This window comes from Henckelia pumila, chromosome 4 (assembly GCF_033568475.1).
Source record: "Henckelia pumila isolate YLH828 chromosome 4, ASM3356847v2, whole genome shotgun sequence".
NCBI lineage: Eukaryota > Viridiplantae > Streptophyta > Magnoliopsida > Lamiales > Gesneriaceae > Henckelia > Henckelia pumila.
Window position 1 is genome coordinate 95,328,375 of NC_133123.1, and position 72,089 is coordinate 95,400,463.

At 37.8% G+C, this 72,089-nt stretch overlaps 1 protein-coding gene across 3 annotated transcripts; it reads right to left on the reverse strand.

Moving 5' to 3' along the window:
• Window positions 1-12,980: 12,980 nt before the first annotated feature.
• On the reverse strand, window positions 12,981-23,733 carry LOC140894765 (flowering time control protein FCA-like). 3 transcript variants are annotated; one of them, XM_073303379.1, is made up of 19 exons: window positions 22,679-23,733; window positions 22,139-22,209; window positions 21,600-21,678; window positions 18,285-18,367; window positions 18,160-18,211; window positions 17,908-17,975; window positions 17,482-17,548; window positions 17,138-17,217; window positions 16,985-17,049; window positions 16,651-16,710; window positions 16,406-16,565; window positions 15,947-16,015; window positions 15,339-15,767; window positions 14,786-14,989; window positions 14,516-14,716; window positions 14,391-14,429; window positions 13,857-13,922; window positions 13,727-13,772; window positions 12,981-13,488 (listed from the first exon to the last, which is right to left on the reverse strand). In XM_073303379.1, the coding sequence occupies exons 1-19, from the start codon at window positions 23,577-23,579 to the stop codon at window positions 13,481-13,483; spliced, it is 2,748 nt and encodes a 915-aa protein (XP_073159480.1). In that variant the 5' UTR covers window positions 23,580-23,733; the 3' UTR covers window positions 12,981-13,480. The 3 variants fall into 3 exon arrangements, with proteins under 3 accessions (XP_073159480.1, XP_073159479.1, XP_073159478.1); XM_073303378.1 differs by having other exon boundaries at window positions 12,982-13,488; window positions 15,339-15,809; window positions 16,406-16,562; XM_073303377.1 differs by having other exon boundaries at window positions 12,982-13,488; window positions 15,339-15,809.
• Between the last annotated feature and the right edge of the window lie 48,356 nt (window positions 23,734-72,089).

Below are 72,089 nucleotides of genomic sequence, written 5' to 3' on the forward strand. Positions count from 1 at the left end.
TTTCTGTGCACATTGGTAAAATCGGTTTATCAATCGGAGTCACGATGAATTTTATATTAATTTCTGAACATGCGGGCTTTGCTTGTCGGGCCTCAACTTATGACTAATGGGCCCTAAGGTGTTAGTGGCCTGCATTATAAATAAGTTATTGCAGTACAGAAATTACACACAATAGCTCATTATTTTTGAGAGAGAAAAATCGAAACCCTAGCCTCTCCTCTAGAATAATCGGCCGAACCCCTGCCTTGCTCTGCACGAGAAATTTCGGTCTGTGATTTTGAATCGCAGTCAGGAATAACGAATCAGATTCGTTTAATCTCTTCGCAGAAAACTTCTGATAGATTTTCTAGTGCAATCTATCAGAGGGATTAAACCTCTGTTCGTGGACCTGATTGAAGGAGTTCATCGGTTCCAGGGAGAGACAACAAGAGCAGATAAAATCTGTTGGTGTCCAGTAATCTCGTTGCGAGATTGAAGGTAAAATTTAATAACTGTTATTTAAATTTTACACACACAATAATTTAATCGTTGAACGGTTGATACCCACACTATGGAATTGTTCCATAACAAAATTTTAAACTTCCGCTGCACCGGGTATCAATCGTGATTGATCTGACCGCCAGTTTTTTCCAACAGTGGTATCAGAGCCAGGTTGCTCAGATCAAACGATTAAATTAATCAATTGTACAAAATTTTTGAGTCTCGGTTTTTGAAACAAAATAAATATTTTTAAATAAAAAAAAAAAAATTTTCGGGGCAAAACCCGGGCAGCGATTGGATCGCTGCCCGGTGGGGCAGCAATTGTTGCTGCCCTGGGCGGCGACGGTCGCCGCCCAAGGCGGCGACCGTCGCCGCCCAGGGCGGCGCACGGCGCCGCCCAGGGCAGCGCTGTGCGCTGCCCAGCGCAGCGCTGGGCGCTGCGCAGGGCAGCGCTCGGCGCTGCCCAGGGGCGGCGCCAGGCGCTGCCCTAAGGGGGCAGCCGGGCTGCCCCCGGCCCGCGCCCCGGGTGCGGGCCGGCCCGGGAGTGTCCCGGGCGGCCCGCGGGAAAAATTATATTTTTATTTAAAAATTAATTTTAATATTTAAAATTTTATTTTTGGTCCGGTCAAAAATTGTTTTTGATTGGTTCACGAGATTTCGGATCGAATTGTTCGAGTCCGTAAATTTTAAAATTGATTTTGGATAAATTTGAATTTTTGGAAAATTTTAATATTTTATCCGTAAATTGAATTTTGAAATCAATTATTTTGGTACAATTGATGATAAGATATGATCTTATGATATATTAAGTAAAATATGATTTTATTTGTAAAATTGGATTTTATAGATAAAATATGATTTTATTTGATATAGAGATAAAATATGATTTTATATGTGAAATGAGATTTTATATATAAAATATGATTTTATCTTGTTTAAATTTGAATTGCCACAGCATGTTATCCAATAAATTAATTTTGAATTAAATGTTATTGGATAAGGATGATCGATTGCCATGACCAATTTTGTAGGTGTATGTTAGGAATTTACATTTTGTCTTTATTATTGTTGGTTTTATTAATGGGCCTGGTTTATGGCCCGATATGAATGTCATATGTAATAAAAGTGGGCTTGGTTTATAGCCCGTTCCCACCCCCTAAAAATGTATCCCCTACTTGTCATTGTTATTTATTGTAAATACATTAGATTTAGTGGGAGATCAAGATTTGAAGATGGTGGGCCCAACAGACAATGAAGACTGAAGAAATGTAAATTGGAAGCATATGTAATAGGATTGCATTTGCATACTGCATATTACCTAGGATTGGACTAAGACCCGTGATTGGCAACCACGGGTCAATTAGAAATGGAATCGATCATCCTATATAATATGTGATATTATGATTGTATGCATGTTTAGACATAAATTGCGTGAATCCGGCAATGCATGCAATAAATTAAATATGATGAGACAAATATTTTTATAAATAAAATCCCTCATTTTAAATATGATTTAAAATTTATATCAAGATAAATAAAGGAAATTTAAATATTGTTTAAATGTTCCTACCTTCCATCAACGGTCAATGTATGTGATGCTACCCGCGGATACGGTCCGGCTCATATTATTGGGGTGGCCCGTCCGTCGGAAAGCTGTACATTGGATTGACAAATGTTGTAAGTTGGGTGGAACTCCCATGGGATCGGCTCATATTATTGGGGGATCCACATGGCGACCGTCCATCACAACTTAATATTGGTGGGTCATCTTGACATGTCACTTTAAACGGCGTCATATTATTGGGCCCTTATTGGACATGAGGTAAATACATGGGGGTTGCTTTGGAAGCAATTGGGCTCTACCTTTTGAGAATTATGGTTGGCTGATATTATTCGGGACCATAAGTTTGTCAATTGGACTCCATGTTCTCACTAAGGAAAAAGTTTCCCGTTTTCACTAGAGGGTGGTGAAATCGTTAAAATAGTGGGAGTGAGATTCATAAAATTAAATTCGCCTATTTTATGTCTTAGTAAATTGTTAAACAATCATTGATATATGTCTGTTTTCCTTTTCAGTATTTCATACAATGAATTCGCGAAATCCTTTATTCTCGATCCTCGAACAAAACAAGCTGACTGGCGCCAACTATACGGAATGGTTCCGGAAGTTGAAGATTGTCTTAACTTCGGAGAAAATGCTCTACGTGTTAGAGAAAGCACCTCCGAAGGAAGCACCAGCTGACATAAGTCCGGAGGAATTGGCCAAACTTGATGCATGGTGTGACCATGACATCAAGACCAAATGCTATATGCAAGCCTCGATGTCTGATGAACTCCAGAGGCGATTTGAGGACACGGTGAATGCTGCTGACATTCATACGCAACTCAAGGAACTTTTTGGGGCTCAGTCGAGGGCTGAAAGGTTCTCTACTGTTAAGGAGTTGATGACGTGCCGCATGCGTGAAGGGACTTCGGTCCGTGATCATGGGGTACGAGTGATTTGGCTCATACAGAAGTTAGCGACCCTTGATTTGGTGTTGGAGCATGAGCTCAATGTGGACTTGTTGCTTCTATCTCTTCCTTCTTCATTTGATGGATTCGTGATAAATTTTAATATGAACAAGATAGAGGCCACCCTTGAAGAGATGGTCAATATGCTCGTTACATATGAATCCACACTTAAGAAGGATAAGCCAGCTTTCTTGGTGGGCTCCTCATCTTCTGCTAAGAAGGGGCCAAGTATGAAGGGCAAGAAACGTTCTGCCCCACCCAAGAAAGTGGAACCCGAGAAGAAGCAAAAGACAAAGGCTTCAAACAATGGAAAATCCAAGGATGTTTGCCATTACTGCAAGAAGCCGGGTCATTGGAAGCGCAACTGCAAGGAGTATCTTGAGCAGTTGGGAACTGCAAAGGGTATGTTCTATATCGAAATAAACATGTCACTTAATACAACTTCTTGGGTATTGGATACCGGATGTGGATCTCACATTTGCAATGATTTGCAGGTGATGACAAGAAGTCGCAGGCTTAGAATGGGTGAGACCCAGCTGAGGCTCGGGAATGGTTCCAGAGTTGAAGCTACGGCCATTGGAGATGTTTGTTTGATTTTGCAGAATGGTTTTAAATTATTGTTGAGAGATGTTTTATTTGTGCCAGATTTAATTAAAAACATTATTTCTATTTCTATGCTTGATAGAGATGGTTATTCTTGTAATTTTGTGAATGGGATTTGCAATATTTACAAGAATGAATGTTTAATTGGAAATGGACAACTTGAAAACGATCTATACAATTTAAAACTAAAAGACGTTCCAATTAATTATTTTGATAAACCGGCTACAACAAACAAAAGGAAAATCGATAGTCAAAACCCGGCAAACCTTTGGCACGCTAGGCTAGGTCATATTTCCTCAAAGAGGATGAACAAGCTAGTGGGAGAGGGCATGTTTGATATGTCTGATATTAACTCTCTACCTACTTGTGAATCCTGCCTAAAAGGAAAAATGACTAAATCTCCTTTTAAGGGGAAACCTGAGCGTAGTCAGAATCTGTTGGATTTGATCCATACAGATGTTTGTGGTCCATTTAGAGTAGGGACTCAACATGGCCACACCTACTTCATTACCTTTACTGATGATTATTCAAGGTATGGGTATTTATATTTAATGAAATATAAGTCTGAAGCATTTGAAAAGTTCAAAGAATTCAAGGCTGAAGTAGAAAACAAGCTAGGTAAAAGTATTAAGGCACTTCGATCGGATCGAGGTGGAGAATACTTGAGTACCGAGTTTTTGGACTATCTGAAAGAGAATGGGATTCTCTCTCAGTGGACTCCTCCTATGACACCACAGCTTAATGGTGTATCGGAGCGTCGTAATCGAACTTTGTTGGACATGGTTCGATCTATGATGAGCTTCACTGAGCTTCCACCTTCGTTTTGGGGCTATGCGCTTGAAACGGCGGTATTGTTGTTGAACAACGTCCACACTAAAGCAGTGGACAAAACACCATACGAGTTATGGAATGGCAAAGCTCCTAAGTATTCGTACTTAAGGATTTGGGGATGTCCTGCTTACGTGAAGCGGACAGTGGGAGATAAGTTGGATAGTCGATCCAGTTTATGTTATTTTGTAGGGTATCCGAAGAATTCAATCGGATATTATTTCTATTATCCTGCTGAAACAAAGGTGTTTGTTTCTAGGAATGCCACCTTCTTGGAGAAGGAGTTCTTATTGGATAAGAAAGGCGAGATGATGGAACTCGAAGAAGTTCGAGAAGAACCCGAAATACAAAATAACGATCCTACACCTCAGGAACCATTGCTGGACACGCCTGAACCTAGAAGATCCGAGAGGACTTCTAGACCTCCTATTCGATATGGTCTTCTTCTTGAAGGGGATCAAGATGAACCCGACATTGGATGTGATCCAAGAAACTTCAAGGAAGCAATTTCTGATGCGGATTCGAATTTATGGCTTGAAGCTATGCAGTCAGAATTGGATTCGATGCATACAAACCAAGTTTGGTCTTTGGTAGATCCTCCCGATGGAATTGTTCCAATAGGGTGTAAATGGATCTACAAAAGAAAGCTTGGGCCTGATGGTAAGGTATTGACCTACAAGGCGCGATTGGTGGCGAAAGGTTATACTCAAAGGCAAGGAGTTGACTATGATGAAACCTTTTCACCAGTTGCTATGTTCAAGTCCATAAGAATCCTTATTGCCATAGCTGCATGGTATGACTATGAGATATGGCAAATGGATGTGAAGACTGCTTTTCTTAATGGAGACATTAAGGAAGAAATCTATATGAAGCAGCCTGAGGGGTTCACATCCATGGGAAGCGAGCATAAGGTATGCAAGCTTCAGAGATCAATTTATGGTCTAAAACAAGCATCAAGAAGTTGGAACCAGAAATTTGATGAAACAATTAAAGATTTTGGTTTCATCAAGAACCCGGAGGAACCTTGCGTGTACAAGAAAGTAGTTAAGGATGCGGTGACATTCTTAGTACTTTATGTTGATGACATCCTACTCATTGGGAATGATGTAGGGATGTTGCAGTCAACGAAGATATGGTTATCAGGTAGATTTTCGATGAAGGATTTGGGTGAGGCATCCTACATTCTAGGGATTCAGATCTATAGAGATAGATCTAAGAGAATGATAGGACTCACTCAATCAACCTACATCGAGACCATATTGAAACGGTTTTCAATGGATGGGTCCAAAAGAGGACATCTACCCATGTGTCATGGAGTTTCTCTATCCAAGTCTATGTGTCCCAAGACTGATGAAGAGATAGAGAATATGACACATGTACCATATGCGTCAGCTATAGGTAGTATCATGTATGGGATGATATCTACCAGACCGGATGTAGCATTTGCTCTGAGTGTCACGAGCAGATATCAGTCTAATCCTGGTCAAATGCATTGGAAAGCCGTGAAGGACATTCTTAAGTACTTGCGAAGGACTAAGAATATGTTCATGGTTTATGGAGGACGAGAACTCAAACTGGAAGGCTATACCGACTCTAGCTTCCAAAGTGATGTGGATGACTCGAAGTCTACCTCTGGATTTGTGTTCATGCTCAATGGCGGTGCTGTCTCTTGGAAGAGTTCCAAGCAGGACACCACAGCGGATTCCACCACTGAGGCTGAATACATTGCAGCATCAGCTGCTGCTAAAGAGGCCGTTTGGATGAGGAATTTCGTCCAAGAGTTGGGCGTCATTCCTAAATTTGTTGGTCAAGTCCCGGTGTACTGCGACAACACGGGTGCCGTTGCTCAAGCAAAGGAACCAAGGTCTCATCAAAGATCCAAACACGTACTGAGGAAATACCACATCATCCGGGAGATTGTGGAAAGAGGAGACATCACTGTCGAACGAGTGGCCTCTGCAGACAATATCGCTGATCCGCTTACTAAGCCCTTGCCAGGACCATTGTTTGACAAACATCGCGAAGCAATGGGTCTACGTAGTATGACTAGTTGGCTATAGGGCAAGTGGGAGATTGTAAGAGTGGGTGCCCAGTGAGCCAACTGTGTGGCTATGGGCTTTGATGACTCTTTGTATAAACAATCTTTTGTTTAATATTATTTACACTTTTTAATGGCAATGACTTTATATTACTTCACATTGTTATATTGTGATATACTATTGTTGTTTTGATAAAGACCTTGAATATACTATAGTGTATGTAAGATGTGGTAGAACATGGAGATGTCTATCATGAAATACATCTTATAGTCGCTGTATATTCTAAACTGTTCCTAGTCGATTGAGCCGTCCGATAATAAGGATAAGGATCGCTCGAGTTTGAGACTAGCATTTGCGATGCGGAGTACCACGTTTCATTGGTAGGGAACATGGAGATGTTCGAAGCATGCAAATGGATATTCATAGGATGAATAGTCGAACTACCCTATCCGGACTTTCCAAGTGGTTATCACTTATCGAGTGGATAAAGTCCGCGGTTTTGGTTGTACACCATTAGTCCTTACGACTTGAAACATCATGGAGACTCTATATGCTAGTGCTGTGCTTTGACTCGTTTACCGACTCTATGGGGTCATCAGGTGTCGAGATTGGGTACAGTTACGACACATATAGGAGTCGATGCATTGTTGTCAAGGATTCACCACATACTTGCGAGTGTGGATATCCTATGCGATCTGAGGAGATATTAGTGTGACAAATCTCTGGCCAGAGTACTTGATGTGATTTAAGAAATGGTTTCTTAGTAGCACATGCGATGTCACTAATTTGATCTTCAAGATGTATTGCATAGTTATCGAATCTTGAGCGACTCTCGATATACCAATGGTTGTTGATTCGATCGGGATATATGGATGAAGGGACCGTACTGTACGCTAACCAAAATCTACTGGTTCTTGTAGGCACTATCAGTGATACCTAGGGAATCATGGGGCGATGTTGCTAGGCGCTTTACCATGATTCGTTGGGCAAGTCGGAAAGTGTTGTTCCGAGTCACAAGGAGTTGTGAGCCCACGGCTAGTTGTATCCCTGAACCATTGAGGGTCACACAGTGTAATGGAGTCTTAATCCCCGTTGAGATAGTTAAATTTAAAGAGTTAAATTTAATGAATAAAGAAGTTGGACTTCTTAATTAAGAGTAAGGGAGTAGGATTTCCTAAAATGACATAGGGATGGGCATTTTTGGAAACCACTGAATTCGGATTCAGGAAAATTTATCTTGACTTTAAAATGTGCAGAAATGGTTTCTGTGCACATTGGTAAAATCGGTTTATCAATCGGAGTCACGATGAATTTTATATTAATTTCTGAACATGCGGGCTTTGCTTGTCGGGCCTCAACTTATGACTAATGGGCCCTAAGGTGTTAGTGGCCTGCATTATAAATAAGTTATTGCAGTACAGAAATTACACACAATAGCTCATTATTTTTGAGAGAGAAAAATCGAAACCCTAGCCTCTCCTCTAGAATAATCGGCCGAACCCCTGCCTTGCTCTGCACGAGAAATTTCGGTCTGTGATTTTGAATCGCAGTCAGGAATAACGAATCAGATTCGTTTAATCTCTTCGCAGAAAACTTCTGATAGATTTTCTAGTGCAATCTATCAGAGGGATTAAACCTCTGTTCGTGGACCTGATTGAAGGAGTTCATCGGTTCCAGGGAGAGACAACAAGAGCAGATAAAATCTGTTGGTGTCCAGTAATCTCGTTGCGAGATTGAAGGTAAAATTTAATAACTGTTATTTAAATTTTACACACACAATAATTTAATCGTTGAACGGTTGATACCCACACTATGGAATTGTTCCATAACAAAATTTTAAACTTCCGCTGCACCGGGTATCAATCGTGATTGATCTGACCGCCAGTTTTTTCCAACATACATCGGATATCAAATTACATCAAATTGTAACACTAAAAAAAGAAATTGTCCGCACAACCAACGGAACTTGAGCATGGACTCGAGACGTGCTTGTCTCGAGCAAATAAAGTAACTAAATCAACCTAAATAAATTAGGAAACTAACCCGCAGTCAGCGAAAATCGAACCTGAGACCTTCCAACACAATGGATAAAAATCACATTTGGATGTGATGGGCCCAAATATTTTAATAAGAATCCTATCACCCCAAGTGCTAATTAAGATCTAGCCATCGCCTAAATTTGCACCAGGGGACCAATCTTTTTTTTGAAGGCGGGGACCAATCTAATATAACTCAGACTCTTTATTTTACCTTTTTGTGATTTTGATGGCACCAGACGAAGTGACGAACATATGGTCACCACACCTAATGCATATATGTACCATATGATATGAAGAACATAATTTTTCTCCACAAAAATGGTATTTATAAACAATAAATTGGTAATATATTAAAAATTTATTTACTTGTGTTCCATAAATAATTAATCCTTATGAATTAACAGAAAATTCACGGGGTTTTTTTAAAAAAAAATTTATTACAAGCTGTGAAACTTTAAGTCTGGGTTAGATCTGAAATGCGACAAGTGAGTAGGGGCCTTGCCCCATCTTATAAAATTTGCAAATATTAATTAGCTCATTCAAGTCGATATATTATTGCAATAATATGTATGGTCCTGCATACATTCTGATATGTTAAAGTACCGGGGAAATATATACACATATATATAAAACAATATATATAGAGAGGGTTTTGCTATGCTGCCCACCAACCGTGCTAACCTTTGTGCCCACCATTTATATAACTCAGATAGTTTTGCTATGTTGTTCATCTTTCGTGCCCACCTCCATACCCACCTATGAGATGACACTCATCCATTGAATGAACCATTTGTATATGATTCATCTCATCCATTGGATGATTGCCACCTCATAGGTGGGCATGGAGATGGGCACGGGAGGTGGACAGCATAGCAAAACTCATATAGATATATATATAGAAATTTTCAGCTGCCCAACCAATGATACTCAACTCGTTTCCGACAATTAAAACCCGGTAGTGGGTTTTAGTGATACAAAATTTTTTTAAAAAAAAACAACTAAAACCCGGTAGTGGGTTTTAGTGGTCAGGGACGAGTTGGGCAGGAATGGTTGGGCAGATGAAAATTACTCTATATATATATATATTGAATCTCATATATATATTTTTTGAAAACGGGAAAATATATATTTATTTAAATATATAAAAAAAATGAAATTGAATTGTCAAGAATTACAAATACTTTACATTGGATATAGTTTATGTTGAATTGGGTACTAGGCTACCCTAGCTGGCTAGTTGGACGTTGGCATAAGGGCAATGTCCTAAGGCATTTATGTTTTGACATGTGTCTCACCTTTTAATTTATTTCATAATTTTTTATTCATTTGTTTATTTATTATTATTTCACGGTTTCACCCACTTGAACTCTTGTTTTCAATTTTGACAACAATTTACACTTTTTTTTAATGAGAAGTTTAAGTATTTTCGATGTTTTATAAGATATTTTCATAAGCTACAAACTATGCATCTTAAATTTTAAATTGGTTGATATTCAAATATTCATAAATATTTTTTTAAAAAAACATAAAATTGTGCATGCTACTACTTTTCGGTTAGTTCATGTTTATTTTTGATAAATTTTTTTTTACATGTTAATAGTTTAATGAAAGTATAAATCAATGATTAATTTGTTTAACGTAGATCATTAAATTATGAATTCATCTTAGAAAAAATTAAATATTAGTTTATAGTTCAGTATCTCAATTTTCCAATATATTTATAATATTATTAGTCTTAATCAAGGTTCTAAAAAGCGTAAAGCGTGACGAAGCGTCACGGTCAAACTTCTAAGCTTTAAAAGCTTAAGCGAGTTTAGAACAAGTTTAAGCGTGAAAAATTGTTTTTCATTTTTTGTATAATTTTAATTATTTTTTTTGAAGGTGTATAATTTTAATTATATTAAGTTAATTAATAGAATAAACAATATATAAACTTAAAGATTTTAAGAATAAATACATAAATTTTTAAGTTATGAAAAACGTAATTCTGAAAATAACAAATTATCTGGAGTAAAATGTTTGTGTTAGGTCAGGTTTTATCTCTCAGTCGCAAAGAAAGAAAATGTACGAAGCAAATTTAATTTTGATGCATTTAAATGTTTTATTTGTAAAAAAAATATATATTATATTTATCATTTAAAATAAAATTTTAAAGTTAAAAATATTTAAAAAATAAAATTTTAAATTAAATATTATTTTTAAAAATTTATTTTTTTCATGTTTTTCACTTTTTCATGTTTTTTTACGCTTAATATGGTTAACTAAAGAGTTGACCGCTTTTTCACGCTTTTGTCCAAAGCATAGCTTTTTGCTCACGCTTCACGCTTAATTGCACTTAAGCGGCGTTTTTTTGCGCTTTTTATAACACTGATCTTAATCGTAAGCGAATTGAAATTTTTTACTATATAAACCAAAAATATAATATTAAACATATGATGTTTTCTGTAAAACAAGAAATTAATAACAAAGTGAAAAATTTCCAACTAGTTACAAAGATTATAAAAAAAATTTAATTTACAGATATATTTGTATTATTTAATTTTATAATTGAAAATGGGTATCGGATTAATTTTTAGAAAATTACGGTGGTCAAATGAGGGTAAAAAATAAAAGAATAAATAAATTATAAAATAAATTCAGAGTGGGACAAGTGTAAAAAAAAATGGCTTAGGGTATACCCCTTTTGACAGGGTCGAACGCACGTAGTACAACATTTGCATAATATTATCATGTATTGGAAAAAGTCGATGTTGCACACAGGTAGTCACACCTTTATTGGCCCAAATGATATGAACCTTACATGATTTATGTAGGACCAAGGCCATTTGGCCAATAAAATATCTCCACGCTGCCCATGGGTAGGGTAGCATCCACATTACCCCTGTATTGATCAACTAGATATTTCAAAGTAAAATTGTTTTTTTTTCTTTTTTTTTTTTCACTCTATTCACTTTTAACTAAATATACACAAAATACCCCAAAAAAATAATAATAAAATTTGAAATTGATAGATTTGGATTCGGATTTAGATTTTAAATCCGCAAAATTGGAATTTCATTTTGGGGTGGCAAAATTTTAAAATGTAATTTTAAATTTTTATTTTTATTTTTTTGAAATCAAATGTAATTTGGAATTTGATAGTATAGATTTTGGATAAATAATATTTTGTAAGATTTTTAGAAAAAGAGTTAATATTTATTTGTTAGATATATAAACTTATTAATAAAAATAATTTTATTGTTTTATAACTCAAATCCCATTAAATTCTTGAAAATCTTTCCAAATTTATAAAAATTTTACTTAATTAAATGAAATCTCATCAAATAACAATCTCACTAAACACAATTGAGAGCTAGCTTGCGTTGAGAATGAGGGGCCCTCCAGCCAATTAAAGGCAAAACTGTGCTATGCATCCTCTTATTCCAAAATTTATTTGTTTTTTTTTTCTCTTTCTTCTGTCGAGGGAATTTTGAATAACTAAATTAAAAAAAAGAAGAGAATAATCCATTTTGGATATCGAGAATTTCGTATGTAGGATGTTGGATTATTTTATTTATAAATATAATATTTTCTTATAGTATTTTCAATTTCAAATCCCACTAAATTCTATGGTTCCAAACACGGTTAAAATAATTTTTTTTATTCGTATTTCTTTTACAAGAATTTGTGATCAATTAATATTAAATTCTTATTTAAGTTACATCAAGAGGTAAGAAGATATTTTATTGAAAACGAAATAAGAACAAGATTAATTTAGTACGCTTTGGATAAACCCTCGAATTAATTTAATAGCCTGCAGATTATTTGAAGTAAACCACACTAAACAAATCATGTACGATAGACCCGTCCAAAAAAGTGTTGATATGAAGAATGAAACTCTTGACCATTTGTTAAAAACTTACCTACTCCACCAACTCGAACACTGAACATCTCCGATTCTCCTTAAATGTTAGCGACTAATTGCTTCTAAGTTTGTTCTTTTACGTTGATTACGAATGATTTTCCCGGTGACACCAAGATGCCCCCAGGAAGCCGGCCAGTCCAGGGTAACCGCCGATGGATAAAACTAAAAATCACATCCAGTTAACGACCGAGCTTAACCAGACCGACCTAAAGAGGATGGTCCTATCGGAATGATTTTACAGGGCCAACTAGACCGAGTTTCTGAGTTCCCGGGATTTCGGTTCTCACCCCTACTTCTATCACTTAGGGGCCATTTGAGGTCCACTCCATAAAGTACACAGCCCCTCCGGCAAACATTAGGCAACCTAGGCCAGAGGTCTGCAAAAACATCAATTGGCTCCGTTCATGTATATCCAGGGTGTGGATTCTAGCGATAATTCAAAATCTAATCTCCAAGCAATAATTCTTTAAATTTATGACGTTTTTTAAGTTAAAATTAAAATATATACCCACACAAACTAATGGTGAATACGTGTGTTAAACAAGCATTCAATTATAACTTTTAGTAGGAATTTTGAAGATAAAACTTACGCAACGTTCAGCATCCAGTTATATCACTCGCAAGTTCCACAAAAGTCAGGCAATCTAGCAAGGGGAACCCACCTTATTTGATAGCAAATCATAGGTTGACTCGGCGCTCTACACAATCCATCGAGTTTCACTAATAATATACAACAATATTACTGCCGTTTATAACCCACAGAGGATAGGGCATCGAAGACAAGTAAAGATGAAAAAAGAGGTTGAAGCTTGATACTCTTGCAGCACAGGCACAAAACAATCACAAATGACGAGGGTTAAATATCAGATCTATATTATGTAACGGGCTCGTGAGCACTTTATAACTGGGGTTGCAGCCCCAGGAAAAAAAATGTTGCTCGACCATGAGTATTGCTCTCCTTTCATGTTTGGAGACTAAAGCGACCACATTCGATTTCCTGCCCTGTCTCTGGTTTTAAATGTGGACGTTGGATCCCCACGGAATGCAACATGCACTTCCAGTTTTTTTTATCTGCTTCAGGTTCCTAAGGATAAACCAACGTTAATATATAATGTGTTGCAGAAAAACGAACAAAACAAATAAAACGCAGGGTCCGAAGGGGTCAAACAGAATCAGATGTTTCCTTTAATTTCATTTGATTAAAGATGGGAAAAAAAACACGGATTTAAAGGTGGTCGTGAGCCATTCGTCTAATGACGTCGTCTTTCTAACATGACTGACGCCCCCTATTGACACAATAAGAGCTTTGGAAATGCAGAAACCTGAAGGCTTATTCTTCCACATCCACTCTTGAGAAACCTGAATGTGCTGCAATGAGAACAGTTTTCATTCAACTAGACAATTATGCAAAAGAATATGAAGATAGATGGATAGCCATTTCTTTACTCTAACCTGCTGATAGCGTATTGGATCATTCCCTGTACCAGCGCTTATAGGTGTTTGAGCATAACCATGTTCCTGATATTCCAAGGAATCAATCATTATTTTGAAGAAAATCGAAATAAAGCTCTCAAGCAAAAATTACCATCTTATATAATTGATCTTAAAAGTGTGAAACATCAACAATAATAACTTTATTTTTTTGAAAAAATTCAGATGCCAACATATATAGAGAAAAATTCGTGATGCCAAGGAAAAATAGTAAATAATTTCACTCAGAATCAACATGATACCTACCATGGTAAATAATGGATGGAAAACAATATATGAATGAGGCAAGAATATTGATGGTAATATAATTTAGCCGAATGACATTTTTTTCATCGTTGATCAATAGACAGATGCAGCATCCAGGAGGTCTAAAGCTGACAACTAATTTAACCCAAATGACAAACAAAGGCCTGAACATAGATAAAGTGATGGAGTAGAGTAAAATAAAACTCTTGAAACGAACACATAATTGTGATACGCGAACCACAAAATTACCTTGGAAGTTTGTTTAGCTGAAACTCCCTGACCCTGGTGCTGTAATTTTAAAAAATTTATTTAGGATAAAAATTGTGTACTTAAACCTCCAAAATTGTAATGGAAAGTACATCAAAAAAACTGACTGAAGATAATTGAGAAGAGTGCTGCAATGGTTGGATCTGGTTTTGTAGCTGTGCTTGATGTTGACCTTGAAGTACTTGCTTCTGTTGAAATTGCTGCATGGATGGTCCTTGTGTCTGAGACTGCATTTGGGAATGTTGGCCATATGACTTATTATGTTGCTGTGACTGCTCATACCTCGCTAACTCTTCAGGTTTTTCCCACTGCCACAGCCAAATGAAAATAATAAGGCAACTCTCGTGAAAAAACAAAGATGAACACTGGTCCCATACCTTGCTTTCACCAGTTGAGCTGTTGTAGTAATACTTGTATCCGTCAGGGGAAGTATGCTCCGTCCAACTAGAATTAACATTACCCATAGCTGGATCCGTAGCAGGTACGGAAAATGCAACAGTAGTAGCAGGAGCTGCATCTCCTGCCTGCTGCACACTAGGGGTATTGGCAACAGCCTGTGATGCCATTGCAGCCCAAGGAGACTAGACGAACAAAAGCATATTGTTATGATTATGACTCAATTTAGGGAGGAAAAAAAGTAGGGCAGCATTGAAATCAACTATATAATAAAAAATGGCTCCCACCAAGTTTATTAGCAAAAAACCTCATCTAACAACCTATATTAAGGCTAATGAAAAGGAATATTATAAAATTTCATATTACTGCAACCAGAATTGAACTTGATTTGGATGGCAACCACCTTAAAAATTGAGTAGGTCAATACATCACCAAAAGAACCGCCAGCAGATTTTGTGGAGAAAAACACCAGAAATAATTTTTTTGTGAGACACAACAGAGGATATAGCTGTAATTTCAAGTCATTATTGATACCTGCTGCTTAATAGTTTGTTGAGCTTGATGGGCATTTAAATTCTGAGTTGGCGGCTGTAGCTGCTGCACTTGATGTTGCAATTGGTTAAAGGCCTGTTGTGATGACTGAAAGGAAGCCTGTAGTGTTTGTTTCTGTTGTGATAGCATTTGAGCCAAATGTGATGGTGCTTGACCGACAGATTGAAATTGCTGCACGGGATGTTGTTGATTTGCCGAGCCAGGTGTATGTCCTGGAGTCAATGATGCATGATGCTGTCCTTGAGGCTGAGGAATATGTGGCTGCCCAATAAATCCATGCAAATGTCGTGATAATGGGTCCTGATTTGCAGGACTTTCACCTGCAGTGTGAAGCATCCGGACCAGACCAAGTTGCATTTTTGATCCTTGCAAACTCTGGGGGATGGCAGAAGGTATATTTGGAGGTATTGACTGCAAAGAAGATGGCAAATGCGCCGGTGACTTGAACAATTTCTGCACAGCCAGTGTAAGTCGAATAAATGGAACTTGTGGCAGCAATTTGCTATATATTCGAAATCAAACTCGATCGCAAAGGAGAGAAAATCATTTTTTTAGGATATGATAGTTGTCTGCATTCTGCACTACCTAACCTGTTCAATAGGAGCAGATACTACAGGTCCAGAGCCATTGGAATTTCCAGGAAGGCCTCCAATAGGACCCTAGGGAGTTGTGCAAACAAAATAATTAACATACAAATAGTAACTTGGACAGAGGAGAAAAAATCATATAGTTCCAATGTTCTCTCACACTGGCAAACAAAAGTTAACTAATGTGACACAACCACGCGACACCTAGAGCAATATACCATTCACAAAACAAAGGCATCCCAATATGAAGGGTTGGTTATAAATTGTCTGGGTGAAAAGTTCTAACGGTATTATCTTTATAGTGGTGTTGAGTACATATAACAGCAGAACTGTAAAAATGAAATAAAAAAAAAATGAAAGTAATGCAATAAAAACAATGTAAAACATTGACATGCAAAAAGATTGCATTAAGACAATGTAAAATGGAGAATGGTATCGGTAGAGATAAGGTAATGCTCTTACTGGAGAGGAAGAGACTGCCACATCCCCAGATCTAGCAGGTAACTGTTTACCAAACCCATGCATGCCACGAGTAGAAGGTGGTCCTATGCTGCTTCCTGGAGGCCAGGAATTAGGAGGAATATGGACACGGAGAGACTCACTACTGTCTGGTGCTGATCTGCTAAGGTGTATAAAAGTAAAAGGTGAACTCAAGGAGATTGGAAGTAAAAGTTGGTAAATTGCGAACAAGTTGACAAGAAAGGTACCCGATCCCTGGAGCAGGAAAACGAGGCCCAAAACCAATACCACTGAAAGCAGTAGCACCTCTGTAAAGTATAAAGTTGAACTTTATGATAATAAACATGAAACATAACTAAGGATAGACAATAAGTTTTTAAACGAACATCCAGAAACAACAAATTTGAGATGAAAATGCAATGTTGAGTAAACTATCAAACCTAAATTTGACACAAATGTACTTGATAGCAGAAAGTTTCTTAAGCATACATGAATCCGTTACTAGAATAATAACGCTGCAAGAAAATTGGGTAAAAATAAATAATAAGAACTACTAAAGTATTAATTATCTAAAAAGGATACCTTGACTCCCCAGGTCTAGGCCTTTTAGGGTCAGCAAACCTTACATTTAATGGTTGCTCGCATCCCTGTAAAATGAAACCAAATGGCACTTGAATGGACTGTACAAACAGTGATTGAATGCAATCCAAGATCACGAACATGTACAGAACTTACTCTCATAGTGTATGTTCCATTAAGAGCATTTATGGCTGCCTGTGCCATCTCTCTTTGAGAGTATTTGACAAATCCACATCCTTCAAAAAGTATAACGAATTATCAGAAACACAAAACAACAAATTTCAACTGTGAAATGACACTGCCAGCAATTATTAGAAGTCATGCATTTGACCCAGCACCACATGACCATATAGACAACAAAATAAGTTTTACTTTTGCCCCCACAAACTCCAATTCAGAGTTCATATTCCAGATTATCTACAAAAATTAACTGATATCAGAGGGGGCTGGCTTTCAAAAATTTAGTGTGAAAGAGACTCCGGACGAACAGGGGAACATACCACGGCTCTGCTTCATCTCATCACGCATAAGATAGACATCTTCAACTCTACCATAAGGGAGAAAAATCTGAAATGAAAAATCAGTGACAATTCATTCGAATTTTCCTTAGTTAATGTGAAGATGAACCGAAATGACATTCAAAGTAATATCATCAGAAACTCTATCAAGCAGTAAGCCACTGATGAATGAAATGCAATATTTACAGACTTAAAACTGTGGATCGGACAAATTCTAATATCCGAACCTCCTACCAGCCTACGTCCAGAATAAAGTTGAGGGGGTGAAAGGTTTGGTGAGCGGGGGTTGGGAGTTCCATCCCAATGTCCTTAGAACATAAAGCATTCTCATTACCAATGAAGGACGAAAATACAAGGTTATCTTTCAAAATAAAGAAGATAAACCAAGCTCTGAACTACAGAACGTACTTCTTCAACTTCCTTTTCGGTAGAATTTTTGTTCAATGACCCAACAAATAACTTGAACTCAGTTGCACCTGCAAAAATGCCAAAAGGGCCATAAAATGATAACAATCAAATTCACCGATTTTAAGAAACATAAATGTATGATATCTGTAACTATTGGAAGCTAGTGTCAAGGGACAGAAGAAAATTTTGAAACAATATGTAAGAATTAATAATTATTAACAAGTAAAAATATAAAGAACCATCAGTAAGTACCAAGACGCTCTCGCTCTCCGTCCGCGTATCTGACTTGTATTGGACCCAATCCCTGTATAAATCATGAATAAAATAAACGTGAGTGGATCCAATGTCAGGACAAAGAACTGAGCACAAGAACATACCCCTGGCAAAATATACTGGTTATGCAAAGCTCTGATGGCTCTATCAGCCTCTTCAGAAGAAGCATATTTGATGAAACAGCATCCTGCATTAATCAAAAGTCAGCATCCAAATTTCTCGAGATACTGTAGCTTCATCCCGGTTCACGACACAGCCCAAGAAAACCAAGGAAACAAAAGCAAAAGAAATTCACCAAGCAGTAAAATTAATCCTTTCTACCATCAAAGGCTCTCTACTATTCAAAAATGAGAATTTATCATGTTATCATGAATTATAACATCATAACTCATAAACCCTTTAGTGCAATTAGTGACCAGACTACAAAACACAAATAATTTAGATCTTCCAACATAATATCCACAACAAGTAAATCCGTGCACATCACTACCAGCCATCACTTTCATTAATATAAACTGCTTATGGTACATCCGCACCTTGTAGAATGGCCACCAAGACTAACAAACTAAAGTACAATACGCAAAACAGTATCAAAATATGTCGGACAGTATTTCAATACGTCCCATACCCTCAAACATTGAAAGGAGTCACAGTTAAAAGAGTCAGCACATAGAAGTTGATTTAAATATCCTTTGAATGTCAAAAAACCCAAACACACCTACCTTGTGCCCCTCGCATCAGAAACCAAACACTCCACATTACATCAAACCATAGTAGATCCAAAGAATGACATAGGAACCAAAAAAGATACATAATTCCCTAGTAGAATAATTAACAAGAAAATTCTTGAACTCAGTCATTCTTAATTAGCTCCATTCAATCTCACCAAACAAAATAAAGTAAATACAGCAAAAGAAAAGCAAACAAAAACAAAATACACCAGATGCACATCCAGCCTACTGGATCAAAACCGATCCAATTAACAGAAATTAAAATCACCGGTGCATCTCATGAACCATAAACAAAGAAAATCCATTCACCATCAGAGTAAACTGAATCTAACAGGAATGATGGTTGCTTCGGTATGCTTTTCCATTGAACCAACACCACAATCACATAATCCGCAAGGAAAAGACGCACAATATGACCTTATGGTTAGGCAACCCATAAAACAGAAAAATCAAGTCCAATGACAAGCCCACTGAAGAATGATTCACAACATAAATAACTTGATGAATAAACTTGAAACATAAAAAAAATAAACACCTGAGGACAAGTTGAAAATGGACCCTAATATTATTTATTTTCCAAAAATAAACATCAAACAAAAAATAAAAAGCCGATGAGAAGTTGAACATACACCAATCTAGCAGAAGAATCAAAGTGTTCAAGTCTAACAAGAATCACAGAAGTGAATCCCTTTGTTTGATTCACCTAAAAATAAAGAATTGTATACATGGCATAGAGTCACTTTTAGACCAATTCACAAAGATCATGTCTCTTCATTCCAAAAGTTACACAAAACCAAGTACATCTTTTCATGATCATCAAATGTGCACTATACAAAAAAACTGGAGAACCTAAAACTCTCTTCGACAATGTAACTTCTCTCTATTCTTAAATAACCTTGGAAAGATAAAGAGACAATAAGTTGGAAGGAAAAACCAAAAGGAAATAGAAGAGTAAATGCAGGCTTAAAAAGTAAAATGAAAGTAACAGAGCAAGATTCGGCATCACCATGCTGCTAATGAAATGCAGAATGCATATCTGACCATACTTAAACATTCACAATAAGTAGTCGTGGCATGAGAAGAGACTAAAATAATATACATTTTATCTTACAAATAACTCACGAACTGATCTGTAGGTAATCTGGCATTGCGAATAGTGTTAGAAGTTTCTTGATTTCGCTAACATTCATAATGTTTCCAGCAAGTAAATGGATCTTTGCCCAGAATAAGGAATAAACGAAAGCTCACAACCACATGACTAAGTGCCCAATTTTTGCAGTATCATGAGACTAACATGGTATAAATGCATCTAGCGGCATGCAGAAGTGGAAAATTTAAAGTACTTCAACCATACATCAATATAATTCCATCCTCATTAAACCACCTCACATTGCGTCAAACTGACAAATACGTAAATTGAAGGGCCAACGTATTCACTCCAGATAAAGTATTTAGGAGATAAAAATGCATCAACAGAATTAATGAAGCAGTAAATCCAAATCTGGAATTAGCAGCTAGTGCAAATACTTGGCAGAATCCTATTATCAAATCAATCCATCACAAGCAACTGAACTTTTACAAAAAACATCCACAATTTGAAGTTAAAACATGCAGCAAAATCCCAAAAACTGGAATATCAATAATCCAAACATAAAACTTGAATATCAATAATTCAAACATCATCAAAACGCATGACAAAGGTAAAAATTGCTCTAACACGAAAAAGTGGACTTGGTTATCAAGTAAATATACTTCAGACGTGCTCTTCCAACAACAGAATTCAGAACTCCAACGCAGATATTCTGATAAGCATTACTTTACTCGTCAGGTCACAGCCATATGCAAACTAATTAGGATATGCTTAGCATGCACCATCCACAAAAACTAAACAAAAGTGTTCGGCATAAACATACACCACCATGGTATTTTCTACTTTACAAAGAACTATATCATTTTCGAGAAACAACCGAAATTGCGGATAAACCACAATAATAGGACACAAAAATGGTCACAACCTAGCAGCATCACTATGAGTACCAATTATCAAGGCAAGCCAACCACTTCTTTCATTCCCAAATCAAACCACGTCTCAATAATCAATCACATTCATGAAAATACAACCAACCGAAATGGGATATTAATGCCAACAGGTATAAAGGTAACACAACAATATAAAACAACTATTTGCAACCTCAAACTTCAGATTGCAAAATCAAGACAACCCTAAAATCAACCAACTTGCCTAAGCAACTTCCAAAATCTAAATTCTCTTTGTAAATAATTGCACAATCTACATGAATCCAAGTGGGAAAACTACTAAAATTTCAAAACAAGGAATCTAATACCGTTTGATGATGAATTAGCATCAGATTGTTATATCTATTAACATAAAACAGATTGTTTCACACGAATTAGGAAAAACAAAATGAATACTTCCTAGACTGTGCCACAAATCGAGAGTGGCAATAAAACCAAAAACTAAATCCCTCTTATACATAATTTGATTCATAGTATTTCTTTAATTGTGCCTCCTCCTCGGATGACGGAGTTTGAGCAGGAAAGATAGGGAGAGTAAACAATTGTTGAGAAACATAAGGTTATGGTGGCTTCCTTCAGCCTCTCAACGAACCTGAAAAGACATATTCACACAAATATTATAAATGATTAAAATTGAGCGAATACACATACCTTGTTGTTGACCAGTCCTCTTATCCTTGATTAAGGCGACCTCCAGAACACGTCCATGTTTGTCAAACAAAGGTCGTATCTAAAATGATTCGATGAAAGAAACTATAAATAATAATATAATAAAAACACAAAAAGGCTAATGATTGACCAGATTAATCAAAGCTGAAAATAAACGCATCGCATGAAAAAGTAAAATTCATATGTTTCTTCATCTGGTCAGTTTAAACAGTGGAAGACTGCATTCTAATATCAAATATGAAACGTTTTGTGATCAAAACAAATAGCAATGCTATAGATAAAATGTCTTTTCTCCTTGTGCATCAAGCAACCAACTATTATAAAGAATTAGTAATAAATCACACTATTTTTCTGCATCTACGGTGTACTATTAGACCTACTTGTAGAAGAAACTAATTAGATTATAAACGACACAGATAGAAAGGACAAATCACAGAGCCAACAAACCTCTTTAAAATCACGCCCAAGTTTAAAGTTGTGAATTTGTAAAAAATTATAATTCGTCAATACAACAAACTTACATCTACTTCAGTAGCTGTCCTCGGAACAGATCCCACGAAAAGCTTGACAAAACTACCTCCATCAAATTGGTCTGATAATAAAAGACAGACAAATGCATCTTATACAATTTAGCTATCAATTGTGTACAAATGTGAACAAAGAAAAGTAACTAGTAAAGAGAATGAACTATAAAACAAAACAAAGAGATTATAAACCATGTTCAAATATGTAAACATTACTTCATATAATAAATTCTCAAAAATTCAAAGCCTACTAAGTGCAGCCATGGTATCTGAACATAAAACGATATAATTAACATAAAAAACTCATTGCAGGCTCAACACCTAATAGGAGTACATGGAAACAGCAAAAGTCCAATTTTGATCTGTCTGTGTTCAGCTAATTATTTGATTGCCATTCTGTGCAAGCCATATGACATGCTAGCAACCATATCCTAGAGAACATATTTTGTTGTTCATCAGTAAAAGCGTGTAGCCAACTGAGGCTCAAAAATTTAACCTAGAAATTATAATTTTCTTTAAAATCTGAATTGCAGGTACCTGGGGACCTTTCTCTGCCATAAAAAGAATGTCCTCGCTTCTGCCCTGAAAGAGAGGGTGGTGTTAAGAGGCTATTGTCCAAATTAAATCCTCCATCTTCCATACCCACAGATCGAAACATTTCATCACCACCGCCCTTGACCCCACCACCCATTGGTCTTAAACTGTTAGTATCACTGCCCCTTGGCCAAAACTTTCCAACATCATCCCTACCACGACCACCCATCTGTTGAAATCTTTCGCCATCAACCCCACCACTAACCATTGATCCAAACCTGCCATCATCGCGCCCACCACCACCCATTGCTCCGAACCTTTCACCGTCACCCCCACCACTCATAGGGAGAAACCTTTCACCGTTACCCCCACCCATTGGTCGTAACCTTTCGCCATCAGCCGCACCCATTGGTCTAATCCTCTCACCCCCGCCACCACCCACTGGCCCCAACCTTAGGCCATCAGCCCCATACCCAGTTGGTCGGAATTCTCCTCCAACAGCACCTCCAATAGGTCTAAATCCTCTACCGCTGCCCCCCATGGGTCGGAATTCTCCACCACTTTTCTCACCACCAACCATCGGAGGAAAATCCCCAACCTTTTCACCAATTGGTCTCAGTCCTCCACCAAGGCCGCCATCACCACCACCACTATGCGGCAAAGGGTGTCGTGGTGAACTCTCAAACGGCCTGAGATCTTCCCACGCATCACCACCACCGCTAAATCCGCTTCTCTGAGCAGAAGCACCACGTCCTCCGCCGCTACCTCTAAAATTTTCCTGATGATAGGCGTAGCCCGGCGGGTCGCCTCCGCCGCGTCTGATGCTATCATTGTAGTTGTTATGGGGGTTATCAGAGCTACTGATGTACCTATTCCCAGCTCTATGCTTGTCAAATTTATCCATTGATTCACAGAAACCTAACTAATCTCACAAAATTGAAGAGAAACCCCAATTTATGCCCTAAGCCTGAAAGAATAGAATTGAGATGGTGCGATTTGTGCGAGCCATGTGGACGCGCTCGGGTAGGCTCAGGGCCAATTTGAACACAGCTGGAAACTTTAAGGTAGTGCTTGGGATAAGCCAGTGTCTGGGAACTCTTTTAAAATATTTATTGGTTTCTATTTCACGAAATTTTGCCAAAAAAAGTTGAAAAATACTTTTCTGAAACTCCATCAAACATTATTTAAATTAGCGATAATGACACACACGATATATGTACATAAAAAATAGCTGCTCGTGAAAAAAATGAAGAATGAAATTTTTTTCTTGAGAAGATAAAAATCAAGTTTATCAATTTAAAAAAATGAAATAGGTAACTGCATATAACTTATAAGCAAAGTTATGACCGGTTAAAAAAATTGAAAGTGGAGTGCTAAGGGTATTTTTGGAACAAAAAAAAGTTTCACCAAAAACAGTTATTAAAAAAATCTCTCCCTCTATTAATAGTATAGATATAGGTTCAAAAGTAAATATTAAAAAAAGTACTTGTTTGGACATAAAAATTGACAAATTTTGTGTTGCGAGCGTTGTTGGAACATGCGTTCTCTGATCACACGGATGTGATACCCGGAGCAGCGGAAGTTTAAAAATTTTATTTTTCGATATGGAACGATTCCATATCGTGGGTATGAAATCCTAACGATTAAAATCTTGCAAGTAAAAATATAAATTCATAATTAAATATTTTTACCTATTCAAGCAAAGGCTTGATTATGGACTCCAACAGAATTTAATCTGCTCTTCTTGTAAATCCCGGGAACCGATGACTATCACGATCAACCTCCGGAATTAAGTCCACGAATAGAAAACTAAAACTCTCTGATTGATTGCACTAGAAATCAATCAGATGTTTATCGAAGAGAACAAACAGATTTGATCTGTCAATTCAAAATGTAATTTTTCACAAAAATTACAGACTGAATTATCTCAAAAAGGAGTAGAGAATTTTCGAAAAATCCTCTTGAAAATATATGTGTGTAATTCAAAAATTGCAAGACTTAAAGCTTATGATTTTCGAACACTACACATGTATTTATAGATAATTTTTAGACTAGATTAAGTTATAATTGTATTAGGACTCTAACTGCTTAGGGCCCACAATCCATAACTTAAGCCCAACAAGCCAAGCCTGTTATTATAGAAATTAATATAAAATTCATCGTGACTCCGATTGATAAACTGATTTTACCAATGTGCACAGAAACCATTTCTGCATCTTTTGAAGTCAAGATAATTTTTCTGAATCCGAATTCAGTGATTTCCAAAAATGCCCATCTCTATGTCATTTTAGGAAATTTTACTCCTTTTATTTAAGAAGTCCAACTTCTCTTTCATTAAATTTAACTATCTCAACGGGGTTTAGTAATTCATTACTTGTGTGACCCTCAATGGTTCAGGGATACAGCTAGCTGTGGGCTCACAACTCCTTGTGACTCGGAACAACAATTTCCGTGTAGTAGCCCGTACCCAAAATCAGTAATTTAGCATAATCAAATCATTAATCCTATTAAGTAAGAGTAAACTGTAAGAGTGGGTGCCCAGTGAGCCAACTGTGTGGCTATGGGCTTTGTTGACTCTTTGTATAAACAATCTTTTGTTTAATATTATTTACACTTTTATGGCAATGACTTTATATTACTTCATATTGTTATATTGTGATATACTATTGTTGTTTTGATAAAGACCTTGAATATACTATAGTGTATGTAAGATGTGGTAGAACATGGAGATGTCTATCATGAAATACATCTTATAGTCACTGTATATTCTAAAACCGTTCCTAGTCGATTGAGCCGTCCGATAATAAGGATAAGGATCGCTCGAGTTTGAGACTAGCATTTGCGATGCGGAGTACCACGTTTCATTGGTAGGGAACATGGAGATGTTCGAAGCATGCAAATGGATATTCATAGGATGAATAGTCGAACTACCCTATCCGGACTTTCCAAGTGGTTATCACTTATCGAGTGGATAAAGTCCGCGGTTTTGGTTGTACACCATTAGTCCTTACGACTTGAAACATCATGGAGACTCTATATGCTAGTACTGTGCTTTGACTCGTTTACCGACTCTGAGGGGGTCATCAGGTGTCGAGATTGGGTACAGTTACGACACATATAGGAGTCAATGCATTGTTGTCAAGGATTCACCACATACTTGCGAGTGTGGATATCCTATGCGATCTGAGGAGATATTAGTGTGACAAATCTCTGGCCAGAGTACTTGATGTGATTTAAGAAATGGTTTCTTAGTAGCACATGCGATGTCACTAATTTGATCTTCAAGATGCATTGCATAGTTATCGAATCTTGAGCGACTCTCGATATACCAATGGTTGTTGATTCGATCGGGATATATGGATGAAGGGACCGTACTGTACGCTAACCAAAATCTACTGGTTCTTGTAGGCACTATCAGTGATACCTAGGGAATCATGGGGCGATGTTGCTAGGCGCTTTACCATGATTCGTTGGGCAAGTCGGAAAGTGTTGTTCCGAGTCACAAGGAGTTGTGAGCCCACGGCTAGCTGTATCCCTGAACCATTGAGGGTCACACAGTGTAATGGAGTTTTAATCCCCGTTGAGATAGTTAAATTTAAAGAGTTAAATTTAATGAACTAAGGAGTTGGACTTCTTAAATAAGAGTAAGGGAGTAGGATTTCCTAAAATGACATAGGGATGGACATTTTTGGAAACCACTGAATTCGGATTCAGGAAAATTTATTTTGACTTTAAAACGTGCAGAAATGGTTTCTGTGCACATTGGTGAAATCGTTTCATCAATCGGAGTCACGATGAATTTTATATTAATTTCTGAACGAGCGGGCTTTGCTTGTCGGGCCCCAGCTTATGACTAATGGGCCCTAAGGTGTTAGTGGCCTGCATTATAAATAAGTTATTTCAGTACAGAAATTACACACAACAGGTCATTATTTTGAGAGCAATTTTTCGAAAACCCTAGCCTCTCAAAACGTTTTTTTGGCCGCCCCCTCCCTACTCTGTCAGAGAAAATTCCGGTCTGTGATTTTGAATCGCAGTAAGGAATAACGAATCAAATTCGTGTATTCTCTTCGCAGAAAACTTCTGATAGATTTTCTAGTGCAATCTATCAGAGGGATTAAACCTCTGTTCGTGGACCTGATTGAAGGCGTTCATCGGTTCCAGGGAGAGACAACAAGAGCAGAATTGTTCTGTTGGTGTCCATTAATCTCGTTGCGAGATTTGAGGTAAAATTTATTTAAATTGTTATTTAAATTTTACACACACGTAATTCAATCGATGAACGGTTGATACCCATACCATGGAAACGTTCCATGAAAAATTTTTAAACTTCCGCTGCACCGGGTATCAATCGTAATTGGTCTGGGAACTCGCCAGTTTTCCAACAGTGGTATCAGAGCCAGGTTGCTCAGATCAATCGATTGAATAATCAATTGTACAAAATTTTTGAGTCTCGGTTTATGAAACAAAATAAATATTTTTAATAAAAAAAATTTTTTTTCGGGGCAAAACCCGGGCAGCGATTGGATCGCTGCCCGGTGGGGCAGCAATTGTTGCTGCCCCGGGCAGCGCACGGCGCCGCCCAAAGGGGGCGCACAGCGCCGCCCAAGGCGGCGACCGTCGCCGCCCAGGGCGGCGCACGGCGCCGCCCAGGGCAGCGCTGTGCGCTGCCCAGCGCAGCGCTGGGCGCTGCGCAGGGCAGCGCTCGGCGCTGCCCAGGGGCGGCGCTCGGCGCCGCCCAGGGCAGCGCACGGCGCCGCCCAGGGGCGGCGCCAGGCGCTGCCCTAAGGGGGCAGCCGGGCTGCCCCCGGCCCGCGCCCCGGGTGCGGGCCGACCCGGGAGTGTCCCGAGTGGCCCGCGGGAAAAATTAATTTTTTAATTTTTTTTTATTAATTTTAATATTTAAAATTTTATTTTTGGTCCGGTCAAAAATTGTTTTTGATTGGTTCACGAGATTTCGGATCGAATTGTTCGAGTCCGTAAATTTTAAAATTGATTTTGGATAAATTTGAATTTTTGGAAAATTTTAATATTTTATCCGTAAATTGAATTTTGAAATCAATTATTTTGGTACAATTGATGATAAGATATGATCTTATGATATATTAGATAAAATATGATTTTATTTGTAAAATTGGATTTTATAGATAAAATATGATTTTATTTGATATGGAGATAAAATATGATTTTATATGTGAAATGTGATTTTATATATAAAATATGATTTTATCTTGTTTAAATTTGAATTGCCACAGCATGTTATCCAATAAATTAATTTTGAATTAAATGTTATTGGATAAGGATGATCGATTGCCATGACCAATTTTGTAGGTGTATGTTAGGAATTTACATTTTGTCTTTATTGTTGTTGGTTTTATTAATGGGCCTGGTTTATGGCCCGATATGAATGTCATATGTAATAAAAGTGGGCTTGGTTTATAGCCCGTTCCCACCCCCTAAAAATGTATCCCCTACTTGTCATTGTTATTTAATTGTAAATACATTAGATTTAGTGGGAGATCAAGATTTGAAGATGGTGGGCCCAGCAGACAATGAAGACTGAAGAAATGTAAATTGGAAGCATATGTAATAGGATTGCATTTGCATACTGCATATTACCTAGGATTGGACTAAGACCCGTGATTGGCAACCACGGGTCAATTAGAAATGGAATCGATCATCCTATATAATATGTGATATTATGATTGTATGCATGTTTAGACATAAATTGCGTGAATCCGGCAATGCATGCAATAAATTAAAAATGATGAGACAAATATTTTTATAAATAAAATCCCTCATTTTAAATATGATTTAAAATTTATATCAAGATAAATAAAGGAAATTTAAATATTGTTTAAATGTTCCTACCTTCCATCAACGGTCAATGTATGTGATGCTACCCGGATACGGTCCGGCTCATATTATTGGGGGGGCCCGTTCGTCGGAAAGCTGTACATTGGATCGACAAATGTTGTAAGTTGGGTGGAACTCCCATGGGATCGGCTCATATTATTGGGGGATCCACATGGCGACCGTCCATCACAACTTAATATTGATGGGTCATCTTGACATGTCACTTTAAACGGCGTCATATTATTGGGCCCTTATTGGACATGAGGTAAATACATGGGGGTTGCTTTGGAAGCAATTGGGCTCTACCTTTTGAGAATTATGGTTGGCTGATATTATTCGGGACCATAAGTTTGTCAATTGGACTCCATGTTCTCACTAAGGAAAAAGTTTCCCGTTTTCACTAGAGGGTGGTGAAATCGTTAAAATAGTGGGAGTGAGATTCATAAAATTAAATTCGCCTATTTTATGTCTTAGTAAATTGTTAAACAATCATTGATATATGTCTGTTTTTCCTTTTCAGTATTTCACACAATGAATTCGCGAAATCCTTTATTCTCGATCCTCGAACAAAACAAGCTGACTGGCGCCAACTATACGGAATGGTTCCGGAAGTTGAAGATTGTCTTAACTTCGGAGAAAATGCTCTACGTGTTAGAGAAAGCACCTCCGAAGGAAGCACCAGCTGACATAAGTCCGGAGGAATTGGCCAAACTTGATGCATGGTGTGACCATGACATCAAGACCAAATGCTATATGCAAGCCTCGATGTCTGATGAACTCCAGAGGCGATTTGAGGACACGGTGAATGCTGCTGACATTCACACGCAACTCAAGGAACTTTTTGGGGCTCAGTCGAGGGCTGAAAGGTTCTCTACTGTTAAGGAGTTGATGACGTGCCGCATGCGTGAAGGGACTTCGGTCCGTGATCATGGGGTACGAGTGATTTGGCTCATACAGAAGTTAGCGACCCTTGATTTGGTGTTGGAGCATGAACTCAATGTGGACTTGCTGCTTCTATCTCTTCCTTCTTCATTTGATGGATTCGTGATAAATTTTAATATGAACAAGATAGAGGCCACCCTTGAAGAGATGGTCAATATGCTCGTTACATATGAATCCACACTTAAGAAGGATAAGCCAGCTTTCTTGGTGGGCTCCTCATCTTCTGCTAAGAAGGGGCCAAGTATGAAGGGCAAGAAACGTTCTGCCCCACCCAAGAAAGTGGAACCCGAGAAGAAGCAAAAGACAAAGGCTTCAAACGATGGAAAATCCAAGGATGTTTGCCATTACTGCAAGAAGCCGGGTCATTGGAAGCGCAACTGCAAGGAGTATCTTGAGCAGTTGGGAACTGCAAAGGGTATGTTCTATATCGAAATAAACATGTCACTTAATACAACTTCTTGGGTATTGGATACCGGATGTGGTTCTCACATTTGCAATGATTTGCAGGTGATGACAAGAAGTCGCAGGCTTAGAATGGGTGAGACCCAGCTAAGGCTCGGGAATGGTTCCAGAGTTGAAGCTACGGCCATTGGAGATGTTTGTTTGATTTTGCAGAATGGTTTTAAATTATTGTTGAGAGATGTTTTATTTGTGCCAGATTTAATTAAAAACATTATTTCTATTTCTATGCTTGATAGAGATGGTTATTCTTGTAATTTTGTGAATGGGATTTGCAGTATTTACAAGAATGAATGTTTAATTGGAAATGGACAACTTGAAAACGATCTATATAATTTAAAACTAAAAGACGTTCCAGTGAATTGTATTGACAAACCGGCGACAACAAACAAAAGGAAAATCGATAGTCAAAACCCGGCAAACCTTTGGCACGCTAGACTAGGTCATATTTCCTCAAGGAGGATGAACAAGCTAGTGGGAGAGGGCATGTTTGATATGTCTGATATTAACTCTCTACCTACTTGTGAATCCTGCCTAAAAGGGAAAATGACTAAATCTCCTTTTAAGGGGAAGCCTGAACGTAGTCAAAATCTGTTGGATTTGATCCATACAGATGTTTGTGGTCCATTTAGAGTAGGGACTCAACATGGCCACACCTACTTCATTACCTTTACTGATGATTATTCTAGGTATGGGTATTTATATTTAATGAAATATAAGTCTGAAGCATTTGAAAAGTTCAAAGAATTCAAGGCTGAAGTAGAAAACAAGCTAGGTAAAAGTATTAAAGCACTTCGATCGGATCGAGGTGGAGAATACTTGAGTACCGAATTTTTGGACTATCTAAAAGAGAATGGGATTCTCTCTCAGTGGACTCCTCCTATGACACCACAGCTTAATGGTGTATCGGAGCGCCGTAATCGAACTTTGTTGGACATGGTTCGATCTATGATGAGCTTCACTGAGCTTCCACCTTCGTTTTGGGGCTATGCGCTTGAAACGGCGGTATTGTTGTTGAATAACGTCCACACTAAAGCAGTGGACAAAACACCATACGAGTTATGGAATGGCAAAGCTCCTAAGTATTCGTACTTGAGGATTTGGGGATGTCCTGCTTACGTGAAGCGGACAGTGGGAGATAAGTTGGATAGTCGATCCAGCTTGTGTTATTTTGTGGGGTATCCGAAGAATTCAATCGGATATTATTTCTATTATCCTGCTGAAACAAAGGTGTTTGTTTCACGGAATGCCACCTTCTTGGAGAAGGAGTTCTTATTGGATAAGAAAGGCGAGATGATGGAACTCGAAGAAGTTCGAGAAGAACCCGAAATACAAAATAACGATCCCACACCTCAGGAACCATTGCTGGACACGCCTGCACCTAGAAGATCCGAGAGGACTTCTAGACCTCCAGTTCGATATGGTCTTCTTCTTGAAGAGGGTCAAGATGAACCCGACATTGGATGTGATCCAAGAAGCTTCAAGGAAGCAATTTCTGATGCGGATTCGAATTTATGGCTTGAAGCTATGCAATCAGAATTGGATTCGATGCATACTAACCAAGTCTGGACTTTAGTGGATCCTCCCGATGGAATTGTTCCAATAGGGTGTAAATGGATCTACAAAAGAAAGCTTGGGCCTGATGGTAAGGTATTGACCTACAAGGCGCGATTGGTGGCGAAAGGTTATACTCAAAGGCAAGGAGTTGACTATGATGAAACCTTTTCACCAGTCGCAATGTTCAAGTCCATAAGAATCCTAATTGCCATAGCTGCATGGTATGACTATGAGATATGGCAAATGGATGTGAAGACTGCTTTTCTTAATGGAGACATTAAGGAAGAAATCTATATGAAGCAGCCTGAGGGGTACACATCCATGGGAAGCGAGCATAAGGTATGCAAGCTTCAGAGATCAATTTATGGTCTAAAACAAGCATCAAGAAGTTGGAACCAGAAATTTGATGAAACAATTAAAGACTTTGGTTTCATCAAGAACCCGGAGGAACCTTGCGTGTACAAGAAAGTAGTTAAGGATGCGGTGACATTCTTAGTACTTTATGTTGATGACATCCTACTCATTGGGAATGATGTAGGGATGTTGCAGTCAACAAAGATATGGTTATCAGGTAGATTTTCGATGAAGGATTTGGGTGAGGCATCCTACATTCTTGGGATACAGATCTATAGGGATAGATCTAAGAGAATGATAGGACTCACTCAATCAACCTACATCGATACCATATTGAAACGGTTTTCAATGGATGGGTCCAAGAGAGGACATCTACCCATGTGTCATGGAGTTTCTCTATCCAAGTCTATGTGTCCCAAGACTGATGCAGAGATAGAGAATATGACACATGTACCATATGCGTCAGCTATAGGTAGTATCATGTATGGGATGATATCTACCAGACCGGATGTAGCATTTGCTCTGAGTGTCACGAGCAGATATCAGTCTAATCCTGGTCAGATGCATTGGAAAGCCGTGAAGGACATTCTTAAGTACTTGCGAAGGACTAAGAATATGTTCATGGTTTATGGAGGACGAGAACTCAAACTGGAAGGCTATACCGACTCTAGCTTCCAAAGTGATGTGGATGACTCGAAGTCAACCTCTGGATTTGTGTTCATGCTCAATGGCGGTGCTGTCTCTTGGAAAAGTTCCAAGCAGGACACCACAGCGGATTCCACCACTGAGGCTGAATACATTGCAGCATCAGCTGCTGCTAAAGAGGCCGTTTGGATGAGGAATTTCGTCCAAGAGTTGGGCGTCATTCCTGAATTTGTTGGTCCAGTCCCGGTGTACTGCGACAACACGGGTGCCGTTGCTCAAGCAAAGGAACCAAGGTCTCATCAAAGATCCAAACACGTACTGAGGAAATACCACATAATCCGGGAGATTGTGGAAAGAGGAGACATCAGTGTCGAACGAGTGGCCTCTGCAGACAATATCGCTGATCCACTTACTAAGCCTTTGCCAGGACCATTGTTTGACAAACATCGCGAAGCAATGGGTCTACGTAGTATGACTAGTTGGCTATAGGGCAAGTGGGAGATTGTAAGAGTGGGTGCCCAGTGAGCCAACTGTGTGGCTATGGGCTTTGTTGACTCTTTGTATAAACAATCTTTTGTTTAATATTATTTACACTTTTATGGCAATGACTTTATATTACTTCATATTGTTATATTGTGATATACTATTGTTGTTTTGATAAAGACCTTGAATATACTATAGTGTATGTAAGATGTGGTAGAACATGGAGATGTCTATCATGAAATACATCTTATAGTCACTGTATATTCTAAAACCGTTCCTAGTCGATTGAGCCGTCCGATAATAAGGATAAGGATCGCTCGAGTTTGAGACTAGCATTTGCGATGCGGAGTACCACGTTTCATTGGTAGGGAACATGGAGATGTTCGAAGCATGCAAATGGATATTCATAGGATGAATAGTCGAACTACCCTATCCGGACTTTCCAAGTGGTTATCACTTATCGAGTGGATAAAGTCCGCGGTTTTGGTTGTACACCATTAGTCCTTACGACTTGAAACATCATGGAGACTCTATATGCTAGTACTGTGCTTTGACTCGTTTACCGACTCTGAGGGGGTCATCAGGTGTCGAGATTGGGTACAGTTACGACACATATAGGAGTCAATGCATTGTTGTCAAGGATTCACCACATACTTGCGAGTGTGGATATCCTATGCGATCTGAGGAGATATTAGTGTGACAAATCTCTGGCCAGAGTACTTGATGTGATTTAAGAAATGGTTTCTTAGTAGCACATGCGATGTCACTAATTTGATCTTCAAGATGCATTGCATAGTTATCGAATCTTGAGCGACTCTCGATATACCAATGGTTGTTGATTCGATCGGGATATATGGATGAAGGGACCGTACTGTACGCTAACCAAAATCTACTGGTTCTTGTAGGCACTATCAGTGATACCTAGGGAATCATGGGCGATGTTGCTAGGCGCTTTACCATGATTCGTTGGGCAAGTCGGAAAGTGTTGTTCCGAGTCACAAGGAGTTGTGAGCCCACGGCTAGCTGTATCCCTGAACCATTGAGGGTCACACAGTGTAATGGAGTTTTAATCCCCGTTGAGATAGTTAAATTTAAAGAGTTAAATTTAATGAACTAAGGAGTTGGACTTCTTAAATAAGAGTAAGGGAGTAGGATTTCCTAAAATGACATAGGGATGGACATTTTTGGAAACCACTGAATTCGGATTCAGGAAAATTTATTTTGACTTTAAAACGTGCAGAAAGGTTTTCTGTGCACATTGGTGAAATCGTTTCATCAATCGGAGTCACGATGAATTTTATATTAATTTCTGAACGAGCGGGCTTTGCTTGTCGGGCCCCAGCTTATGACTAATGGGCCCTAAGGTGTTAGTGGCCTGCATTATAAATAAGTTATTTCAGTACAGAAATTACACACAACAGGTCATTATTTTGAGAGCAATTTTTCGAAAACCCTAGCCTCTCAAAACGTTTTTTGGCCGCCCCCTCCCTACTCTGTCAGAGAAAATTCCGGTCTGTGATTTTGAATCGCAGTAAGGAATAACGAATCAAATTCGTGTATTCTCTTCGCAGAAAACTTCTGATAGATTTTCTAGTGCAATCTATCAGAGGGATTAAACCTCTGTTCGTGGACCTGATTGAAGGCGTTCATCGGTTCCAGGGAGAGACAACAAGAGCAGAATTGTTCTGTTGGTGTCCATTAATCTCGTTGCGAGATTTGAGGTAAAATTTATTTAAATTGTTATTTAAATTTTACACACACGTAATTCAATCGATGAACGGTTGATACCCATACCATGGAAACGTTCCATGAAAAATTTTTAAACTTCCGCTGCACCGGGTATCAATCGTAATTGGTCTGGGAACTCGCCAGTTTTCCAACATAAACGTGATTAAGGGAACTCTTAATGGATTATCAGAGTCCGGAATTGGATTCAGAACACTTGAAAATGGTTTGAAGGTTGTCGAGTTCGGAGGCTCCGAAGTTAAGGATCGGACGGTCCGAAGTCAGGGTTCGGACGTTCCGAAGAGTGGTTCGAACGCTCCGATCTTGCTGCCGACAGTCGTCATGGATTACGTCATCATGCTGATATAAGAAATGACGTAATATTGGGGATCGGACGATCCGAAGTCGAGAACGGACACTCCGATCGTGTTCGGACGCTCCGAAGTCCAGTTCGGACGATCCGAACTCCGTCTATAAATAGGAGGGCCGAGATTCAGATTTAGACGTACCAATCACCTCTTTTCTCTCAATTCCTTAGCCTTCCAGCTCAGATCTAGGGAATTTTAGGCGTCCCGTGGGGAATCCGGAAGTGGCATAGCGATCAAGGTGTCGTAGCGGAGCTGTGGCCTAGTTTTGAGGCACTCGACAGCAAAGGGCTAACGATGGACGAAAGTATAGCTTTTGCTTCCTAAAAATATTTAGTAGTATGCTTTAGCTTAGTTAAGGCTTTTAGAGCACTTTAATGATAGTAGTATCATTTGGCAGTGTAGAGCAGACTATAGGCGTGGACCTAGAGTTGGTAGAGCTTGCACTGATTTGAGGTACGAAAGTACTGTTCGAGATATCCTAACTGAGTATGCATGTATTATGTGACTGCATGGTTTATATGTCATTGATTTATGCTGCATTCATTTGCATACTGAGCTATCTCCTTCGAGATGTCTGTTAGTAGGGTTTTTCCCTATCTTGTTAGTGGTTGGACTTCCATCGATTTGGGTCCGGCATATCCATTGGTATTATGGTATGGGAGCCACCTCCTGAAGCGACGGCACAGCGTGCTACATACCAGGGCCCGGTCTGTCTCTGTTATCTAATCTTTGACCTCGAGTCTATAGGGAGTTCACTTTGCATGCATGTATACTCATACTCTCGTGCTGAGCGTTTTATGCTCACGTCTCGTACTCTGTATTTTTGGACACCCTATTCCACGGGGCAGGTTTGCGATTGGACGAGGCGGGTGGATCCAAGAGGGGCTAGGCAGTGGTTGGCCAGCTGGAGCTTCGTCTAGGTTTTATTTCTGTTGTTTTGAGGTTGATACAGCTATTCGATTTGGTTGTATATTATTTGGATAAATTACAGATTCCTTTCCTTGAGATTGTATTTATGGTTTCCACAAGTTTATTCTGATATCTGTCTTATTAAGTTAATTGCATGCCTAAGTTCTGTTTAGTAGGTGATCCGGGTAAGGGTCACTACATTTATGGTATCAGAGCATGCATAGTATTCTTGGGATTTAGACTCTGCATAAGATAACCGTTAGGATTAATTTTGTAGATGGCAGATCGTGACGACCAGAGTTCTCATGGCAGTATTGGTGGGCGTTGGGGTGATGCCGACCGGGAGCCTCGTCGGGAACGCCGCCATCGTCATCGAGATGAGGACCGTTTCAGTGTACGTTGATTCTTATAGATGGGGCCTAAGCCCTTAGTTGGAGGTGAGACTCCGGAGGATGCGGAGAACTGGTTAGACCGCATGGAGACGACTTTTCAGACTTTCCACTGCACCGAGGAGCAGAAGATGGAGACCCTGGGTTATCTTCTGGATGGACGTGCGCGCAAGTGGTGGAGGTTTACTTCTGCACCTTTTGTTGCGGCGAGAGGAGTGGCCACCTGGGCCGAGTTCCGCACAGCTTTTCAGAAGCTGTATTTTTCTCCTGTACTCCGTCAGTCGAAAGCGGGCGAGCTACTGAGTCTGCGACAGGGAGCCATGTCTATTGATGAGTATCAGCAAAAGTTCTTTGATCTGCTATCCTATTGCTCCGAGATTGCTGACAGCTCGGAGATGAAGTATAACCTGTTCCTTCAGGGTCTCAACCCTGAGATTCATGACCGTGTGGCGGTTGGAGATGACATGTCCTACGAGGGTTTGGTGAGCCGTTGTCATCAGGCAGAGGACAGCATTCGGAGGAACCGATCTTTCTCTCAGTCCAGGCCTGCTAGTTCTTTGGGTCCCCGTGCTCAGTCTTTCAAGAAGTCTGGATCTACTTCTTCTTCCTCTGGCTCTGCTGGTGTTGTCCGTTTTGGTAAGAAGGACAAGTGTGATCACTGTGGGAAGAACCATCCATCCGACAAGTGCCGTAGAGCTTCTGGAGCTTGTTTCCATTGTGGAGAGACTGGTCATATCCGGAGGGATTGTCCACTATCTGGGGGAGGCGGTTCTGGTTCTGGTTCTGGTTCTGGTTCAGGATCTGGTTCTCAGGCCACCGTTCAGCAGAGGTCGCAGGGACAGCCTGCTGGGAGTTCTCATTTGAGGCCACGAGCTTCTGGCCAGGTGTTTTCCCTGAGACATGATCAGGCAGTGGAGGAGAATGAGAAAGTCATCGCAGGTACATTTCTGCTTTTTGGTATACCTGCTCTTGTACTTATTGACACTGGTGCATCTCATTCCTTCATTTCTGCACGTTTTGTTAAGAGGCATAAGTTACCATGCATTGCACTAGATGTAGTGATGTCTGTTTCTACTCCGACGGGCCAATCTGCTTTGGCTAAGCGTCTAGTGATGGGTTGCCCTTTAGAGTTCTAAGGGAACATTCTGTTAGCGAATCTCATGGTCCTGGCGATGGACGACTTTGATTGCATTCTGGGAATAGATATGTTGACTACCTATCGAGCTTCAGTGGACTGCTATCAGAGATTAGTACGCTTTCATCCGGAGGGGAGTGATAGCTGGTTTTTCTATGGAGAGGGAGCGCGACCCCCGATGCCTTTGGTATCAGCTTTGAGAGCCTGTCGAGCTCTAGAGTCTGGCGGGGAAGGCTACCTTATCTATGCAGTTGATTTGTCCACTGAGAGCATTGGGATAGAGAGCATTCCGGCCGTGGATGAATTTCCAGATGTTTTTCCTGATGAAATTTCGGGTTTTCCTCCTGCTAGGGAAGTCGAGTTTGGCATAGAGTTGATGCCGGGTACTTCACCTATTTCTCGAGCACCGTATCGTCTGGCTCCGTCAGAGATGCGCGAGTTGAAGAATCAGCTACATGATCTTTTGGATAAGGGGTACATTCGTCCTAGTGTATCTCCTTGGGGAGCTCCTGTTCTTTTTGTAAAGAAGAAAGATGGGTCTATGCGGCTATGCATTGACTATCGGCAGCTGAATCGAGTCACTGTGAAGAACAAGTATCCGTTGCCTCGTATTGATGACTTGTTTGATCAGCTGCAGGGCACTTCAGTTTACTCCAAGATCGACTTGAGATCTGGGTATCATCAGTTGAGAGTCCGTGATCAGGACGTAGCCAAGACTGCATTCCGTACTCGCTATGGGCATTACGAGTTTCTAGTGATGCCATTTGGTTTGACTAATGCGCCGGCTATGTTCATGGACCTGATGAACCGTGTCTTCAGGGAGTATTTGGACAAGTTTGTCGTGGTCTTCATTGACGACATCTTGGTGTATTCGCGTAATACGGAAGAGCATGTTTCTCACTTACGGTTGGTACTGCAGACTCTTCGAGATGAGCAGTTGTACGCCAAGCTGAGCAAGTGTGAGTTCTGGATGGATAGAGTGGTCTTTCTTGGCCATATCATATCCAGGGAGGGGATTTCTGTTGATCCAAGTAAGACTGAGGTTGTGCTTAATTGGTCGCGTCCGAAGACGATTGCGGAGATCCGTAGTTTTCTGGGTCTAGCAGGGTATTATCGTCGCTTCATTCTGAACTTCTCTCAGTTAGCTCGACCTTTGACGCAGCTTACCCGCAAGGGTGTGGACTTCGAGTGGTTCTCCGAGTGTGAGGAGAATTTCTGTGAGCTTCGACGACGGTTGACTTCTGCGCCGGTGTTGGCATTACCGTCAGGATCTGGAGGGTATGTGGTACACACTGATGCTTCTCTTCAGGGGTTAGGTTGTGTTCTGACTCAGAATGGGCATGTGATCGCATACGCTTCTAGACAGCCGAAGCTTCACGAGGACAACTACCCAGTCCATGATTTGGAGTTAGCAGCCATTGTGTTCGCTGTGAAGATTTGGCGCCATTATCTGTATGGCAAGAAATTTGAGATCTTTACCGACCATAAGAGTCTCAAGTATTTGTTCACTCAGGCGGAGTTGAACATGAGGCAGAGACGTTGGATAGACTTGCTTAAGGACTATGATTGCGAGATTAAGTACCATCCGGGAGCTGCTAATCTCACCGCTGATGCTTTGAGTCGCAAGGTGCGACTATCCGCACTTCAGACTTGTTCGATGACTAGTGCGATCAGTGACTGTTGTACTTCAGGTTATACCTTCAAGCATAAGAAAGGTATGCAGAGTATCCAGATGTTTGCGATATTATCTGAGCCAGCTTTGTATTCGCGGATTCGAGATGCTCAGATGTCTGATTTGAAGACCCAGCGTTTAGCTCGTTTAGCTAACGAGGGTAGCTCGTCTGGATTTCATTATCAGTCAAATGGCTTTCTGTGTTTGTCTGGTAGGCTTGTGATTCCGCAGGATGAAGAGTTGCGATAGGAGATTTTGTCTCAGGCACATCGCACTAAGTTGAGTATTCATCCTGGGAACAACAAGATGTACAAGGATCTACGTACTCGTTTCTGGTGGAAAGGAATGAAACGCAGTGTTTATCAGTTTGTTTCGAGATGTTTGGTGTGTCAGCAGGTCAAAGCAGAGCATCGACGACCTGGAGGATTGCTTCACAGTCTGCCTATTCCTGAATGGAAATGGGAGTTTATCACAATGGACTTTGTGACCCATTTGTCGGTATCCCCGATGAACTGTGATGCTATCTGGGTTGTGGTGGACCGACTCACCAAGTCAGCACATTTCATTGCCTATAGCCGAGAATACTCTGTGGATCGCATGGCACGGATGTACATTCAGGAGATTGTCCGACTTCATGGAGTGCCTGTGAGCATTGTAAGCGATCGGGACCCCAGGTTTACTTCTAGATTCTGGGGGAGTGTTCAGCGTGCGATGAGTACTACTCTCAGTTTGAGTACTGCCTATCATCCGGAGACTGATGGTCAGTCTGAGCGCACTATCCGTACTTTGGAGGATATACTTAGAGCGTGCGTCATGGATTTTGGTCCAGCCTGGCAGGATCATTTGCCATTGATCGAGTTCGCGTACAACAACAGCTATCATACTAGTATTGGGATGGCACCTTTTGAGGCGTTGTACGGGCGACGTTGTCGTACTCCACTCTTCTGGGAAGAAGTGGGGGAGAGACAGGCTGAGGGACCGGAGTTTATCCAGCAGGCGATATACATTGTTGATTAGATCAAGAAACGGATTAAGACTGCACAGGATCGTCAGGCCAGCTATGCTAATATCAAGCGTAGGCCTTTGCAGTTCGATGTCGGGGAGAAAGTGTTTCTGAGAGTGTCACCTTTCCGCAAGATTCTCAGATTTGGCCTTAAGGGCAAGTTGTATCCCAGGTTTATCGGTCTGTTTGAGATCTTGGAGAGCATTGGCGATTTGGCTTATCGACTAGCTTTGCCACCGTATCTTTCCAGTATTCACGACGTGTTCCACGTATCTCTGTTGCGACGGTATGTGGCGGATGAATCTCATATTCTGCAGCGGTCTGAGGTTCAGGTGAGCAAGGATTTGACTTATGTTGAGAAACCTATTCGTATCCTGGATTATAAGGATAAGGTTTTGCGGAACAAAGTCATTCCTTTGGTTTTAGTTCAGTGGCAGCGCCGAGGCACTTAGGAAGCTACTTGGGAACTTGAGGACAGGATGCGTGAAGACCATCCTGAGTTGTTTTGATTTCTTTCTTAAGATGTATTCAGCTGCAAAATTTTGTAAACGTTTGATTTGAATAAAGAATGTTTCTGATTTCTGTTTTACATTCAGTACTTAAGATCTGTTTTCGAGGACGAAACATCTTAAGTGGAGGAGAATGTAGTAGCCCGTACCCAAAATCAGTAATTTAGCATAATCAAATCATTAATCCTATTAAGTAAGAGTAAACGTGATTAAGGGAACTCTTAATGGATTATCGGAGTCCGGAATTGGATTCAGAACACTTGAAAATGGTTTGAAGGTTGTCGATTTCGGAGGCTCCGAAGTTAAGGATCGGACAGTCCGAAGTCAGGGTTCGGACGTTCCGAAGAGTGGTTCGGACGCTCCGATCTTGCTGCCGACAGTCGTCATGGATGACGTCATCATGCTGACGTAAGAAATGACGTAATATTGGGGATCGGATGATCCAAAGTTGAGATCGGACGCTCCGATCGTGTTCGGACGCTCCGAAGTCCAGTTCGGACGATCCGAACTCCGTCTATAAATAGGAGGGCCGAGATTCAGATTTAGACGTACCAATCACCTCTTCTCTCTCAATTCCTTAGCCTTCCAGCTCAGATCTAGGGAATTCTAGGCGTCCCGTGGGGAATCCGGAAGTGGCATAGCGATCCAGGCGTCGTAGCGGAGCTGTGGCCTAGTTTTGAGGCACTCGACAACAAAGGGCTAATGACGGACGAAGGTATAGATTTTGCTTCCTAAAAATATTTAGGAGTATGCTTTAGCTTAGTTAAGGCTTTTAGAGCACTTTAATGATAGTAGTATCATTTAGCAGTGTAGAGCAGACTATAGGCATGGACCTAGAGTTGGTAGAGCTTGCACTGATTTGAGGTACGAAAGTACTGTTCGAGATATCCTGACTGAGTGTGCATGTATTATATGACTGCATGGTTTATATGTCATTGATTTATGCTGCATTCATTTGCATACTGAGCTATCTCCTTCGAGATGTCTGTTAGTAGGGTTTTTCCCTATCTTGTTAGTGGTTGGACTTCCATCGATTTGGGTCCGGCATATCCACTGGTATTATGGTATGGGAGCCACCTCCTGAAGCGACGGCACAACGTGCTACATACCAGGGCCCGGTCTGTCTCTGTTATCTGATCTTTGACCTCGAGTCTATAGGGAGTTCACTTTGCATGCATGTGTACTCATACTCTCGTGCTGAGCGTTTTATGCTCACGTCTCGTACTCTGTATTTTTGGACACCCTATTCCACGGGGCAGGTTTGCGATTGGATGAGGCGGGTGGATCCAAGAGGGTCTACGCAGTGGTTGGCCAGCTGGAGCTTCGTCTAGGTTTTATTTCTGTTATTTTGAGGTTGATACAGCTATTCGATTTGGTTGTATATTATTTGGATAAATTATAGATTCCTTTCCTTGGGATTGTATTTATGGTTTTCGCAAGTTTATTCTGATATCTGTCTTATTAAGTTAATTGCATGCCTAAGTTCTGTTTAGTAGGTGATCCGGGTAAGGGTCACTACATTCCGACTTGCCCAACGAATCATGGTAAGAGCGTCTAGCAACATCGCCCCATGATTCCCTAGGTATCACTTATAGTGCCTGCAAGAACCAGTAGATTTTGGTTAGCGTACATTACGGTCCCTTCATCCATATATCCCGATCGAATCAACAACCATTGGTGCATCGAGAGTCGTTCGAGATTCGATAACTATGCATTACTTCTTGGAGATCAAATAGTGACATCGCATGTGTTACTAGGAAAACCGAGTAACCTAAAACACATCATGTACTCTGGCCAGAGATTCGTCACACTAATATCTCCTCAGATCGCATAGGATATCCACACTCACAAGTATGTGGTGAATCCTTGACAACAAAGCATCGACTCCTATATGTGTCGTAACTGTACCCAATCCCGACACCTGATGACCCCAATAGAGTCGGTAAACGAGTCAAAGCACAGTACTAGCATATAGAGTCTTAATGATGTTTCAAGTAGTAAGGACTAATGGTGTACAACCAAAACCGCGGACTTATCCACTCAAATAATAATAACCACTTGGAAAGTCCGAATAGGGTAGTTCGATCATTCATCATATGAATATCCATTTGCATGCTTTAAACATCTCCATATCCATTACCAATGAAACGTGGTACTTAGCATCACAAATGCTAGTCTCAATCTCGAGCGATCCTTATCCTTATTAGCGGACGGCTCAATTGACTATGAACTGTTTAGAATATACAGTGACTATAAGATGTGTTTCATAATAGTGATCTCTCTTTATTCACTATCTCATCTTACTTACACTATAGTATATTCAAGGTCTTTATCAAAACAACAATAGTATATCACAATATAACAATATGAAGAAAGACAAAGAAAATGCCATTAATGATTGTAAATTATATTAAACAAAGATTGTTTATACATAGAGTCATAAAATCCCTTAGCCACAAGTTGGCTAACCGGGCACCCACTCTTTCAATCTCCTACTTGCCCTAAAGCCAACTAGTCATACTACGTAATCCCATTGCTTCGCGATGTTTGTCAAACAATGGTCCTGGCAAGGGCTTAGTAAGTGGATCAGCGATATTGTCTGTAGATGCCACTCTCTCGACAGTGATGTCTCCTTTTTCCACAATCTCCCGGATGATGTGGTATTTCCTCAGTACGTGTTTGGATCTTTGATGAGACCTTGGTTCCTTTGCCTGAGCAATGGCACCAGTGTTGTCGAAGTACATCGAAACTGGACCAACAGCTTCAGGAATTATGCCCAACTCTTGGACGAAATTCCTCATCCAAACGGCCTCTTTAGCAGCAGCTGATGCTGCAATGTATTCTGCCTCAGTGGTGGAATCCGCTGTGGTGTCCTGCTTGGAACTCTTCCAAGAGACAGCACCGCCATTGAGCATGAATACAAATCCAGAGGTTGACTTCGAGTCATCCACGTCGCTTTGGAAGCTAGAGTCGGTATAGCCTTCCAATTTCAATTATCTTCCTCCATAAACCATGAATATATTCTTAGTCCTTCTCAAGTACTTAAGAATATCCTTCACGGCTTTCCAATACATTTGACCGGGGTTGGCCTGATATTTGCTCGTGACACTCAGAGCAAAGGCTACATCCGGTCTGGTAGATATCATCCCATACATAATACTACCTATGGCTGACGCATATGGTATGTGTGTCATTTTCTCTATCTCTTCGTCAGTCTTGGGACACATAGACTTGGATAGAGAAACTCCATGACACATAGGTAGATGTCCTCTCTTGGACTCATCCATAGAAAACCTTTTCAATATTGTGTCGATGTAGGTTGCTTGAGTGAGTCCTATCATTCTCTTAGATCCATCTCTATAGATCTGTATCCCTAGAATATAGGAGGCCTCACCCAAATCCTTCATCGAGAATCTACCTGATAACCATATCTTTGTTGACTGCAACATCCCTACGTCATTCCCAATGAGTAGGATGTCATCAACATAAAGCACTAAGAACGTCACCGCATCCTTAACTACTTTTTTGTACACGCACGGTTCCTCCGGGTTTTTTATGAAACCAAAGTCCTTTATTGTTTCATCAAATTTCTGGTTCCAACTTCTTGATGCTTGTTTGAGACCATAAATTGATCTCTGAAGCTTGCATACCTTATGCTCGCTTCCCATGGATGTGAATCCTTCGGGCTGCATCATATAGATTTCTTCCTTAATGTTTCCATTAAGAAATGCAGTCTTCACATCCATTTGTCATATCTCATAGTCATACCATGCTGCTATGGCAATAAGGATTCTTATGGACTTGAACATTGCGATTGGTGAAAAGGTTTCATCATAGTCAACTCCTTGTCTTTGAGTATAACCTTTTGCTACCAATCGTGCCTTGTAGGTTAGAACCTTGCCATCAGGCCCAAGTTTTCTCTTGTAGATCCATTTACACCCTATTGGAACAATTCCATCGGGAGGATCTACTAAAGACCAAACTTGGTTTGTATGCATCGAGTCTATTTCCGACTGCATAGCATCAAGCCATAAATTCGAATCCGCATCAGAAATTGCTTCCTTGAAGTTTCTTGGATCACATCCAATGTCGGGTTCACTTTGATCCCCTTCAAGAAGAAGACCATATCGAATAGGAGGTCTAGAAGTCCTGTCGGATCTCCTAGGTGTAGGCGTGTCCACTGAAGGTTCTTGAGGTGTGGGATCGTTATTTTGTATATCGGGTTCTTCTCGAATTTCTTCGAGTTCCATCATCTTGCCTTTCTTATCTAATAAGAACTCCTTCTCCATAAAGGTGGCATTCCTCGAAACAAACACTTTTGTTTCATTAGGATGATAGAAATAATATCCGATTGAATTCTTCGGATACCCTACAAAATAACATAAGGTGGATCGACTATCCAACTTATCTCCCACTGTCTGCTTCACGTAAGCAGGACATCCCCAAATCCTTAAGTACGAATACTTAGGAGCTTTGCCATTCCATAACTCGTATGGATTTTTATCTACTGCTTTAGTGTGGACATTGTTCAACAACAATACCGCCGTTTCAAGCGCATAGCCCCAAAACGAAGGTGGGAGCTCAGTGAAGCTCATCATAGATCAAACCATGTCCAACAAAGTTCGATTGCGACGCTCTGAGACACCATTCAGCTGAGGTGTCATAGGAGGAGTCCATTGAGTGAGAATCCCATTCTCTTTTTGATAGCTCAAAAACTCGGTACTTAAGTATTCTCCACCTCGATCCGATCGAAGTGCTTTAATACTTCTACCTTGTTTGTTTTCTACTTCAGCCTTGAATTCTTTGAACTTTTCAAATGATTCAGACTTATATTTCATTAAATATAAATACCCATACCTAGAATAATCATCAGTAAAGGTAATGAAGTAGGTGTGACCAAATTTTGTACCGATACTAAATGGTCCACAAACATCTGTATGGATCAAATCCAACAGGTTTTGACTACGCTCAGGCTTCCCTTTGAAAGGAGATTTAGTCATTTTTCCTTTTAGGCAGGACTATAAGTAGGTAGAGAGTTAATATCAGACATATCAAACATGCCCTCTCCCACTAGCTTGTTCATCCTCCTTGAGGATATATGACCTAGCCTAGCATGAGAAAGGTTTGCCGGGTTTTGACTATCGTTTTTCCTTTTATTTGTTGTTGCCGGTTTATCAACATAATTAATTGGAACGTCTTTTAATTTTAAGTTATATATATTATTTTCAAGTTGTCCATTTCCAATTAAACATTCATTCTTGTAAATATTGCAAATCCCATTTACAAAATTGCAAGAAAAACCATCTCTATCAAGCATAGAAACAGAAATAATGTTTTTAATCAAATCTGGCACAAATAAAACATCTCTTAAAAGTAACTTAAAATCGTTCTGCAAAACTAAATAAACGTCTCCCACTGCTTTGGCTTCAACTCTGGAACCATTTCCGAGCCTCAGCTGGGTCTCACCCATCCTAAGCTTACGACTTCTTGTCATCACCTGCAAATCATTGCAAATGTGAGATCCACATCTGGTATCCAATACCCAAGAAGTAGTATTAAGTGAAACATTTATTTCAATGTAAAACATACCCTTTGCAGTTCGCAACTGCTCGAGGTATTCCTTGCAGTTACGTTTCCAATGACCGGGTTTCTTGCAGTGATGGCAAACATCTCCAGATATGTTCACGTTTGAAGCTTTTGTCTTGCCCTTCTTCCGTGGTACAATTTTCTTGGGTGGGGCAGAACGTTTCTTACACTTTCCACTTGGCCCCTTCTTGGAGTAAGAAGAGGAGCCAATCAAGAGTACCGGTTTATCCTTCTTTAATGTGGCCTCATAAGACACAAGCATATTGACCATCTCTTCAAGGGTGGCCTCTATCTTGTTCATATTGAAGTTCACCACAAATCCGTCAAACGACGAAGGAAGAGAAAGAAGTAACAAGTCCGCGTTTAGTTCATGTTCCAAAGTCAAATCGAGTGTTACCAATTTTTCGATGAGCCCAATCATGTATACCCCATGCTCACGGACCGAAGTCCCATCTCGCATGCGGCATGTCATGAGTTCTTTGACGGTGGCATACCTCTCCGACCTTGACTGAGCTCCAAAAAGTTCCTTGAGGTGCATGTGTATGTCAGCAGCATTCACGGCATCCTCAAATCGCCTCTGGAGTTCATCAGACATTGAAGCTTGCATATAGCATTTAGCCTTGATATCATGGTCCCACCATTGATCAAGTTTTGCCAATTCTTCCTGAGACGTCCCGTATTCTAGAACATTTAATAAAATAGTTGCGGAAAAGGTTGGAAAAATTTTTCATAACTTAAAAGCCATACAGCGAGTGCATCACACCAATTCCAAAAGAATGTAAAATCTAAATCTTTAACAATAGAACTCATGACTCCGTGTTCACGAAGTCTAATAAACACTGATGCAACTCAATAACAAAGACCATTTAAAATACGGCACGTCAAAACTTACTACTAACATTTAAATAGGAAAAGGGAATGTGAATTCAATTAATTATTATATAAATAAAATACATTTGAAAGCAATTGAGAAACTCACTTAACAACTATCAAACTGAAATGAATATTTAAAAGACGAAACATTTGAAATCCTCAAAACTCGTCTTTAAAAGACTGACAATGAAAATAATTAAATCATTACTTTTAAACATCGTACATAAAATATTGTAACAACATAACATAAATAAATATATGTAAATCTTTCTGCTTTAAATACATCAGAGCTTTTGAACTATTGTATCATGCAATGTCTTCGCCTCTTGGACTCTTCAGCCATGCTACCAAAGCTTTTTAAATCAAAACTGCTAAACCATCTGCACCATTCAAGTATAGTGAGTCTAAAGGATTCAGCAAGATTAAAATATTCATATCAATATCATTATTGTTTCAAAATACTTTAAAATTAAAATAACTTGAGCATACATAACATGATACCTTGAACTTGAGGAACTTTAACGTAAACATCATGGAACTTTAAACTTAAAATCTTGAACATGAACTTCAAAACTCTTAAAAGATGCAAGGAATTTAAACATGGACATCAACTTACTTAACTTTAAATCTTGAAAATAGACTTCATTCATATTCTCAAAACTTTACCATTTTATTCTTAAATAAACATTTGCACTTAACATCTAATAAATAAAATCATGCAACTTGGACAAACATTAAACCATGAACATAACATAAAAACTTATCATTTTGGGGTGATGAATTATGTGAAATTGTGGCAACTGTCATAATGGGCACATTCATCTTTCTTTCCTGTTGATCAACAAGCATATGACACTAAGCCTCATAACATTCGTTCTTTGGAAAGGCCCTCTCCGGAGCTCATCCCGGAGCACCAGTCCCGTGTACTTATCTGTCTCATGAGCCATGTTTGAAAAGGCCCACTCCGGAGTCCAAACCGGAGCACCAATCCCGTGTTTGCCACCACAAAGACACATAAGACATCAAAATATTTTCATGCATCGACATATCATATCATGCTTCATCTTAACATCATTCATCATATCATTTCATTCATTATGAAACATCATTGTTTCATCGTAAATTCCGTCATAACTTTCATTTCATGAACATAAAACTTTACTCAATTACTTCATGCATGTCATAGATGATAAAAATCATACTTTCATATTGAACATAGGTTTCATGAATGAAACTTAGACATTTACATGCATCACATAGCGTAATCGATCCACGTAAGTCGTTCTTGTCGTTCTTGACTTAAAACTTGAAACTTTTTTGCATAGAAACTCTTAAATATATTTTAGAAGCCTTAAAAGATCATAACCATGAATTTAGAACCCTAAAATAAAATATAAAAATCATAAATTTCGAATGAAAGGGGCGCCTGCTCAACTTCTAGGCGCGGGCGCGCCTGACCTGTGCAACTGGTTCATCTTGCTCACTCCAAAACTCTATTCTTAATTCAGAATCTGAAAAGGTGGTAAACATCAAAGTTGTAGATCCTGATCTTGGCTTTCGAATGCCGAAAACCTAACCTAAAATAGATTTTTCAGTAAAACGTTATGCTGATTCTCCCGAGATGTATCACTGCCGGAAATTCAAAACATTTGACACACTTCGGAGCGATTTTGGCCAATCTTCCATACTGATTTTGATAAAACTCAAAACACAAAAGTTGTAGATAAATAAGTTATTTTCCAAATAGAATTGGCCTCATATCATTTGGATCACTACACTAATTTTTATCCTCAAAATCATAATAAGTATCGGTATTCCGGTGTCACCGGACACAACTTCAACACTTTAACTTCAAACATATACTTCTTTTACCCAAAATCCTAACTTCATAAATCATCAAAACTCATTTTCTTGTAATTGAAAATGGATTAACTAACTTCAAAACACTAAAATATTAAATGATTTTGCTTCAAAACTTTTAAACCGTAACTACCATAAAAATATTGCTTAACTTCTTCAAAATCTCAAAAATTCATTTTCTTTCAATTAAACATCATTTTCTCACCTTTAAAACTTCCAATAACATCATAATATTCAAAAGAATCATTATTTTCTACACATCTATCAAAAACTTGTCAAGAACGACCACGCTTTACAATTTCAAAACTTCATAACTTGATACTCATAATTTCATGCTTCTTCAAAATCATAAACCATTAAAACATGTACATAAACATATATTTTCATATTAAAATAATTATAATCTTGAATGGGTTTCAAAACCTTAAAATACTTGTTGAAAAACTTGCCTTAACCGTATATGGAGTTTATCCGGATTCTTGGCAACGAGCTAACCTTAGCACAACCGGAATTCGAAATCTTGGACTTACCTCGGATGAAAGAATAGATGAACAAAATGAAGAACTAAAGGAGTGGAAAGGAAGGGGAAAAGTGACGTGCAAGGAAAAGCAATGAGGGAGAGGAGACAACACATTAAAGGAGTGGGGAATTGAAATTAAAGATGGGGTAGAGGAGTAGATAAGTGTGAAAGAGGGGAGTTAATACAATGCGTGTGTTGACTTTTCCTGTCCAGAATATCCCAACTCAGAATAATAAAATTTTCTTCTCCTGATGAATAAAATAAAATGATACCAATATTATACTCAAAATACTCGTAGAATTATTTCCTATGATCTCGTGCGTAGGCTAGTCTCGTTTTCTCAGTCCAAGATTAATTCAATCATGAAACAATTAAATTATTTAACAAGTCATAAAAATATATTAGGCATATACCTAACATCAATTAATTTAAATCATAACTTTACACTTCATAATTAAAGTGCACAAACTATTAAAATCATTTAACACAATAAATAAATGTATATTTTTAAAATATGAATTATTCTCTTTTAAATCGTTTACACAACACATAAAATTATTTAATTAAAAATAACTTTTAAATCATAAATAATCAAATGAAATAGCTTAAAATTCATTTAAAATTCTTGAAATAAATAATGAATAGATTTATGGATTTTCCGGGTATTACAATCTACCCTCCTTAAAAAGAATTTCGTCCTCGAAATTCGAATGATCAATATTTAACAATTTAAGTTTTCATGAGTTTAACTCATACACTCCAACACTTACACATCTAGTTTCCAATTTCATTGTCTCCAAATTTCTGCTTCCGTTGCGAACTCTGATAAAACCAAATATTATATCGTTCATATTTGTCTTTTATAATCTTATCAAATCAAAACATATATGTTCGAATCGGCTACAATCTTCTTAAAGATTTAATTCAGATCGAAACATATCTTTTCAAGTCGGTCGTGAATCTGCTTTACGACTTAATTCTGATCACCAAAATCCACAATATCTTCAAACACGTGATTTCTATTCCAACGGTAGCTAAATGTCAAAGAAAACGGTAACAAAACGGCTTGTTTTATTCTCCTTTCACCTTATAAATATGATCACTCAAACTTATTTTTAATCAAACTCAACTTATTCTTTCTTTTACAGGTTATTTCTCCAAGATCTCGAAGAGGAAGAAGATGGAATTTTTAATGTTATTCATTGAAACCATCATGATTATCCTTCTCATGTACCTTGTATTTACCGGTGAATATCCACCCCACATTTTTTCTCTATTCTTAAATTTGCTTGTAATCGTTGTTCTTCCCTTATATTGTATTGTCATAATGATAGAAATTTACTAAGCTCAACCAAATTCTTAATTTCATTCGTTAAAACTTAGCATTCAAACTATTAACCTTGAAAGTAAGCTTGTTCCAACAAACTTAACCTTGTAATACTTTAAAAGTAATTTCACATGTCAACAAATTTTCGTATCACAGCTTAATCCTAAATCATTATTCTTATAGCCCAAAGAAACAATCACCGAGAACATTATTTTTCATCGAACCTATTCTATACAACAAGAGTATTCCAACAAAAAATCAATTATCATCTTACATTCCTCATGGTGAAAGTATAACATCCTCATAGAATAATCTTAACTGTAATGCCCAAGAAGAAAATTTTTCATCAACAAATCATTACTTCCCAAAAATACTCTTAATCAAGTCAGACTCATTACAATTCAAATCCAAAAATCCATCAAACATAGGAAAATTTTCTGTTGAAAATCACAAGTGATCATAACTGTAAGAGAAAACACAAATTGAAAATCTCAAACATTAAACTTACAGTCATGGAGGCAGGAGCATTCGAGTCCTTGATGAGATTGCACGCACGAACTATATCCCAGAGCCAATTGCTCTGATACCAACTGAGATGTCCCGTATTCTAGAACATTAAATAAAATAGTTGCGGAAAAGGTTGGAAATTTTTTTCATAACTTAAAAGCCATACAGCGAGTGCATCACACCAATTCCAAAAGAATTTAAAATCTAAATCTTTAACAATAGAACTCATGACTCCTTGTTCACGAAGTCTAATAAACACTGATGCAACTCAATAACAAAGACCATTTAAAATACGGCACATCAAAACTTACTACTAACATTTAAATAAGAAAAGGGAATGTGAATTCAATTAATTATTATATAAATAAAATACATTTGAAAGCAATTGAGAAACTCACTTAACAACTATCAAACTGAAATGAATATTTAAAAGACGAAACATTTGAAATCCTCAAAACTCGTCTTTAAAAGACTGACAATGAAAATAATTAAATCATTACTTTTAAACATCGTACATATAATATTGTAACAACATAACATAGATAAATATAAGTAAATCTTTCTGCTTTAAATACATCAGAGCTTTTGAACTATTGTGTCATGCAATGTCTTCGCCTCTTGGACTCTTCAGCCATGCTACCAAAGCTTTTTAAATCAAAACTGCTAAACCATCTGCACCATTCAAGTATAGTGAGTCTAAAGGACTCAGCAAGATTAAAATATTCATATCAATATCATTATTGTTTCAAAATACTTTAAAATTAAAATAACTTGAACATACATAACATGATACCTTGAACTTGAGGAACTTTAACGTAAACATCATGGAACTTTAAACTTAAAATCTTGAACATGAACTTCAAAACTCTTAAAAGATGCAAGGAATTTAAACATGGACATCAACTTACTTAACTTTAAATCTTGAAAATAGACTTCATTCATATTCTCAAAACTTTACCATTTTATTCTTAAATAAACATTTGCACTTAACATCTAATAAATAAAATCATGCAACTTGGACAAACATTAAACCATGAACATAACATAAAAACTTATCATTTTGGGGTGATGAATTATGTGAAATTGTGGCAACTGTCATAATGGGCACATTCATCTTTCTTTCCCGTTGATCAACAAACATATGACACTAAGCCTCATAACATTCGTTCTTTGGAAAAGCCCTCTCCGGAGCTCATCCCGGAGCACCAGTCCCGTGTACTTATCTGTCTCATGAGCCATGTTTGGAAAGGCCCTCTCCGGAGTCCAAACCGGAGCACCAATCCCGTGTTTGCCACCACAAAGACACATAAGACATCAAAATATTTTCATGCATCGACATATCATATCATGCTTCATCTTAACATCATTCATCATATCATTTCATTCATTATGAAACATCATGGTTTCATCGTAAATTCCGTCATAACTTTCATTTCATGAACATAAAACTTTACTCAATTACTTCATGCATGTCATAGATGATAAAAATCATACTTTCATATTGAACATAGGTTTCATGAATGAAACTTAGACATTTACATGCATCACATAGCGTAATCGATCCACGTAAGTCGTTCTTGTCGTTCTTGACTTAAAACTTGAAACTTTTTTGCATAGAAACTCTTAAATATATTTTAGAAGCCTTAAAAGATCATAACCATGAATTTAGAACCCTAAAATAAAAGATAAAAATCATAAATTTCGAATGAAAGGGGCGCCCGCTCAACTTCTAGGCGCGGGCGCGCCTGACCTGCGCAACTGGTTCATCTTGCGCGCTCCAAAACTCTATTCTTAATTCAGAATCTGAAAAGGTGGTAAACATAAAAGTTGTAGATCCTGATCTTGGCTTTCGAATTCCGAAAACCTCACCTAAAATAGAGTTTTCAGTAAAACGTTATGCTGATTCTCCCGAGATGTATCACTGCCGGAAATTCAAAACATTTGACACACTTCGGAGCGATTTTGGCCAATCTTCCATACTGATTTTGATAAAACTCAAAACACAAAAGTTGTAGATAAATAAGTTATTTTCCAAATAGAATTGGCTTCATATCATTTGGATCAATACACTAATTTTTATCCTTAAAATCATAACAAGTATCGGTATTCCGGTGTCACCGGACACATCTTCAACACTTTAACTTCAAACATATACTTCTTTTACCCAAAATCATAACTTCATAAATCATCAAAACTCATTTTCTTGTAATTTAAAATGGATTAACTAACTTCAAAACACTAAAATATTAAATGATTTTGCTTCAAAACTTTTAAACCATAACTACCATAAAAATATTGCTTAACTTCTTCAAAATCTCAAAAATTCATTTTCTTTCAATTAAACATCATTTTCTCACCTTTAAAACTTCCAATAACATCATAATCTTCAAAAGAATCATTATTTTCTACACATCTATCAAAAACTTGTCAAGAACGACCACACTTTACAATTTCAAAACTTCATAACTTGATACTCATAATTTCATGCTTCTTCAAAATCATAAACCATTAAAACATGTACATAAACATATATTTTCATATTAAAATAATTATAATCTTGAATGGGTTTCAAAACCTTAAAATACTTGTTGAAAAACTTGCCTTAACCGTATATGGAGTTTATCCGAATTCTTGGCAACGAGCTAACCTTAGCACAACCGGAATTCGAAATCTTGGACTTACCTCGGATGAAAGAATAGATGAACAAAATGAAGAACTAAAGGAGTGGAAAGGAAGGGGAAAAGTGACGTGCAAGGAAAAGCAATGAGAGAGAGGAGACAACACATTAAAGGAGTGGGGAATTAAAATTAAAGATGGGGTAGAGGAGTAGATAAGTGTGAAAGATGGGAGTTAATACAATGCGTGTGTTGACTACATAAAACGTAGCCTGTCCAGAATATCCCAACTCAGAATAATAAAATTTTCTTCTCCTGATAAAGAAAATAAAATGATACCAATATTAAACTCAAAATACTCGTAGAATTATTTCCTATGATCTCGTGCATAGGCTAGTCTCGTTTTCTCAATCCAAGATTAATTCAATCATGAAACAATTAAATTATTTAACAAGTCATAAAAATATATTAGGCATATACCTAACATCAATTAATTTAAATCATAACTTTACACTTCATAATTAAAGTGCACAAACTATTAAAATAATTTAACACAATAAATAAATGTATATTTTTAAAATATGAATTATTCTCTTTTAAATCGTTTACACAACACATAAAATTATTTAATTAAAAATAACTTTTAAATCATAAATAATCAAATGAAATAGCTTAAAATTCATTTAAAATTCTTGAAATAAATAATGAATAGATTTATGGATTTTCTGGGTATTACAATCTACCCTCCTTAAAAAGAATTTCGTCCTCGAAATTCGAATGATCAATATTTAACAATTTAAGTTTTCATGAGTTTAACTCATACACTCCAACACTTACACATCTAGTTTCCAATTTCATTGTCTCCAAATTTCTGCTTCCGTTGCGAACTCTGATAAAACCAAATATTATATCGTTCTTATTTGTCTTTTATAATCTTATCAAATCAAAACATATATGTTCGAATCGGCTACAATCTTCTTAAAGATTTAATTCAGATCGAAACATATCTTTTCAAGTCGGTCATGAATCTGCTTTCCGACTTAATTCTGATCACCAAAATCCACAATATCTTCAAACACGTGATTTTTATTCCAACGGTAGCTAAATGTCAAAGAAAACGGTAACAAAACGGCTTGTTTTATTCTCCTTTCACCTTATAAATATGATCACTCAAACTTATTTTTAATCAAACTCAACTTATTCTTTCTTTTACAGGTTATTTCTCCAAGATCTCGAAGAGGAAGAAGATGGCATTTTTAATGTTATTCATTGAAACCATCATAATTATCCTTCTCATGTACCTTGTATTTACCGGTGAATATCCACCCCACGTTTTTTCCCTATTCTTAAATTTTCTTGTACTCGTTGTTCTTCCCTTATATTGTATTGTCATAATGATAGAAATTTACTAAGCTCAACCAAATTCTTAATTTCATTCGTTAAAACTTAGCATTCAAACTATTAACCTTGAAAGTAAGCTTGTTCCAACAAACTGAAAGAGTGGGTGCCCGGTGAGCCAACTTGTGGCTAAGGGCTTTTATGACTCTATGTATAAACAATCTTTTGTTTAATATAATTTACACTTTTATAATGGCATTTACTTTATCTTTTATCATATTATTATGTTGTGACATACTATAAGATGTTTAGATGAAGACCTTGAATATACTATAGTGTATGTAAGATGTGGTGGCACATGGGGATGGCTATCATGAAACACATCTTATAGTCACTGTATATTCTAAACAGTTCCTAGTCGATTGAGCCGTCTGTTAATAAGGATAAGGATCGCTCGAGATTGAGACTAGAGTTTGCGATGCCGAGTACCACGTTTCATTGGTATGGAACATAGAGATGTTCAAAGCATGCAAATGGATATTCATATGATGAATGATTGAACTACCCTATCCGGACTTTCCAAGTGGTTATCACTTATCGAGTGGATAAAGTTCGCGTTTTTGGTTGTACACCATTAGTCCTTACTACTTGAAACATCATTGAGACTCTATATGCTAGTACTGTATTTTGACTTGTTTACCAACTCTATTGGGGTCATCAGGTGTCGGGATTGGGTACAGTTACGACACATATAGGAGTCGATGCTTTGTTGTCAAGGATTCACCACATACTTGCTAGTGTGGATATCCTATGCAATCTGAGGAGATATTAGTGTGACCAATCTCTGGCCAGAGTACATGATGTGTTTTAAGAAATGGTTTTTTAGTAGCACATGCGATGTCACTATTTGATCTTCAAGATGCATTGCATAGTTATCGAATCTCGAACGACTCTCGATTTACCAATGGTTGTTGATTCGATCGGGATATATGGATGAAGGGACCGTACTGTACGCTAACCAAAATCTATTGGTTCTTGTAGGCACTATCAGCGATACCTAGGGAATCATGGGGCGATGTTTCTAGGCGCTCTTACCATGATTCGATGGGCAAGTCGGAAATTGTTGTTCCGAGTCACAAGGAGTTGTGAGCCCACGGCTAGCTGTATCCCTGAACCATTGAGGGTCACACAAGTAATGGATTTCTAATTCCCGTTGAGATAGTTAAATTTAAAGAGTTAAATTTAATGAACAAAGAAGTAGGACTTCTTATATCAGAGTACAAGAGTAAGATTTCCTAAAATGACATAGGGATGGGCATTTTTGGAAATCACTGAATTCGGATTCAGAAAATTTATCTTGACTTTAAAAGATGCAGAAATGGTTTCTGTGCACATTGGTGAAATTGGTTTATCAATCTGAGTCACGATGAATTTTATATTAATTTCTGAATATGCAGGCTTTGCTTGTCAGGCTTTAACTTATGACTAATGGGCCCTAAGCTGTTAGCAGCCCACATTATAAATAAGTTATTGCAGTGCAGAAATTAGAAAAAAAAAGACTCATAATTTTCGAACACTAGGGTTTTGAGACCTAGAGTGGCCGCCCCCCTCTCTGTGTTTTTCTCTCTGAAATCCAGTCTGTGAATTTCGAATTTGCAGTCTGATTTAACAGATCAAATTCGTTAATTCTCTTCGTAGAAACTTCTGATAGATTTTCTAGTGAAATCTATCAGAGGGATTCGAATTCTGTTCGTGGACCTGATTGAAGAATTGTTCGTCCATCAGTTCCTGGGATATACAACAAGAGCAGAGTTATCTGTTGGTGTCCATAATCTCGTTTCGAGATTCAAGGTAAAAATTTAATTGTTATTTAATTTTTACACACACAATTTAATCGTAAAGTTTTGATACCCATGATATGGAATCGTTCCATATAAAATTTTAAAACTTCCGCTGCACCGGGTATCAATTCTGATTGATCTGAACACCGTTTTCCAACAGTGGTATCAGAGCTGGGTTGCTCAGATCAAGCGATTAAATTAATCGATTGTACAAAATTTTTAAGCCTTGGTTTTTGAAACAAAAGGATTTTAAAAATTTAAAATTAATGGGCAAACCCGGGGCAGCGAACGTTGCTGCCCAAGGGCAGCGATCGTCGCTGCCCAAGGGGCAGCGACGGGCTGCCCGGCCCGAGCCCCTTTTGGGGCGCGGGCTGCCCGGGATCGTCCCGGGCGGCCCGGGAAAATTAATTTTTATTTTTAATTAAAATTTTAATATGTTAAAATTCTATTTTTGGTCCGATCGAAAATTGTTTTTGATTGGTCCACGAGGCGTCGGATCGAATTGTTCGAGTCCGAAAATTTTAAAATTGATTTTTGGATAAATTTGAATTTTTGGAAAATTTATAGATTTTATCCGTTAAATCAGATTTTATGAAACTAATTATTTTTGGTACAATTGATGATAAGATATGATCTTATGGAAATATTGAGTAAAATATGATTTTATGTATAAAATTGGATTTTATATGTAAAATATGATTTTATTTGATAAAAAGGTAAAATATGATTTTGTATGTAAAATAAGATTTTATATATGGAATATGATTTTATCATTTTTAATTTAATTGTCATTGCATGTTATCCAATAAATTAATTTTGAATTAAATATTATTGGATAAGGATGATCGATTACCATGACCAATTTTGTAGGTGTATGTTAGGGAATTTACATTTGTTTTTATTGTTGTTGGATTTATTAATGGGCCTGGTTTATGGCCCAATATGAATTGTCATATGTAATAAAAGTGGGCCTGGTTTATGCCCGTTCCCACCCCTTAAAATGTATCCCCTACTTGTCATAGTTATTTATTGTAAATACATTATACTTAGTGGGAGATGAAGATTTGAAGACGAAGGTGGGCCCAGCAGACAATAAAGACTGAAGAAATGTAAATTGGAAGCTCAATGTAATAGGATTGCATTGCATACTTGCATATTACCTAGGATTGGACTTAGACTCGTGATTGGCAACCACGGGTCGATTAGAAATGGAATCGATCATCCTAAATAATATATGATATTATTGATGTATGCATGTTTTAGACTAAATTGTATGAATCCCGCAAGCATACATAAAATGAAAGATGAGACAAATTTTCAAAATTAAAATCTCTCATTTTAAATATGATTTAAAATTGATATCAAGATTAAAAGGGAATTTAAATATTGTTTAAATGTTCCTACCTTCCATCAACGATCAATGTATGAGATGCTACCCGCGGATACGGTCCGGCTCATATTATTGGGGGGGCCCATTCGTCGGAAAGCTGTACATTGGATCGACACATGTTGTAAGTTGGGTGGAACTCCCATGGGATTTGCTCATATTATTGGGGATCCACATGGCGACCGTCCATCACAACTTAATATTGATGGGTCATCTTGACGTGTCACAATAAACGGCGTCATATTATTGGGCCCTTATTGGACATGAGGTAAAAACGTGGAGGTTGCTTTGGAAGCAATTGGGCTCTACCTTTTGAAAATTATGGTTGGCTGATATTATTCGGGACTATAGTTTGTCAATTGGACTCCATGTTCCCACTAAAGAAAATGTTTCTCGTTTTCACTAGAGGGTAGTGAAATCGTTAAAATAGTGGGAGTGAGATTCATAAAATACATTTTGCCTATTTTATGTCTTAGTAAATTAATTAAACAATCACTGATTATTGTCTGTTTCTTTTCAGTATTTCATTAAGATGAATTCGCGCAATCCACTATTCTCTATTATCGAACAAAATAAACTGACTGGCGCAAACTATACGGAATGGTTCCGTAAGTTGAAGATTGTCTTGACCTCGGAGAAGATGTTCTACGTGTTAGAAAAATCTCCTCCGAAGGAAGCACCAGCTGATATAAGTCCGGAAGAGTTGGCCAAACTTGATAAATGGTGGGACCATGATATCAAGGCCAAATGCTATATGCAAGCTTCGATGTCTGATGAACTCCAGAGCGATTTGAGGATACCGTGAATGCTGCTGACATTCACGTACAACTCAAGGAACTTTTTGGGGCTCAATCGAGAGCTGAAAGGTTCGCTACTATAAAAGAGTTAATGACGTGTCGCATGCGTGAAGGGACTTCGGTCCGTGATCATGGGGTACGTGTGATTTGGCTCATTCAGAAGTTGGTAACACTTGATTTGGTATTGGAGCATGAACTCAATGTGGACTTATTACTTCTCTCTCTTCCTTCATCGTTTGACGGTTTTGTGGTGAATTTCAATATAAACAAGATAGAGGCCTCCCTTGAAGAGATGGTCAATATGCTTGTAACTTATGAAGCCACTTTAAAGAAGGATAAACCGGTTCTCTTGGTGGGCTCCTCTTCTTCTGCTAAGAAGGGGCCAAGTACAAAGGGTAAGAAACGTTCTGCCCCATCCAAGAAAACCGGACCCGAGAAGAAGAACAAGACAAAGGCTTCAAACATGGAAATGTCCAAGGATGTTTGCCATCACTGCAAGAAACCCGGTCATTGGAAACGTAACTGCAAGGAATATCTAGAGCAGTTGCGAACTGCGAAGGGTATGTTTTATATTGAAATAAATGTTTCACTTAATACTACTTCTTGGGTATTGGATACCGGATGCGGATCTCACATTTGCAATGATTTGCAGGTGATGACAAGAAGTCGCAAGCTTAGAATGGGTGAGACCCAGCTGAGGCTCGGAAATGGTTCTAGAGTTGAAGCCAAAGCTGTGGGAGATGTTTATTTAATTTTGCAGAACGATTTTAAGTTACTTTTGAGAGATGTTTTATTTGTTCCAGACTTGATTAAAAACATTATTTCTGTTTCTATGCTTGATAGAGATGATTTTTCTTGCAATTTTGTGAATGGGATTTGCAATATTTACAAGAATTAATGTTTGATTGGAAATGGACAACTTGAAAACGATCTATATAACTTAAAATTAAAAGACGTTCCAATAAATTATGTTGATAAACCGGCAACAACGAACAAAAGGAAAATCGATAGTCAAAACCCGGCAAACCTTTGGCATGCTAGGCTAGGTCATATTTCCTCAAGGAGGATGAACAAGCTAGTGGGAGAGGGCATGTTTGATATGTCTGATATTAACTCTCTACCTACTTGTGAATCCTGCCTGAAAGGAAAAATGACTAAATCTCCATTCAAGGGGAAACCTGAGCGTAGTCAAAATCTGTTGGATTTGATCCATACAGATGTTTGTGGTCCATTTAGAATTGGTCCTCAATTTGGCCACACCTACTTCATTACCTTTACTGATGATTATTCAAGGTATGGGTATTTATATTTAATGAAATATAAGTCTGAAGCATTTGAAAAGTTCAAAGAATTCAAGGCTGAAGTAGAAAACAAACTAGGCAAAAGTATTAAGGCACTTCGATCGGATCGTGGTGGAGAATACTTAAGTGCCGAGTTTTTGGACTATCTAAAAGAGAATGGGATTCTCTCTCAGTGGACTCCTCCTATGACACCACAGCTGAATGGTGTTTCGGAGCGTCGTAATAGAACTTTGTTGGACATGGTTCGATCCATGATGAGCTTCACTGAGCTCCCACCTTCGTTTTGGGGCTATGCTCTTGAAACGGCGGTATTGTTGTTGAACAACGTTCACACTAAAGCAGTGAACAAAACACCATACGAGTTGTGGAATGGCAAAGCTCCTAAGTATTCGTACTTGAGGATTTGGGAATGTCCTGCTTACGTGAAGCAGACAGTGGGAGATAAGTTGGATAGTCGATCCACCTTATGTTATTTTGTAGGGTATCCGAAGAATTCAATCGGATATTATTTCTATCATCCTACTGAAACAAAAGTGTTTGTTTCAAGGAATGCCACCTTCTTGGAGAAGGAGTTCTTATTGGATAAGAAAGGCAAGATGATGGAACTCGAAGAAATTCGAGAAGAACCCAAGATACAAAATAATGATCCTACACCTCAGGAACCATTGATTGACACGCCTATTACTAGAAGATCCGAGAGGACTTCTAGGCCTCCTATTAGATATGGTTTTCTTCTTGAAGGGGATCAAAGTGAACCCGATATTGGATGTGATCCAAGAAACTTCAAGGAAGCAATTTCTGATGCGGATTCTAATTTATGGCTTGAAGCAATGCAGTCGGAAATAGACTCGATGCATTCAAACCAAGTTTGGTCTTTAGTAGATCCTCCCGATGGAATTGTTCCAATAGGGTGTAAATGGATCTATAAGAGAAAACTTGGGCCTGATGGAAAGGTACTGACCTACAAGGCACGATTGGTGGCAAAAGGTTATACTCAAAGAAAAGGAGTTGACTATGATGAAACCTTTTCACCAGTCGCAATGTTCAAGTCCATAAGAATCCTAATTGCCATAGCAGCATGGTATGACTATGAGATATGGCAAATGGATGTGAAGACTGCATTTCTTAATGGAAACATTAAGGAAGAAATCTATATGATGCAGCCTAAAGGATTCACCTCCATGGGAAGCGAGCATAAGGTATGCAAGCTTCAGAGATCAATTTATGGTCTAAAACAAGCATCAAGAAGTTGGAACCAGAAATTTGATGAAACAATAAAGGATTTTGGTTTCATCAAGAACCCGGAGGAACCGTGCGTGTACAAGAAAGTAGTTAAGGATGCTGTGACATTCTTAGTACTTTATGTTGATGACATCTTACTCATTGGAAATGATGTAGGGATGTTGCAGTCAACAAAGATATGGTTATCAGGTAGATTCTCGATGAAGGATTTGGGTGTGGCGTCCTATATTCTAGGGATACAGATCTATAGAGATAGATCTAAGAGAATGATAGGACTTACTCAAGCTACCTACATCGACACTATATTGAAAAGGTTTTCAATGGATGAGTCCAAGAGAGGACATCTACCTATGTGTCATGGAGTCTCTCTATCCAAGTCTATGTGTCCCAAGACTGACGAAGAGATAGAGAAAATGACACACATACCATATGCGTCAGCCATAGGGAGTATCATGTATGGGATGATATCCACCAGACCGGATGTGGCATTTGATCTGAGTGTCACGAGCAGATATCAAGCCAATCTCGGTCAAATGCATTGGAAAGCCGTGAAGGATATTCTTAAGTACTTGAGAAGAACTAAGAATGTATTCATGGTTTATGGAGGAAGAGAACTGAAATTGGAAGGCTATACCGACTCTAGCTTCCAAAGTGACGTGGATGACTCGAAGTCAACCTCTGGATTTGTGTTCATGCTCAATGGCGGTGCTGTCTCTTGGAAGAGTTCCAAGCAGGACACCACAGCGGATTCCACCACTGAGGCAGAATACATTGCGGCATCAGCTACTGCTAAAGAGGCCGTTTGGATGAGGAATTTCGTCCAAGAGTTGGGCGTTATTCCTGAAGCTGTTGGTCCAGTCCCGGTGTACTGTGACAACACGGGTGCCATTGCTCAGGAAAAGGAACCAAGGTCTCATCAAAGATCCAAACACGTACTGAGGAAATACCACATCATCCGGGAGATCGTGGAAAGAGGAGACATCACTGTCGAGAGAGTGGCCTCTGCAGGCAATATCGCTGATCCACTTACTAAGCCCTTGCCAGGACCATTATTTGACAAACATCGCGAAGCAATGGGACTACGTAGTATGACTAGTTGACTTTAGGGCAAGTGGGAGATTGAAAGAGTGGGTGCCCGGTAAGCCAACTTGTGACTAAGGGCTTTTATGACTCTATGTATAAACAATCTTTTGTTTAATATAATTTACACTTTTATAATGGCATTTACTTTATCTTTTATCATATTATTATGTTGTGACATACTATAAGATGTTTAGATGAAGACCTTGAATATACTATAGTGTATGTAAGATGTGGTGGCACATGGGGATGGCTATCATGAAACACATCTTATAGTCACTGTATATTCTAAACAGTTCCTAGTCGATTGAGCCGTCCGTTAATAAGGATAAGGATCGCTCGAGATTGAGACTAGCGTTTGCGATGCCGAGTACCACGTTTCATTGGTATGGAACATAGAGATGTTCAAAGCATGCAAATGGATATTCATATGATGAATGATTGAACTACCCTATCCGGACTTTCCAAGTGGTTATCACTTATCGAGTGGATAAAGTCCGCGTTTTTGGTTGTACACCATTAGTCCTTACTACTTGAAACATCATTGAGACTCTATATGCTAGTACTGTACTTTGACTCGTTTACCGACTCTATTGTCAAGGATTCACCACATACTTGTTAGTGTGGATATCCTATGCAATCTGAGGAGATATTAGTGTGATCAATCTCTGGCCATAGTACATGATGTGTTTTAAGAAATGGTTTCTTAGTAGCACATGAGATGTCACTATTTGATCTTGAAGATGCATTGCATAGTTATCGAATCTCGAACGACTCTCGATTTACCAATGGTTGTTGATTCGATCGGGATATATGGATGAAGGGACCGTACTGTACGCTAACCAAAATCTATTGGTTCTTGTAGGCACTATCAGTGATACCTAGGGAATCATGGGGCGATGTTGCTAGGCGCTCTTACCATGATTCGATGGGCAAGTCGGAAATTGTTGTTCCGAGTCACAAGGAGTTGTGAGCCCACGGCTAGCTGTATCCCTGAACCATTGAGGGTCACACAAGTAATGGATTACTAATTCCCGTTGAGTTAGTTAAATTTAAAGAGTTAAATTTAATGAACAAAGAAGTAGGACTTCTTATATCAGAGTAGAAGAGTAAGATTTCCTAAAATAACATAGGGATGGACATTTTTGGAAATCACTGAATTCGGATTCAGAAAATTTATCTTGACTTTAAAAGATGCAGAAATGGTTTCTGTGCACATTAATGAAATTGGTTTATCAATCTGAGTCACGATGAATTTTATATTAATTTCTGAATATGCAGGCTTTGCTTGTGTGGCTTTAACTTATGACTAATGGGTCCTAAGATGTTAGCAGCCCACATTATAAATAAGTTATTGCAGTGCAGAAATTAGAAAAAAAAAGACTCATAATTTTCGAACACTTGGGTTTTGAGACCTAGAGTGGCCGCCCCCCTCTCTGTGTTTTTCTCTCTGAAATCCAGTCTGTGAATTTCGAATTTGCAGTCTGGTTTAACGGATCAAATTCGTTAATTCTCTTCGTAGAAACTTCTGATAGATTTTCTAGTGCAATCTATCAGAGGGATTCGAATTCTGTTCGTGGACCTGATTGAAGAATTGTTCGTCCATCAGTTCCTGGGATATACAACAAGAGAAGAGTTATCTGTTGGTGTCCATAATCTCGTTTCGAGATTCAAGGTAAAAATTTAATTGTTATTTAATTTTTACACACACAATTTAATCGTAAAGTTTTGATACCCATGATATGGAATCGTTCCATATAAAATTTTAAAACTTCCGCTGCACCGGGTATCAATTCTGATTAATCTGAACACCGTTTTCCAACACAAACTTAACCTTGTAATACTTTAAAAGTAATTTCACATGTCAACAAATTTTCGTATCACAGCTTAATCCTAAATCATTATTCTTATAGCCCAAAGAAACAATCACCGAGAACATTATTTTTCATCGAACCTATTCTATACAACAAGAGTATTCCAACAAAAAATCAATTATCATCTTACATTCCTCATGGTGAAAGTATAACATCCTCATAGAATAATCTTAACTGTAATGCCCAAGAAGAAAATTTTTCATCAACAAATCATTACTTCCCCAAAATACTCTTAATCAAGTCAGACTCATTACAATTCAAATCCAAAAATCCATCAAACATAGGAAAATTTTCTGTTGAAAATCACAAGTGATCATAACTGTAAGAGAAAACACAAATTGAAAATCTCAAACATTAAACTTACAGTCATGGAGGCAGGAGCATTCGAGTCCTTGATGAGATTGCACGCACGAACTATATCCCAGAGCCAATTGCTCTGATACCAACTGAGATGTCCCGTATTCTAGAGCATTTAATAAAATAGTTGCGGAAAAGGTTGGAAAAATTTTTCATAACTTAAAAGCCATACAGCGAGTGCATCACACCAATTCCAAAAGAATTTAAAATCTAAATCTTTAACAATAGAACTCATGATTCCGTGTTCACGAAGTCTAATAAACACTGATGCAACTCAATAACAAAGACCATTTAAAATACGGCACGTCAAAACTTACTACTAACATTTAAATAGGAAAAGGGAATGTGAATTCAATTAATTATTATATAAATAAAATACATTTGAAAGCAATTGAGAAACTCACTTAACAACTATCAAACTGAAATGAATATTTAAAAGACGAAACATTTGAAATCCTCAAAACTCGTCTTTAAAAGACTGACAATGAAAATAATTAAATCATTACTTTTAAACATCGTACATAAAATATTGTAACAACATAACATAGATAAATATAAGTAAATCTTTCTGCTTTAAATACATCAGAGCTTTTGAACTATTGTGTCATGCAATGTCTTCGCCTCTTGGACTCTTCAGCCATGCTACCAAAGCTTTTTAAATCAAAACTGCTAAACCATCTGCACCATTCAAGTATAGTGAGTCTAAAGGACTCAGCAAGATTAAAATATTCATATCAATATCATTATTGTTTCAAAATACTTTAAAATTAAAATAACTTGAACATACATAACATGATACCTTGAACTTGAGGAACTTTAACGTAAACATCATGGAACTTTAAACTTAAAATCTTGAACATGAACTTCAAAACTCTTAAAAGATGCAAGGAATTTAAACATGGACATCAACTTACTTAACTTTAAATCTTGAAAATAGACTTCATTCATATTCTCAAAACTTTACCATTTTATTCTTAAATAAACATTTGCACTTAACATCTAATAAATAAAATCATGCAACTTGGACAAACATTAAACCATGAACATAACATAAAAACTTATCATTTTGGGGTGATGAATTATGTGAAATTGTGGCAACTGTCATAATGGGCACATTCATCTTTCTTTCCCGTTGATCAACAAACATATGACACTAAGCCTCATAACATTCGTTCTTTGGAAAAGCCCTCTCCGGAGCTCATCCCGGAGCACCAGTCCCGTGTACTTATCTGTCTCATGAGCCATGTTTGGAAAGGCCCTCTCCGGAGTCCAAACCGGAGCACCAATCCCGTGTTTGCCACCACAAAGACACATAAGACATCAAAATATTTTCATGCATCGACATATCATATCATGCTTCATCTTAACATCATTCATCATATCATTTCAATCATTATGAAACATCATGGTTTCATCGTAAATTCCGTCATAACTTTCATTTCATGAACATAAAACTTTACTCAATTACTTCATGCATGTCATAGATGATAAAAATCATACTTTCATATTGAACATAGGTTTCATGAATGAAACTTAGACATTTACATGCATCACATAGCGTAATCGATCCACGTAAGTCGTTCTTGTCGTTCTTGACTTAAAACTTGAAACTTTTTTGCATAGAAACTCTTAAATATATTTTAGAAGCCTTAAAAGATCATAACCATGAATTTATAACCCTAAAATAAAATATAAAAATCATAAATTTCGAATGAAAGGGGCGCCCGCTCAACTTCTAGGCGCGGGCGTGCCTGACCTGCGCAACTGGTTCATCTCGCTCGCTCCAAAACTCTATTCTTAATTCAGAATATGAAAAGGTGGTAAACATCAAAGTTGTAGATCCTGATCTTGGCTTTCGAATTCCGAAAACCTCACCTAAAATAGATTTTTCAGTAAAAAGTTATGCTGATTCTCCCGAGATGTATCATTGTCGGAAATTCAAAACATTTGACACACTTCGGAGCGATTTTGGCCAATCTTCCATACTGATTTTGATAAAACTCAAAACACAAAAGTTGTAGATAAATAAGTTATTTTCCAAATAGAATTGGCCTCATATTATTTGGATCAATACAATAATTTTTATCCTCAAAATCATAACAAGTATCGGTATTCCGGTGTCACCGGACACAACTTCAACACTTTAACTTCAAACATATACTTCTTTTACCCAAAATCCTAACTTCATAAATCATCAAAACTCATTTTCTTGTAATTGAAAATGGATTAACTAACTTCAAAACACTAAAATATTAAATGATTTTGCTTCAAAACTTTTAAACCGTAACTACCATAAAAATATTGCTTAACTTCTTCAAAATCTCAAAAATTCATTTTCTTTCAATTAAACATCATTTTCTCACCTTTAAAACTTCCAATAACATCATAATCTTCAAAAGAATCATTATTTTCTACACATCTATCAAAAACTTGTCAAGAACGACCACGCTTTACAATTTCAAAACTTCATAACTTGATACTCATAATTTCATGCTTCTTCAAAATCATAAACCATTAAAACATGTACATAAACATATATTTTCATATTAAAATAATTATAATCTTGAATGGGTTTCAAAACCTTAAAATACTTGTTGAAAAACTTGCCTTAACCGTATATGGAGTTTATCCGGATTCTTGGCAACGAGCTAACCTTAGCACAACCGGAATTCGAAATCTTGGACTTACCTCGGATGAAAGAATAGATGAACAAAATGAAGAACTAAAGGAGTGGAAAGGAAGGGGAAAAGTGACGTGCAAGGAAAAGCAATGAGGGAGAGGAGACAACACATTAAAGGAGTGGGAAATTGAAATTAAAGATGGGGTAGAGGAGTAGATAAGTGTGAAAGAGGGGAGTTAATACAATGCGTGTGTTGACTACATAAAACGTAGCCTGTCCAGAATATCCCAACTCAGAATAATAAAATTTTCTTCTCCCGATGAATAAAATAAAATGATACCAATATTATACTCAAAATACTCGTAGAATTATTTCCTATGATCTCGTGCGTAGGCTAGTCTCATTTTCTCAGTCCAAGATTAATTCAATCATGAAACAATAAAATTATTTAACAAGTCATAAAAATATATTAGGCATATACCTAACATCAATTAATTTAAATCATAACTTTACACTTCATAATTAAAGTGCACAAACTATTAAAATCATTTAACACAATAAATAAATGTATATTTTTAAAATATGAATTATTCTCTTTTAAATCGTTTACACAACACATAAAATTATTTAATTAAAAATAACTTTTAAATCATAAATAATCAAATGAAATAGCTTAAAATTCATTTAAAATTCTTTAAATAAATAATGAATAGATTTATGGATTTTCCGGGTATTACAATCTACTCTCCTTAAAAAGAATTTCGTCCTCGAAATTCGAATGATCAATATTTGACAAATTAAGTTTTCATGAGTTTAACTCATACACTCCAACACTTACACATCTAGTTTCCAATTTCATTGTCTCCAAATTCCTGCTTCCGTTGCGAACTCTGATAAAACCAAATATTATATCGTTCTTATTTGTCTTTTATAATCTTATCAAATCAAAACATATATGTTCGAATCGGCTACAATCTTCTTAAAGATTTAATTCAGATCGAAACATATCTTTTCAAGTCGGTCGTGAATCTGCTTTACGACTTAATTCTGATCACCAAAATCCACAATATCTTCAAACACGTGATTTCTATTCCAACGGTAGCTAAATGTCAAAGAAAACGGTAACAAAATGGCTTGTTTTATTCTCCTTTCACCTTATAAATATGATCACTCAAACTTATTTTTAATCAAACTCAACTTATTCTTTCTTTTACAGGTTATTTCTCCAAGATCTCGAAGAGGAAGAAGATGGCATTTTTAATGTTATTCATTGAAACCATCATGATTATCCTTCTCATGTGCCTTGTATTTACAAGTGAATATCCACCCCACGTTTTTTCTCTATTCTTAAATTTGCTTGTACTCGTTGTTCTTCCCTTATATTGTATTGTCATAATGATAGAAATTTACTAAGCTCAACCAAATTCTTAATTTCATTCGTTAAAACTTAGCATTCAAACTATTAACCTTGAAAGTAAGCTTGTTCCAACAAACTTAACCTTGTAATACTTTAAAAGTAATTTCACATGTCAACAAATTTTCGTATCACAGCTTAATCCTAAATCATTATTCTTATAGCCCAAAGAAACAATCACCGAGAACATTATTTTTCATCGAACCTATTCTATACAACAAGAGTATTCCAACAAAAAATCAATTATCATCTTACATTCCTCATGGTGAAAGTATAACATCCTCATAGAATAATCTTAACTGTAATGCCCAAGAAGAAAATTTTTCATCAACAAATCATTACTTCCCCAAAATACTCTTAATCAAGTCAGACTCATTACAATTCAAATCCAAAAATCCATCAAACATAGGAAAATTTTCTGTTGAAAATCACAAGTGATCATAACTGTAAGAGAAAACACAAATTGAAAATCTCAAACATTAAACTTACAGTCATGGAGGCAGGAGCATTCGAGTCCTTGATGAGATTGCACGCACGAACTATATCCCAGAGCCAATTGCTCTGATACCAACTGAGATGTCCCGTATTCTAGAACATTTAATAAAATAGTTGCGGAAAAGGTTGGAAAAATTTTTCATAACTTAAAAGCCATACAGCGAGTGCATCACACCAATTTCAAAAGAATTTAAAATCTAAATCTTTAACAATAGAACTCATGACTCCGTGTTCACGAAGTCTAATAAACACTGATGCAACTCAATAACAAAGACCATTTAAAATACGGCACGTCAAAACTTACTACTAACATTTAAATAGGAAAAGGGAATGTGAATTCAATTAATTATTATATAAATAAAATACATTTGAAAGCAATTGAGAAACTCACTTAACAACTATCAAACTGAAATGAATATTTAAAAGACGAAACATTTAAAATCTTCAAAACTCGTCTTTAAAAGACTGACAATGAAAATAATTAAATCATTACTTTTAAACATCGTACATAAAATATTGTAACAACATAACATAAATAAATATAAGTAAATCTTTCTGCTTTAAATACATCAGAGCTTTTGAACTATTGTGTCATGCAATGTCTTCGCCTCTTGGACTCTTCAGCCATGCTACCAAAGCTTTTTAAATCAAAACTGCTAAACCATCTGCACCATTCAAGTATAGTGAGTCTAAAGGACTCAGCAAGATTAAAATATTCATATCAATATCATTATTGTTTCAAAATACTTTAAAATTAAAATAACTTGAACATACATAACATGATACCTTGAACTTGAGGAACTTTAACGTAAACATCATGGAACTTTAAACTTAAAATCTTGAACATGAACTTCAAAACTCTTAAAAGATGCAAGGAATTTAAACATGGACATCAACTTACTTAACTTTAAATCTTGAAAATAGACTTCATTCATATTCTCAAAACTTTACCATTTTATTCTTAAATAAACATTTGCACTTAACATCTAATAAATAAAATCATGCAACTTGGACAAACATTAAACCATGAACATTGTGAGACCCCGATTCTAAACTCGAAATAATTAAACATAATCGAACACGGTAAGTCGCGGGAACAAATCAGAATTTTTTTTTTTAAAAGACATGCCTCGCGCCCGCGCGAGCTATCGCCTCGCGCGTGCGCAGGAAAAAGGGCCAGTGGCCTCGAGGGACGCTCGCGCCCGCGCGAGGAAGGGTCTCGCGCACGCGCGGGCAAAAATACCCGAGCCACTCCAGGCAGCTCGTGCGCGCGCGAGGACAAGCCTCGCCCGCGCGCAGGCCAAACGGACAGAAAACAGGGGAACCTAGAGAAAATCAAGACAAACACGAATCAAATCAAATCCAAGCTCCAACATACAATACAACACGAAATCAGAACATACCACAAGTTCTAAATCCTTCCCGCAATACAAAACAAGTCGAGTTCTAAAATCAGAGTTCCAACGACTCAACAAAACTAATACAAGTTCAAAAGACTCGACCCTACGACGCGGAGTCTCATTTCTATTCATCTCACCCCAAGCTAACCAAGACGACTCGGTCCAGCTCCTGATCCTCCTGTTGCCAAGTTACACATACAAAACAAAGACAACAGCCGGAATAATCCGGTTAGAAATATAATTTCTAAGTAAAAGAGACAGACATGCAATATCAAATAAACACCTCGTATCAAAATCCACAAATATCAACAACTTCAAAGAAAAGGGATGTATGCATGACTTTAAAACTCGGGACTATCAAATCAGATAATCGAAATGTCAATCGATACTCGGTTGGGATTCCGGGGCTAAGTATTCACAACAACTCACCGACACACCCATTCGGGGTGGATGTCGCTCAACTCAACCCCTAGACTTCAGAGAAACTATAAGAAGTATTTTGGTACTTAGAAAAACTCGAAATCTAAGCCCACTTCAATATAGCTCTCTAAATCGTCTAAATTCAAACGAATTGAATAATCGGCTTGACCGGCTATTTCGGTATGAATAAAATTCTACTGGAAAGCGAACCAGGTCAAATTATAATAAAGTGGACAACGGTCCAGATGTCGAACCCACAGGGACTGTAAAAATATGATTACCAAAATATATTTATTTCTACTTAATCTAGGCTAATTAAAAAGAGCGATTTCAGGTTTTTAAACTAATAACTAAAATTGCAATAAAACTCAAATTAATTAAAATAAAGCTGGAATATTATGGATTACTTAAAATTTGGAAAAAACTTCGATCAAGGACACACGTAGGTACCAGACAATTCACACAACAAGCAATCTATCTAAGATATCAGACTTAATTATAATTTACGGGAATTTTCCTAAATTGTTCGAAAGACTATTTCTAGAACAATCAAA

Bases quoted from the DNA above. Each gene is read 5' to 3' on its own strand.
- LOC140894765 (XM_073303377.1), bottom strand. From the start codon at position 23,579: ATGGATAAATTTGACAAGCATAGAGCTGGGAATAGGTACATCAGTAGC. The intron at 18,212-18,284 runs GTATGTTCTTGT...TGATTTATACAG, and splicing joins ACCAGTATATTTTGCCAGGG to GGATTGGGTCCAATACAAGT. The intron at 17,050-17,137 runs GTAAGTTCTGTA...TTCATTTTACAG, and splicing joins ATGGAACATACACTATGAGA to GGATGCGAGCAACCATTAAA.